The following is a 72,089-nucleotide window of genomic DNA, read 5'->3' as shown; positions in this document are numbered from 1 at the left end:
GTGGAATCAAGCTCAAGGGCTATGCATTTTGCCTCTTTAAGGTTAAAGGTGCCTTCATTGTTATTTCCCCATCTAAGTTGGTCAGGATCAGCTGATATCAGTATCTTTCTTTGATCTAGAATGGCCATTAGAGCGCCAGCCTTTGCTTTCAAGGGGTTATTATCCATGTATTCCATTTTCTTCCAGGTTCTCCATTTTCCTTCGCTATTTGTCTGATCTCAAAAATAGTAATCCTTTGTTATCAGTATCATTTTGAGATCCACAAAGTCCTCTCTTAACAGCTTAGGTTCATATTGTCATTTATCCTCCCAAAACCATGCCAGCTCTCCCAGTCTAATCTCCCATAAGCTATTCTTTTGAACTATGTCTCTATTTTCCCAAGCTTTATTCTAGATGTGGGAGCCTTTTATGCTGCCCGACATTCTTATGTGGTCCTTGTTTTGCCAATTTCTTGCATATTTCTGGTTCCAAATTTGAGCCTAAGGAGCATCTGAATCTTTTATCCAACTCCACCATAATTTTGCCCCCAAAACTTTATTTAGTACTTCAGGATCATCCAGTCCTAAACCTCCGTGGTTTTTAGGTTTACAAATCTTTTCCCAGGCTACCAAAGCCCATTTCTTCTTTTCTTCCCCTTTACCCCAAAGGAAATCTCTTTGGATATTTATGCATTGTTGCATAACTCCTTTTGGAGCTAGAAGGGCTGAAAACATGAATATGGGGATTGTTTTCAGAATAGATTTTGTAAGCACCAATCGGCCCATCAAGTTCAAATCTCTGTTAGTCCATATTCGAGTCTTGTCCTGCAACTTATTAATCACAGACTCCCAAATAGTCTTGTTCAGAGGTTTGTCTGTGAGCAGAACTTCCAAATATTTGGAAGGTAGCATATCTCCTTGAAAGCCCAGAATTCCTGATATATTTCGTTGAATAGCAATGTTAGTATTGAAAAAGAAAATCTTTGATTTGGCGAGGCTCACCTCTGTGCTCGCCGCCATGGCGAAGTCACTCAAGATTTGTTTGTAAGCTAGTGCTTCTTTGACCGTGGGAATGCCCTGTAGCATGGTATCATCTACAAATTGTTGATGGGTCACTGCCTGTCTGTTCCTGGATAGTTTGAGACCCTGGATCTTACCTGCTTCTTTAGCTGACTTTATGGCTCAACCTAGTCCTTCCATCATAAGAATAAAGAGAAAGGGGGATAGAGGATCTCCCAGCCTGAGGCCTCTTGAAGGCTTAAAGGTCTTAGATGGAGAACCACTTACCAGAATTGAAAAACTAGAGGAAGTCACCGGGGCCATTATCCATCTTACCCAGTTGTGGTCAAATCCAAAAACTAGCAGGACCTTCCTGATGTAGGTCCAATTTAACTTATCATATGCCTTTTCTAGGTCCAATTGCATAATCATTCCAGCCTGCCTTTTACTCATCAATGAGTGAACCACCTCATGCACTTGAATGATATTATTGAGAATTTGTCTGCCCTCCACATATCTTGTCTGCTCAACAGAAACCATAGTGGAAAGAAGGGATTTGAATCTGTTGGCAATAATTTTGGATATTATCTTATACACCACATTGCACAAAGCTATAGGTCTAAATCTGTCTGGTGTCATATCATTGTCCTGTTTAGGAATCAAAGAAATGAAGGATGTGTTGAGTGCCTTCAATATAGTTCTATTTTTCGTGGAGTCCTCCACCACATTCAGAATATCTTGCTTGACAATACTCCAGCATGCTTTAAATAAATCCACATTGAAACCATCCGGGCCTAGCGCTTTTCCATTCTGCATTTCTTTGATGACCTCACTAACCTCCTCTTCATTAACCGGCCTATTAAGATTATAATTATCTTCTCTTGTTACTAGCAAAGGGATGTGCTTTGTCAAGTCCTTGATAAATTGTGATCTATCTATGAGAGGTTCCTTTGCTATGCTTTGAAAATGTTGAACCAACACAGCTTCTATCTCTTTATTGGTATTGAGATGTTGACCTCTGGAGTCCTTGATCACGGAGATTCTGTTGTGAGACCTGTGTTCCGTAGTAGATCTGTGGAAAAACCTTGTGTTTCTTTCCCCTTCTTTTAGCCATTATACTCTTGATTTTTGTCTCCAAAATATTTCCTCTTGTTTGCATAAGTCCTCCCAATCCTGTTGATGCTTGTTGGCTTGTTCATTTCTTTCCCCGTCAAAGCCATCTATGGTAAGGGTTTGATTAATTTCCCACATTTTTCTTTCAACAAATTTTTTCGCTTCAAAAATATTTCCAAACTCATTCTTATTCCAATCTTTGAGCCTTAGTTTTATATGTTTCAATATCTTGTGTAATAGAAACATCCTCGTTCCCTGGATCTACATATCTTCTTTCCACCATTTTTCAATGTTGCTAATAAATTTTGGATGGGTGAGCCAAATGTTTTCAAACCTAAAAGGTCTGTTCTTTGGGGTTCCAATGTCGGTAGCCTCAAATTGAACAGGCCAATGGTCAGAGCCACCAAAGGGGAGAATTCTCAATGTCATATCAAGGCCTGTGAGCATGAGGTCCTCTGAGATAATGACTATGTCCAACTTTGAGGCTACTTGAGACTCTCCTCTTCTTTTGTTGTTCCAGGTAAAGAGGCCATTATTTGTAACTGTGTCCACTAGCTTCATGTTGTCTATAAAATTCTAAAAAGCTATAGAGTCTCTGCTTAGTGTTCTGGTCCCGCCTTTTTTTCTTATAGGGATTTGATCATGTTAAAGTCCCCAGCCAGAATCCATGGTATTCCTGAATGTCTATCTCCTAGATTCTCTAGAGAAGTGAGTAGTCTGAGTTTGTCATCGGGTTTCTGAGGAACATAAACGTTTGTGATTAAATAAGTCTCCTTGTCTCCCACAGGCTGAATAACCACTGATAAATAATTCCTAGATGCCTCAGCATCCACTATGCCAATCTTTTGAGGGTTCCAACGTGTGAGAATACCTCCTGTTGTTTTGTCTACCTTGACTTCTAGAAATTCATATCTTTTGAGCCATTTGTTGTGTGTTTCTCTTATTTTTTGAATTGAACATTTAGTTTCTTGGATGAAAATCATATATGGAGTTTCTTGTTTCATTCTATTGTTATGATTCTTTTGCTTCCTTTTACTTCCTAGACCTCTAATATTCCAAGATGTGAGCTTCATTGAGAAAGGAGTAGCTGGTTAGATCTTTAATCTTACCTGAATCTATCATCAGTTTTCCACATTCTATCAATAACTCATTTTGTTTCTTTCTGCCCCTTTTCCTTCCTTGGTTTTTGGGAGTGAGTCCTGATGTGGTTTTCATGGTTTTCACCCCTTCGCTATCCTGTCTTTCGAGGTTTCTTTTCCCTCCCAGCCCTTTAGCCTAAGTTCTCCACAGAAACAGCTGCTGCACTCTATTAAACTCATCTTGAGGTAATGAATCCATACCTTCCATGGTCCCCTGTTTTAGGAATCTTTCTAGATCTAGATGTTCTCTTTCGATAATATCCTGCAGTTCATGATCCTCCGTTTCCACCTCACTCAGGGTCATTTCTTGGTCAATTTCAAGTTCCATGTTGCTCAACATAGTCTCATTTTGCTGGTTATTGTCCTGAATCTTCTCCTTGTTTTCTTCCTTTTCCTTCTCCCCTGGGTTGTCCTCTGCAGCTTGATTTGCCTTTGTTACATCTTCCTCTTCTTCTAGTATCTTGTACCCGTTCTGACTTTGCTTGTTTTTCCTCGGTGTGGTTTTTCTTTTGCAACTTTTTTCCTCCTTTACCTCTATTTCCCACTCTATGAAAGATTTCAGTTTCTTTCCCTATTGTAACTTTACTTCTGCTCTCTATATTTTTGAGAGGGCAGTCTCTGAATAGATGCCCATGTTCATGGAATTTGCGACATCAAAAAGGAACATGTTCATAATCCACTGTTTGCACCCATTCTTCATCAAAAACTTCCAGGATCACCTCATCCAGTAGAGCTTTAGAGAGATCCATCTCCACACATATACGGGCAAAGGAGGTGTACTTTCCCCTTCTCGTTGCCTCAGATATTTTAACAAAACACCCTAATTTATTTCCTATTGCTGATAAAGATTCTAGTTGCCAGTAATCTAGAGGTAAGGAGTAGAGTCATACCCAAACCGGGACCAAAGTGAAGGTCTCGTGCTCTGGGACAAAATTCATCATCCAAGGCCACATATAGAGGCCTGCAGCTGCATAGAAGTAGAGCCCTCCTTCAAACACCTTGTCTTTATCCTTGATGTTAGTAAAGACTACAGTAAAGAAACCCTTTGACCCAAGATGTAGGTCTATATACCCTGTAGGTTTCCAGTGATATTTAATCCATGCCTGTAGAAACTTCTCTGTGGGCCATAACCCCATGAATTTACAAATGATAGCATACATCCTCATGTGATCCCTATGCACCTGCAGTGCTGGATCACTTAACATCACTCTGGGTGTGACAGCAGTGGTAGGCTTACATGGCCCATTTTGTTTTTTGTTTTCTGCTTCTTGTTTCTTGTCCTCTTCCTCCTTATCTTTTTTTCTGTCTCCCTCCCTCCTATTATTTTTCTCCTGTGTATCGTCGTTGCCCTTTTTCCCTCCTCCTGAAAGACCTTTTTCAACCTCCAGCGGTTTCTTGCCTCGGCTGGAGACTGCCTGGCTGTAGGAGGGATTTGAGCTCCCCCCTTTACGCCCCTCCATGGTGTTCAATGCCTGATTAATTTTTTGTAAACCCTAGCTCTTACCAGTCGTCACTCAAGTCTTTCACCTTCCTTTGTATCGTGTATAATCATAAGTAAACATCATTTCATTATGAAGGGGGAGTTTAAAAAAAATGGATTATTATTATTATAATAATCATTAGTGTGAGAGAATTAGTGGCTAAGGAGAGAAACAAACCGAATGTTGAGTCATAAAATTTGAACTTTGAAATGTATGGAGTCCACGTTGAAAGTCATAAAGGAGTCATGAAAGATTCAATCAAGTTTTTTAATGGAGAGATCAGATGTGGAAAAATAAGTGTGGTTTTTATTTCTAGCTTTGGAGTCATTTTAGTTTGTAATATTTTTGGAGTGATGGGTGGAATTTTTTTAAAGTAATGTTTTTAGGGGAGTTTAAAATTTCTAGTTTATATAATTCAAAAATATAAAAGAAAATTTTTTTTGTGTAATAAAGTTATTTTGTTAGTTAAGTCAAGTCTAAATTATGAAAATTGGTGTATTCTTGGTTAAATCCGACATCTAAGCTTTCAATTTTATGATATGGAGTCAAAAGTCAAATTTGTTGAGTCTAAGTCATTTGAACGTGTCACTAAATCATTGTAAAACTCTTTAGGGTGCATTTTCGGTGGTATATGACACCCTCATCTTATTGAAGCAAAAAACAAGTGAGCGTGATAATCAAGCGAGTGAATACAAGTGAGCGTGTTAAAGACCAAAATGGGTAAATGAGGGAAACGTCTTCAAAGTGCATAACTACAAATCAAAGAATTACAAGAGTGTAATCATGAATTACACAACACAAATGAAGTGCTTGAGTGGACTTAATAAATCATATGACCAACACATTAGAAGCAACAAAAGATTTTGAAACTGAGCTAAATATGAAAGAACAACTCATTAATGCACTCCAGATAAATTAAGTGAAAAATAAGATCTACTTGATGCACGATGTACAAAAAAGATAGATGAAGTGTGTGATACAAAATACCTCATCCAAACAACAAATGTAAGTTGTGACATAGATGACCTCATTCAACATGTTGATTAAAGTTGTGACACAAATGATCTCATCCAACAAGTTGTGCTACTAAATGATGCAACTAGTAGTATTAAAGATTTAATTTAAAAGTTTGATGCAACATGTGATACAAATGAATTATTAATAGAGATGATTGATGCTCAGTGTGATACAAATGACTTAATGAATGTCAGCGACAGCAGTAGGTGTGAAGAACAATAACAAGATAATTTTTCCAAGAAAGTGATCAGACCTTGAGAATAAATTTCTTTCAACAAATATCAACATGGGTTGGGATACAACAAAGAAAACACTTTTTATGTTCCGGATTTCTCAAAACTAATTCATTTTGTAAGTGCAGATTTTCTAGAAAATACCCAAAATCGTTAACGACCCTATATAATTCTATAGACAGAACTTGAGACAAGCCAGGAGCATTTGAAAGGCATCTTTGTTTTACATTGTGCTGAGTAAATAAAAGCTTTATCAGTCAATTTCTGGAATAGAATTATACCTTTCCAAGATGGCCAAATTTTTAAGATCTTTCTCTACCATTGATAAAAGATCAATATCTGAAGTAGAAAATAGATCTGTTGAGTCTGAGATAAATGAACATGAACAAGTAGAAGACCCAGAAAGTTGGAACCCCCCTGCATTAGATACTAAAGAGATCTATCTGGTTCCTATGATGTTTAAGCTTTCTAAAAAATATTACTTCAAAGAAGTTGAAGTTAAGATCAGAATTAAGGGTCCACATGTGCAGATAATAGGACTCAATATATTCTCAGAAGATGAAATAAAAAAGTTTAGGAAATATGCTAAGGAAGGAAGATTTTATTACTTACATTTCGGAGCTATAAGGATTGGGTTGGCTCCCCTATTTAGACATGGTTTAAATACTCCCTGCATAGCAGAATTGTTTGATTCAAGGCACAATGAATATGATCATGCCAGAATAGGAACAATACTGGGAAATCTGATGTCTGGTTGTCAGCATGGAACAATCTATCCTGATTATGCTATTAGTCTCACAGACATACATCTTAAAGATTGTTGGAAAGCCTTGATAGGAGTGCAAGGACTGTCTATGGCAGATGAGAGTGAATTCTTGTCTGTAATTGTTCAAACTTCCTTTCAGCTAACAAATACAGTACATCCTAAACTAAAACAGAGGGTGTTGAAAGACTGTGTGACTGTAGGGATCGGGAATGCACAGATTGAAGGTGTGCATTATGATAAAGACACATTACCCGATCACTGGTATATTCAATATAAGTCTTTGGCTTCAGATGATATAAGCAGAAAAATTAAAAAATTGGCTCTTGAAGATGGAGGGGTAAAAATCATTCCAAATCAGTCAATTTACCCTAGGATTCCCAAGCCAATAGTCTTGCCAGAGAAACATGTATTACCAGTAGAAAGTCCAGTCCAAAGTGGAAGAAGGTCTTTTTACAGACAGTTATCTATACCAGAAGAACAACCGTCTACTTCCACAAGTACCCCCCGGTCTGAAAAGCAATTGTATATACCTGAAGAAAAACCTTTTCTAGCTGTAAATAAAATGTTTAGAACTCATGTACAGAATTATCCACCTATGGAAGAATATAGATATGCAAATAAAAGATTTGTAAGAGGAGGAAAATGGCCACCAAAAACAAAGTTTTGTGTCTCTTCTTCAATGTCCAAACAGCCTGCTACCAGAGCAGATTGTGCACCTCTCCTAGAACATGAATCACAAGAGCCCAATGATTTAGAACAAGTATATCAAGTAGGAAATTATTTGACTACTTGGTGTTCTCATGCTGAAAATGTTCTAGACAACTTAGGACAACAAGCAGATCTGATAAATGAAAATTTAAAATTGTTGTATGAAGAACAACAAGAAGAAAAGAAAGAAAGAGAGGAGAGAAGAAAAAGAAAAATGAAGAAGAAAGGTAAGAAAATCCCAAAATTTCATGTAGATATGACAGCCCCAAATTACTGGGATTTAGAAGAAGAAGTACCAGAAACAAGTGATGGAGAAGGGACTTCCAGAGACACTGGAAAATTAACCAGTGGATCTTCTAGAACGTTCAAAGCAGAAAAACCTTTTGAATCTAAGAAGGAAGTCATGTCTTTAGAACAAGCTGCAATAAAATTTCCATCCTTTATTATGCCATCAATAAAGAATCAAAATAAAGCTCACATCCTAAGAGAAGCTAAGTACCCTAGAGTTGAAGAAGATCTGTTTGCTACAAATTCTGGTGGTTACATTCTAGATCTAGATAACTCATCCAATCCTGGTGAGTCTATTAGAATCTGGATAGGAGCCTTATATCAAATGCAGGTCACAACAAGATTAGACAATGTGTCTATCATGATCTTAGCAGAAAAGAGGATGGCAGGGATAGTGTTTGATTGGTGGATGGCAGGATCAGAGGCAGAGAGAATAGCAGTCATGGAAGCAGGATTAGCTACATTTGAAATGCTGTTAAAAACTCAATTTATTCCAGAACCAAAAGATGAAAATAAACAGCTATTGACTGACCTTAGCCGCATGGAACTTAAAGATCTCAAATATTTAGATCAATTTGGCAAAGAATTTATGGCTAAAGTCTTTAAAGCTAATCTGTTTAATGATATTGCTCAAAAAGTTTCTTTCTTGTCAAAGCTGCCAGGAAACTTAGGAGATCTGATTATGAAAGATCTTGAGGTACAAATGAGAAGTTTAGAACAAGTTTATTGGGTTGATCCTCTGTTTAGAGTGTCAGAAAAGGTCAAATATTTGTGCTGGCAGAAGAAGGCGCATGACATCACCCCAAGTTCAGATGTCTGCAGAACTGTATTACCATGGACGCCTTTTAAATCAAAGAAGAAGAAATACAAAAGGTATGGTAGATACAAACCCAAAAGAGTATCAAACCCAAAGAGACCTTTCAAAAAATTCAGATATTTGAAAAAGAGAACAGCTCCAAGAAACAACAATTGTTGTTTCATTTGTAAAAAGGAAGGACATTTCGCCAGAAAGTGTCCTCAGAAATCATCTAGTAAACTTAAAGCTTGTATAGATATTGAAGAATTTCAAGATGATTGGTCTGTAGTAGAATCAGATGAAGAAATTTCTGATGTATATATTCTTACAGAAGTTTCAGACAATGAAGAGGAAGAACCTGTACAGAAAATGAATATTTGTACAAATTATTCAGATGATGATTTGTATAGTGAACAGCACTATAGTGATATAGAAAGTTCTTCAACTGTTGTATCATCAAGTGAGACAGAAGATATTTCAGACTCAGAATCAATTTCTGAAGAAGGATCAGAAGAAACAGAAGTATCAGAGAAGACAAATAGAGGTAAACAAATTGCATCACCTTTACCTCAATTCAATTCTTTATGTCCATTTGAAAAGAAAATTGCACCATCAACTAGTATACCTTTGCCAGAGATTTCAAGAAATGAACAAAATACTTTGTTGAAAAAGATTGTGAAAACAGAAAGCTTGATTTATATTCCAGTAGAAGTTCAAGTCAGAAATGAATGGATTTCAGTAGATGCATTTGTAGACACTGGAGGATCAAACAATCTAGCTCGACCATCTTTGTTCAAATCTCTCTGGAAACCATTAAAAAATATACTAGTTTCAGAAACAATTGGAGGATCTGTCCAGCTCACACATTACGTAGACAATATTTCTTTAAAAGTTGGAGGGAGTATTGTAAAAATCTCAGCAATTCAGCACTATGACCCTTCAGCAAGTCTGATGTTAGGCATGCCATTTATAAATTATGTGCTTCCAGTCACTATCAGCCAAGATACGCTGATAATAAATCTGAAGAAAAAAGCTATATCTGTGCCTAGATTAAGCATTGCAAACTGATGCTTCTCTTAATTTTTGGTCAGCTGTATTGTTAGAACAAAGAAGAAATTGTAAAGGAGAGATTGAAGAAAATCTGTGTGGATATGCTTCCGGAGAGTTCACAGCAAGTCAGAAAAACTACTTTATAGCTGAAAAAGAAACATTGGCTATTTTCAATGGGATTCAGCGGTTTGAGGTATATTTAACCCCGGTAAGGTTTTTAATCAGAACAGATTCCAAAAATTTTAAATATTTTCTGACAGCAAAGATTTCAAGACGACTTGCAAAGGGCAGGATTTTAGCCTGGCAAATCTGGTTTTAGCAGTTTGAGTTTGACGTCGAGTGGATACCAGGTAACTCGAATTTCTTGACAGACGTTCTAACCAGAGACATGAGCAAAATGTTCATAACCTGTAAATATTCAGTTTTTGAGATCCCAGGAAAAGGCCCTGCAGATGATAGTTTTGCAACCTTTGTAGATAGATTTCGAATCTTAGAAAATTATGCAAGTTCGGTCACAGATGAAATCAAGAAATTGGTTGGTTTTAGACTAAGAAGGAATTGGTGGATCAGAAAATGCCAAGCATGGCAGTCAAAAAATCTGGGTATATCTCTAGGCCTTGATGAAAACTTGGTGAAAGTATTTTCTTTACCAAATATGAAGGTTAAGCTTTTCTTCAGAAGCTTATCTGATTTATGGTCTAGTATCTACACAGATGAAATGATCTGGACACTCAGAGTCTTGAATTACTATCAGATCATAGGCAGTGTTGACTTTGCCCTTAGTATTTTTACAGGTGCCAAAATTCTGGATCTAGAAGAAATTCCCATAAAAGAAGAAATGGTAAAATCTCTGCTTTCTCTAAGAATTCCAGATATATTTGAGGAACTAGAGTCCTCTTTCCTCCAAAGGATAGATGACAATTATGCAAATACTGATACCTTTCATCAGTATGAAATTTTTGAGAAGTTTGCAGATTGGAGATTTCAAGAAGGAAAATGTAGAAAAATTCAAGTCACCAGAGTATCTCAATGCATACAAAGATCCCTCCAGTATTTAAAAACATATGCTTATCAGTGGGATTTTCATAGTTTGAGAATGAGAGACAGCATAGAACCAAATCCTTTTTCTCAAATATTCAGTCATGAAACGATTGGTAATTCTGAATCCGGTAACAATCAAGAGTTAATCAAACAGCATGCTGAATGGTTTCATGAGTTTGGAAATTTGAGGTTGGCTGAAAAAATTCAAATCCTTAATAAAATGGATAGCCTGCAAGGACAACCAAAAGCCTTAAAATTTGCAATTAATCAAAGGGCTTTAATCACCATCTCAATTATATCTCCAAATTGGAACAATAATGTCATCCACATCATTAGTCTGATGATATCTAAAAGAATATGCACTTCAATAATTTTTGAGTTAAGATGGCAGCATAAAGACTGTTTGAGCGAAAACTGCAGGTTGTGGGTACAACACTCTATTGAAAGCTCCACTAATATGTTTCAGATATTTAAATGGGAATCATTAGATGGGATAGAATTGGCAGTACAAAGATCACCAGCAGCACGAAATGCATTTAAAGATTCTTTTCTAGATATTGAAAGAAGTGCTCTTCCTTTTTTGAACAAGTGGGAAAAACAGGAGTTGATGCATACACCACTACAACTAGGACTTCACAGAATCAAAACAAATATCATGAAAGGAGAATCGTCATCTGCAGCATCTCACAGTATGACAAGATTGCCAAAAGAAAAAGGAGAAATGACAGATGCACAAGATCCAAACGAAGGAATCGAAGAACAGTACAACTGACTTATGAATAGATACCATCGACAGCTCATCGATGAGTACGAGCCATCTGCCGGATCGTCCGAAGAAGATTTATGGGAGACAAGGAGTCCCACAGGACCTTGGTAAAAGAAGATCGTAGCATAAGAATCTCTTGTCAGCAATGTAATAATGTTGGTTACATGTTGTGACAGGAATCTTTTGTACAAAAGAAAGGTTGAGTAGACACCGTCGGTGGAAAAAGATACCGATAGGACCCTCAATTATTTCTATCTTATGTCATGTCTTAGCTAAGTTTAGATTCGTTTTAGGGCTATTTAAGAAAGGGTCTACATGAGTTCAAGCATCGTTCGATTGAGAGCATGCGTATTGTAATGAACTCTGAGACATTTCTGTTGTAATAAGCTTTGTATTCTGTTCTTATTTTGATTAATATCGAAGCCTACTGGGCCGTCTGTCTGAGGACAGTTCTGCACGTCTGAGGATAGTTTCTGTTTTCCGAAAGAGGTTGAACTGTAAGGCGTTGGAGTGAAGACCCGTGGAGAGAGGTCGTGTAAGACTCGTGCGTGTTCCCTGAGGAGAAGAACTAGAGAGTCAGACTCTTATTTCCAGAAAGCTGCGAGATCTTGAGAAGTAAGTACGGTATACCAAACTTCTCTGTTGTTTATATTGAATTGCTCTGTTGTTGAACGGTCAGCCCCATTTTTGGAGATCTTGAGAAGTAAGTACGGTATACCAAACTTCTATGTTGTTTATATTGAATTGCTCTGTTGTTGAACGGTCAAGTGTAACCATTGTAAGAGAATAGGTCAAATGGAGAGTAAATGTTTTGACCTCCATCTTATCACCACTGTGGTAAGAAAAATAATCTATTTGAGAAATGTTGAATGCAGAAGAAGACTAAAGTGATAATTAACTATGGCCTTTTCCTCTATGGCCCCCATCTCTCATAATTTCATTTTATAGTTTTTATTTGTTCTTAATTTTCTTTACGATAAGACTAAAATCATGATAATTAAATCTAAAAAGATCACCCATTGAAATTTCGTCTATGATAACAATTACTTGGAATAGGTATTTTCTTATAAATATTTGGGTATTGACATTCCTTATCAGCGCAACTGGAATTACAATATTGAGAAAAGGATTATTAGAGGCTGGAAATCTTATTATGAGCTTGAAAATAATTGTAGTGTTATCAATCTTTGTATTTGGAGTAGAAAAATGTTCCTCTTTAAGACCCTTGTCACCCTTGTTGTCCTATACGATTGTGAAGTCTCGGGTTGCAGTATATCCAGAGAGTCATGGAGAAAGATTGAGATGATTCAAAAGCAATTCATAACCTACAATCTCAAGATCAAGGGAAATACCCCCTATCCTATCCTCCTTATCAAAGTTGGCCTCTCCCCTATTGAAAGCAGGGATATGTTTAAGTATCTAATGTATAAGAATAAGCTTTACAACATGGAATCTAAGCGGCTTCCTCAAATTGTTCTAACTTTAATCAAAACCCCCACCTTTGCCTCAAGCGTGGGTGGCATAAGGATGCCTAGTCTTGGCTCAACCATTGGGGGATAAATGAGGAGATCATCTTGGGAAGCAAGGATAGTGTCAAAGATACTATCACCTCCAAATTTAAGGATACACTATGGGATGATAAGGAGCTGGAGGGTAAAAGGAAGCTAAGAAATTATAAGGAGGTGATAAACCCCACCCTTGAGAACCAGAATTATCTGTCTGTTTTCACTAGCTCAAAGAAAAAGATGAACATCATTAAGATTATAACTAATTCTCATGAGCTTTGAAGTGAAACCGGATGCGTCTACTCCCAAGACTCCCTCAGACGATAAAATTTGTCAACTTTGTGATACTAAGAGGGCAGAGGATGAAAAGTACTTTCTTTTAGACAACCTGACCCTTACTCAGATCTGCTCTCATTTCCCTAACATATGTGACACTTCCAATCTTCTTGACTTGCTAACTCAACCCAACTATATTGATCTTGGGGTGCTTCTTTCCCTTCCTTTTTAGCATAAAAATAAGGTTCTGTTGTGGCCACCAACAACCCCCCTCCTTATATAGTATTAGCAATAACACTAGGTAAGTGGGGACCCTTAGTAAAAATTCAAAAAATTCAATTAAGGCTCATGTATTTTACTCCTTAAAAAAACATCGCATCGCGCAAAAAATGAGAGGACATTTCCTTATGAGTAAAAATGCTAAACTACGAGAATGCGACGCGAATTACATCGCATCTCATGCATTAAGAAACGCTCATATTGGAAAACCTTAAAAAATCGTCGATAGTCGATATGCGATATCGCATATCGTAATGTCGCATGAAAAACACACAACCATTTAACGATTATAGCAATCCGCGATCTTGTGATAGCGCGATACTGCGATCTGCGATCCCGCGATACTGCGATCCGCGATCTTGCGATCCCGCGATATGCGATCTAGCAACCCTGCAATAACACATCTTAATGAAATGTGCGGTAATGTGATAATGCGATACTGCGATGATGCGATGCGAATCACAGAAACATTCCATCGCAGATTTTTCCCGGCTCAACATTCAAGAAAAGTTATTCATAAACCAAGGAACTGGATACGCACTTTAATGATAATTAATTAATGATACGCCAGTTGTTAATAAAAGACAGTTTCGTGTTTTTTGAAGAATCAGTGCACGTCATGTGGCATGTTTTGTACATCCGTAGAACTTAAAGCTTTCTTGTCGATTTTTATTATCATTACTCTCTCCTCATGTGTGAACTGCAGGAATGTAAAACAGAAGTAACATGAAGCAATGTGCAGCAAGCCATGGGGGAAAAGGGTAAAGCTCCAATGCTCAGAAACCGAGAAGAGATGCCCTCATGAACGGATATCGCATGCAACAGAGCCGCAAATTCACAGAGCGCTGCTGAGCTATCCATTACAAATCTTTCATTCACGGCCATGGTTGAATGAGTAGTTGAACAATGTTGATATCAACAAGCGGTTTAACGCTCAAGGTCAGAAGCTCACGAAAGCAGTATGTTTACAAAATTTTGAAGCTTATACCCGGTGAAGGAAAAGGCGCTAAATGCGAAAAACGCATCAGAAAGGTCCAGATCAAAGAACGGAGGCAGTTTCCGATGCGCCTAGCGCTAATCGCGCATCGCTGAGAAAATTGCTCAAAAAGAAAAGCCTCTAACTACTCAGTCACTCGTAAGCCCGGAAAACGCAAGAAAGCAAAGGCCAAAGCAATTCAAGGATTAACCAAGTGGAACTTGGATTATTACTGGGCATACACAGTAAATCCACATAGCCAGAGGATGACTCTCGAGTATGTCATCTATTTTGCTGAAAAGATGGTGCCAGCTCTTACCATTTTTGTTTGCTTAGCTCAACCAAAAGCGAAAGACAGTCAGCCGACTCTACCGAGGCAAATATTGAATGCTTGCAACATTAAGGAGCAAATGCAGAAATAGTTAAATATTACATTTAATTTTTAGAAATAGTTTTGCTTAGAAAAAGGCAGTCATTTAAATCGTATCCTGAATCTGTGTAATTAAGTTATTTAGTTAGTAGTATTTAAACTCTTCTCATGCATTTAGAGAAGGGTCTAGAAATTTATCAAAAACGTGTCCTCAGAACATGCACTTTTGCACCCTCAGAGGAGGTTTTGGTGAATTAATGGATCAAGATTTGTTGATGTTTGCATTTGATATCTTCTACTGATGTTGCACTTCTATACTCTTAGTAGATGTTAGAGCAAGGAGAGATAAATCATTGCCGCTTGAAGCTTATGAGTAGGACTAGTCATAAATGATACTTTTATCTCTTGACCATTTTTGCTTATATGTTAAAGTGATATACAGTTTTTAGTTGTTTATATATTATTGCATGAATGCTTGAGTTATCATTTGGCACTTTTGTACGGTGATAGCTATTTATTTATGCCTAATGTATAAATAGTTCATTATGCGATATGCTGTTCACAACTGTTTCGTCTAACTTTTTATTCGAAGTGGTTCATCTTAATTGATTTCCTTTCTTATAATCGCTGAATGATCTTTATTACCAGTTGTTATTTGAAATCTCTTTAGATCGCATAATAGAAGAATTACATCCCGGGTCAGTATAGATTTAGACGTGTTGTTTATTAGATTAAAATAGCATAGAATTATATTAAAGTTTGAATTAGAATAGCTTAAATAGGAACTGTTAGATCAGCAACATCCAATTCTACACACACACACTCATAGATTGGGAAACTGATCCCATTATCCCCAGTCGGACCCGTTATACCAAACGGATAAGGAGCTGCCAACCAAGGTCCGGACCGGGCAGGTATCCCCCTTGTTGTTGACCCGATTTTCGGGGCCTTCAACAGATTCTAAAGAATTACAATTATATTCTTCTTCTTCTTAAGGTGCGATAGACCGCATTGGTCTTAGTGGACATTAATCATCATCATCATCATAATAATTAAGTTTTAATATTATTATATTACAATTATAAAATTAATTGTAATATAAAAATAAGGTAATCTAATTTATAGATGAAACTGTCTTTTTTAAAAGTTTGAGTTTAAGTTTTCTAATATGTTTAATTTGAGTGCGTGGTTGTTGAATCTATTTATGCATTCAAAAGACATTCTTTCTTGAAATTGCTTTGTGAGATTCGAGTAAAAAAATCTATTTTATTTATAAGTTAAACAATGCCTAATAAATATAATAATAATTAATTTCCATATAAACAACTATATTAATAAATATGGCTGATATAAACCAATAAGCATATATCAACCACAATAATAATTACTAAGTATACAATAAAAAATTAATAATATTAATTAATCTATAATAATAATTAAATTCTAGTATTATTATTATATAATATTAATTATAATATATTATAAATATAATAATAATATTATATTAATTAACCTATATTGAGTGAGTAGTGTTGGATTTTAGAATTAAGGTTTTAAAATTGGGAAACAAATATTTTTTTTTTCGAATTTTGACTTAAAATAAATGCTTTTGAAAAACAATTTTCAACCAAAAATATGTGATTATTAAATTTTACTTTGTTTTGCAAAATGCTTTTGCCAGAAATTTTCATGAAATTTGTCAACAAAATCAGCACCCATTTCATGGATTTCTCTATATTTATTATAGAGTTATTCCATTGAGGATATTTTCCTAAGACTGGTTCAAAGTTCTTCCATCGAGGAGATATTCAAGGAATTCTTTCCAATTTCGATTTTGAGCTATTCCAATTGATTGGAAAAGGCACAACAGGGTTTCTCGGAGATTTTAGGGATAATTCGAGTCACTTAATGCCAAAGGAATTTGAGTTTAGTGATATGTAATTATAAATAAATATATAACTTATTTAAAATGTGAATTTTGAATTTGAATTTTTTACTCTTTAACAAACTAAATCTTTTAAAATGTTTAACAAACTAAATCCTTTAAAATGTATAACTTTCTAGTGAAATAGAAATGCTTGTGCATTAAACGATAAGAAACATTTTCAAGTGAAATAGAAATGCTTGTGCACTAAACAATAAGAAACATTTTAAAATGTATAATTTTATAATGAAATAGAAATGCTTGTGCATTAAACCATAAGAAACATTTTATAACAATGAAACATGACTGTGAATCTTAAAAAATACATAAAATTATAATGTAACAAACATTGATGTGAGAGTACATAAAATTACAATCCAATACTGTTTTGAACTATTCTCAATACGTTTTAATATATAAAAAAAATTATTGAATTTTATAAGTTTTAATATATTAAAAAATATTTCAAATTTTTACATATTTTGTAAATTCTAAATCTTGAAAATAAATTCAAATTATATAACATTATTTAATTAATTAATGACTATAGAAAAAATTAATTAAAATATGTTAACTATTAATAAAATATTTAAATAAATTAAACGGATCCTTCACCAATACTTTTTATCACAAAATGAAATTTCAAATATTTTGAAAAACAATAAAAATTACATTTTTCATGGCATAATGGAACCTATGTGTGATCATATAATGGTTCAATCTCCACTCATTAATGACCCTTTTATCCACCTACTTAGTGACGCAACTGACCAAGAACTTTTGGGTGCAAATTTTTCCATGAATTTCTTAAAGAAGACGCCCGACATGGAGTCGCGCGTCGGCAACCATAGCCCTCCCACCAGAACTTTATCCAATTCACTTACACTCGCATCGCAGTCAAAACTCAGCCATAATCTACAGCTATTACTTCCCTGACGTCGAACCCATTTCAAATATTCCATAACCGATCTTGAAAATCGAGCCCACATAACTACATGAAACCTTCTTCCACCGCTCTCACTACCCTTCGATATCCACAAGGGGGAGTCACTCTTGTCAAATGCCGCGCGGACTGAATATCCACCGACATCGTTGGTGATAAAGCACAATATCCCACCGGACGAATGCCTAAAGTCTATCGGACATTCCAGTGTCCAACAGCGTTGGTTGGAATCCTGTGTGCTTGTATTATTACACACAAAATTCACGCTTTCAAAGGGAAAAACACATTCAAAATTCACGCTTTGAAAGCGAAAAGAAGATTCAAGTTGAGACATATTCCGCCGAATTTGTCCTTCGCCCTGCACAAGCATTTCAGTTGACCCATTCAAAATCCAATTTATCTATTCTTCAAAACAATTTAGTTCTTTTAAAAAACTTGAACACCCACCATCTCATCATCCACTTTTCCACTCAACATGAAATTTGGTAAACGGACGTCAGGGACCGAGTTCTGCACAAATTTGACAAGTTCCATTAGAACAACAAAACCTATAAATTGTAATATTGTTTCAAGTTAGAATGAGTTAAGCCACTCATCGATGGACCACCACACATTGATTGAACACCACTAGAATACTCAAGGTTTCTTAATTAGCAGAGAATATTACCGAAATTTAAAATAAATAAATTGTATGTATTAATGTTTTGTGTAATGAGCAGAGATATTCACCAAAAAACTGCAAAAATCTTCCCAGAAAATTTTATTGTCTGTTGAAATCTTCAGACAATTCAAACATTTTAGGCTATTCATTCCTTCTATTCGCTTCAGCTTCCAACACCTCTCTGCTTCAATCTCTTCCACAGATATCAGATCTCGTACACTAAGGGTTTCCAGCGCGATGCAACCATTTACGTTGAGAAATTTAAGGTTCACGAGACTTGAAAGGTTCAGTGTTTCCAACTGCGAGCAGTCTTGCAGGTTCACTCTTACTAATGTTGATGGCAAGCCGATAATCTGCTTTAACCAACACCTCTCTGCTTCAATCTCTTCCACAGATATCAGACCTCGTACACTAAGGGTTTCCAGCGCGATGCAACCATTTATGTTGAGAAATTTAAGGTTCACGAGACTTGAAAGGTTCAGTGTCTCCAACTGCGAGCAGTCTTGCAGGTTCACTCTTACTAATGTTGATGGCAAGCCGATAATCTGCTTTAACTGAATATTTTCTGAAAGATTAATTGTTTGGAGCCAGGGGTAAACACCTTCAGCCATAAATATCTCGGATATGGATGTTCTCTTCAAAGTGAGATCTCTTAGAACGCCCATGGTCCGCTGATCCTTTTGAAAACTAAAGTTTTCTAATGGACAAAAGTCTACAGCCAAAAATTGGATATTCGGCGCTACAATTCCTTCTGGTAAGAGGCACTCTAGACGGCGGCATCCCATCACAATCAACTCTGTTAATCCCCTCAAATTGGCCACAGAACGTGGTAAACTCGTCAACTCTGGGCTCCCTATTCTCAGTTGTTTTAAGTTGCCGAGTTGTTCCACCTCCTCGGGTAACTGTGACAAACAGGTAGACAGTAAATTCAGATATCTCAGATGCCTTTGATATGGGATTCCCTCTGGCAAGGCTACCAAGTGAGCACATCCTTTGAAGTCAACATACTCTAGTGTGGAAATTCGTCCCAAAATATCCGGCGGGATGGACAGATTCCGGCATCCTCGTAATGCCAGATACTGCAGATGCAATAACTTGGAGAATGATTTTGGCAGTTCTGTCAGATTAGTGCAACCAGATAGATCTAAATGTCTTAACCTTGCAACTTCCCCAAAATTAACTGGAAGTGATTGTACAGATGCTAGATTTGTTAACACCATCTTACACAAGTATTCCAATCCAGTCCATTTTAGGAAACTGATTTGTGGCATGCCACCTTCTTGCTGGACGTCAGACGAGCTATAATTTTCTGAAACTTTCATCGAATGTCCGGCATGGAGCGTCGAGCTGGTGCTCGAGGTACTTGGAAGTTCGTACTCCATTCCGTTAATGTTCAACTCATTTAAGCGCGAACATGGCTGATTGCAAACGATAACGATTTTAGAAACTTTTAACATAATGAAATCTTGGATCTGTCAAAGTAGAGAGAAATATGAAATTGGAATATTTTTAACTGTAATTTATGCTTAATAAATCGGTCCGTATTTCAGATTATACGATTTTTAAAATTTATATGAATATGGAATCTTGGATCTGTTAATATGGAGAGAAATTTGAACATGGGATTAATGTATGTGTCTATGCTTAATAGATCCACAAGTGTTTAATATTATGTCACAATACTTGTATCTTGGTTTGTGGCACTGGGGTCAACACTGAGGTCATTAGTTTCATTTTCTCATTGGGTAGTTGCATTAATTGAATCGGTCAAGACGTGCTACCTTACTGAAATTGTGATCCATAGAAGTCAGATCAAAGTTTTGGAAAAACTGTTCGATATTGTCTCTATGACCCTGAAGTTCCAAAACGCTCAACTTTGGGAGACGAATGCAAGGATGAGAACGTATGGACCCAAACCGGAAATTGCGCAAGCGAAGCCATACCAATTCAGCCGAGAGCTTCAATGATACCAGCAGTGACGACAAATCTACAGGGAATTCCAGCACGAATAGATGGACACATTCGCCTCTGAAACCGACGAAATCCGATAAACGCTCATCTTTCGAGGTGCGAATTCCCCGCATTGGTAAATATGATACGCCCTGACCATCAAATCAAGTTAATCAAGTTAATAAAAGTGGAGCAACATACTGGATTAGGCTTGTCACCGAATGAAGGCCAATCTTTACGACAATAAATATATGGATACTGCTAAAAATAATCACGCATACGTGGGATTTACTCAATTCGACTATATCATTGGTGGAGCCAACGCGAAGCGCTTTAAGCGTTGACAACACGGGAAACTCTTGTCGGGCAATCTGTCTCGCCAGTTCCCTAAGGTGATCGTGCATTGCAAGTTTATAACCCCGATACTTTACGGAGGGATCATCGTCGCCAATCATCTGAAGAAACAAATTAAATTAAATAGTTACGGCAAAGGTAAGATGAGAAGGTTTGTAAAGCTAAAAGAGACACATATATAATACTTACTGGATCCTCCGGTTTTCTGCATTCAATTTCATCATCCGACTGAACGTCATAATGGAAGTCCACAAGGCATTTTTGATGGAGCCTTTCAAGGGAGTGCACGATATTGCTGCCGTATAATCCCTCCAACACTCTAATTGCTAATTCTGTCTCTTCTCCCACCAAGAAGCAACCGATGTCCAGAAATGCTTCCTTGTCCTCACCATTGAGAACATCGTAACTAACTTTTAGTGCTTGTAGTATATCCTCATGCACTGCTGTAGAGAACCTTTTCAACTGCCGCTTCCAGTAATCTTTGTCAGACTTGCCAACAAAGTATGCCCCCAAAACTTTTAGTGCCAAAGGAAACCCCTTACAAATTTCCAAGAACTTCTCCACTAAACCTTCGAATTCTTCGGATGCTTTCGATTCACGAAAAGCATGTTGGCAGAAGAGCTCTCTGGCATGCTGTCTATTTAATGGCATTACATTATATAATAATGTGTTTCCGGATGAGCGGCTCAGTAAACCTCTATCACGAGCTGTGATCAATATGAGACTCCCACGCCCCACTGAATGAATGTCTAAAAGATCATTTATTTGATCGATATGATCTACATCATCCAAAACAAGAAGAATGCGACAATGTCGTAAAAGATGCTTCCCAAAACCGTCAACATCCTGCAAACCCTGAGTATAGCAAAGCAGATCAGAAAGGAGCTTCTTTTGCAGCTTAGCCAAATCTTTTGTTCTGACATTAGAAAGAAAACATGACTTTCCATTAAAACTTAGACGTCTCAGGTTGAATAGATATTTAGCAAGAGTTGTTTTTCCTATTCCGTTCATTCCCGCAATCCCCACAATCATTGTGTCGCTGGCATCGCTTTGTTTCAGAATTTTATTGATCAGGGGATCCTCCGCCACATGGTCGAAGCCGACTGGGCATTCGGCGACATATAATGATCCCCATTTAAATACCTCTTCTAACACTTTTCGCACAATATCCTCCAAAATTTCCCCAGAGTCACTGAAAATGGCACACACAACAGATATATTGACTCATTATGGCTAGAATTGAGAAAAGTAGATTGGAATTATATAATCAGTTAGATTATGTATTCACCTTTCGTTCGGTTGGAAGATTATGCCAGAAATACCCGCGGCCTCGCTGAGGGCCTTCTTCCATTTTTCGATCTCTTCTGTGGAGGCTCCCCATTCGCTTTGGTGTTTATGAAAGGCATTTTTATAACATCTGCTCTCAATGTGACGAAGGTCTGCAGGCTGAACACCACAGAAGACCGGAATAACCTTCCTGTTGTGCTTATGATATGATCTTAAAATCCAGTACAGTTCCTCCAAGCACCACCTTGATTCAGCATAGCGCTCAGAAAAAATGGTAATGTGAACATAGGCACTCTGAATGGCGTTGTGTATTGCATCTGAGATAGTCTCTCCCATGCGAATCTCATTCTTATCGAGGAAGACACGCAGCCCGTGACAGTTTGTGAGGCGATTGTAGATAAGGCTGGCCAGGTTTTTCTTCACATCCGGTCCCCTGTGATTTATGAAAACGTGGTATGCACCTGGCTGTTGCTCCATTAGAAGAATGACGTTCTACAGGAGATATGGTGTCCCCGATCGAAGTTGGGGAACGCTATGCCTGCAAGAGATATCGATGACAGCAATAAGGAAACATTGACAAAAACGAGCATTGTCATTAATGAATAGAATGAAGCGTTTGCCACGATTAATTGTAAAAGAGAGCGAACTTCAACTTTAATTGTAAAAGAGAGCGATTAATGGTTGAATTTAGCGTGATATCCCACATCCCGCTCCTCAAGGGGCATGATTAATAGAACCTACTATTGAACAATTCCACATGTATATCCGTTATGTAATCTTTTTTCTTTTGAAACTTACCGCGATAGGCTGAGCAGGTGGATTGAGGAGAGACAGAACCAAACAAACCTCTCTTCACTACTCCACGAGGTTTACAGTTTTAACCTGGAAACACAGCTACTAAATACTAACCTAACCACATTTAGGTTCAGTTTAATATATAAATCTAATATTAAATATTAATAAGTCAACTATTAGAATTTAAATTTTTATTTGGTTTATATACTTTTCTAATATAATTCTAAAATATAAAATTCATTAACAACATAGTATATTAGATCAAAAATACTCTTTTAATATCAAATCTTGTACATTCTATTAAAAAATCAAAATTCCTCGAACTTAATTTCAATATAAACCACCCTACATGATTCGGCCATGTTTTACAATTTTAAAAGAACTTTATCAAAAACTTATTTTACATTTATTTAAAATTAATTAGAGAATAAGAATATAATCATTATTATTTTCTTTTCGTTTTGATTCAAAATTATCTTAATTTAGTTTCATATTTTAATTTCAGTTATCTTCATCTAAATTTACTTTAAAATTTATGGTCTAACTATCTCAATAATTTAGAAACCTAAATTTAAAAATATAAGAAATATTTCCATACAATATTTAAACTTTACTTAAAGTATCAAAATTTAAAATTAATAACTAAAATAATTAAATTTTTACTAAATTTAATAATTAATATATATATATATATATATATATACAAAATGTAAATTAAACATCAAACTTAATAAACTTATGCTTGAATGTAATAATCTATATAATAAAATTAAATGAAAAACTACTCCATATTCACAATAATTTTAAATATGATTTTAAACAACTTAATTTAATCAAAAATACTCCAGAAATAAAACCATTAACAATATTTTTTAATTATAATTTTTTTAAAATTATATAAAAAAATTATTACCTTTAGTATATATATATATAATTTTAAAACATATATATAATATAACATAACTAACAAATCAACAAACCAATACCAACACTCAAAATTGGAAATCTATCTATTTAACTTTGTTTATGAAAAGCTATACAGGTAAAAATTCAACCAATAAAAGAGATATTTGAAAAGCTATACAAAAAGAAATATTTGAAACGCTATGCATCTATGAAAAACTATACATGTAAACATTCAAACACATAAAAGAGATATTGTTCTTTCGACAATTTTAAGAGATACCACAGTCAAAATCAAAAAACATATTTATTAAAATATAATATCTCTGGCGTATCAAATAGTTTGGTAGTTAGGTGCTATTTAGAAATATTTTTAAAATGGTTAGTTTTAAATAATTCTAAAAATGCTTATTAGTTCTCCATATTTTTAAGAGTTATTAGTTCTAAACAATTTAACAAGTGCATGGTTTATTGTAAAAAGAAATTAATAACGAGAAGCGCAAGCAATACCCCATGAATTTGCAATTGAATTTACTCAATGTCTCTGCGTATAGTTTTGACATTATATTTATTATTAATTTGAAAGCTTAATTTACTCAATGTGTCTGCGAGAAATAGCTAAAAAAAGGTGGCCATAACTGCCGGCTATGGATAATAGCAATTGTAGCCATTGTTGCCTTGATCTACCCATAACCAAAGATGCCGTCGTTTAGAAATTTAGAATTAAAATTCGGATATTTAAATTTTAATTAAAGTTTGGCCGTAAATTAAATGAAAGGTTTTATGTTTGGAGTTTAGGATTTAAGTATTATAATTTTTTTATTAATATTTATTCCATTCCTGGACGTGTGCATAATATTTTTCTCCATAGTATTTTCATATTTAAAATGTGATTGATTTTTTCATAATAATTTCTTAAAAGCTCTGGTATTTACATGTGAAAGTAAAACCTAATCATTGATTATTAAAAAAATGTGTGATTAAAAAGTAAATCATTGATTATTTTAAAAATGTGTGATTAAAAAGTAAACCATTGATTATTAAAAAAATGTGTGATTATGAGAATATTAGAGAGAAATTTTGATATCATAAATTATTTAATAGTTATAAGTTAAGAAGATCAATCATTTTTAGTCTCTACAAATGAATATTTTATTGTAGGCACAAGAATGTTAGGAAGTAATGTACAATGACTTTGTAGAGATAGATTAAGAAGTAATGAACAATGACTTTGTAGAGATAGATCAAAGAATTTTCTAGACCATGATTAATGCTTAAATAATCAACTTGCAGAAATGGGACGCCAAATTTTGGATCTTGAGTTTAATAGATGGCTCAATTTTTCTAGAGTTAACATATCAAGATAATGACAAAGCAAGGGCTATTAAGTTTCAAAAGCTTGGGAGAGAGTTTGAAACACTTAAGATGAAGAAAGTAAAAATCATTGACTAGTTCAGGAATCGAGTGATTAGAGTTGTAAATCAGCTCAAAACTCATAAATAGACAATTGAAGATTAGCAAAATAGTGGAAAAAGTTCTTAAAATCCTACATATGAAGTTTGAGATGGATATCACTACCGTAAAGAGTCCAAAGATACGTCCAAACAAACAGTGGAAGAATTGATGGAGTCTCTTTTATTGCATGAGTCAAGAATCAACATGGAAAATGAGTCTTTAGAACATGCATTTAAGACATAGGCACTCGTTGGTAGAGGCATAGACAGAGAGAGATAGAGGTCAAAGAGGCAAAGATAACTATCAAGCAAAAAAATAATTAAACCAAAACAATAAGACGATTAGTTAGCCAAGACTCTCATAATCAAAGGGGGGGCCATAAAAGATGAAAAGATGAGTCCAGGGTACCATGTCAATACCACAAAGTATGGGCATTATGAAAGTGAATGAAAAAAGAAATACTTAGATCTAAACAAGGATAGGGCTAATGTCTCCAGCATTGGAAAAAAACATCTGGGTCAATGTTCGTCTGATGTCAAATCATTGAAGAAGATCAAAACAAAGTTCTTTGATTGTGTGGAGAGTGGCTATAGTAATCACACAATAAGTAACAAGATGATTCCAGCGTTGAAATTACTTTAGAAGATGATTCTAGCGTTGAGGCCATAGGCAAAGGTGTTGTGTTTATTCTCACTGAGAAAAATGAAAAGAAAGATATCCTTGATGTCTTTTATGTACCAAATCTTATAAATAGTATGTTAAATATTGGACAGTTAATCAACATGGTTATGATATCATATTAAAGGATTCCACATGCACAATCTTAGATAATTTGCCTAATAAAAGCCCTATTGCAAAGGTTCAAATGTGCAAAAAAAAATACTCCCACTAAATATGAGAAGTGTAAATCTATCATAGTCATATGTACAAAATGTCTCAATTATAGACGAGACTTTATTGCAACATTTTAGGTATGGTCACATACATCTTATGACTTCTAGTCTCTTGAGAAAACAACCAATGGCCAAGGGACCGTCCATATTAAATGAGCAAACTAACACTTGTGAAAGTTGAATTGTTGGAAAACATTAAAGAGACGGTTTTCCATAAGCCTCCTATTGAGCCAAAGAGCATCTAGACTCATCCACAAAAATATATGTGGACCATTCAAATTCATTCCATTAGTGGAAGTCTTTATTTTCTAACATTTATTGATGATTTCAATGGAAAATTTTCGGTGTATTTTTTCAAAATCAAACTAGAGACATTCAGAAAGTTCAAATAATTTAACATCGTAGGCGAAAAGAAAAAAGGATAATATGTCAAAATGCTGACATCAAATGGAGGAGAGAATGACTCAAAGGAGCTCATAAAGTTTTGAAGAGATCAGGGAATTAAAAGGTAATTCACTACCCTATTTACCCCACAATAGAATGAGTGTACAAATGGAAGAATATGACCATTGTGAATATAGCAAGTAATATGTTCAAAGCTAGAAATCTACTAAATGATTTTTGGGTTGAGGGTTTTTCTTGTTCAATCTACATATTGAACATATCTCCAAAACATAGTGTGAAAGGTAAAGTGTCTCCAAAAGCATGGAGTGGCACAAAGTGAAGTGTTTGTCATTAATTTTTTTGGCTAAATTTCCTATTAACATGTCCCAAAATAGCTATGGATGAGCTTCACAACAATATTTAAAAAAATGCATTTTCATCAAGGGTACAATGAACATTCCAGATCCTACAATTTATATAATTTAATCAGTACAAAATTTTTGGTGAGAAGAGATGTGAAATTCTTGGAGCGATCAGATGAATAAAGCAATGGACAGTATACATCCATCTCTCCCACTAGATGAATAAATGTAAAGTTCAAGATAGTTATTCCGTCCACCAAGATGGCCAAGGTTACAAGGGCAAACATAAGAAGATAGTTTTTATTTGAGAAAAGAGTAAGCCAATTGAATGAAAAATTAGAGTATTAGTCCTCCTTCCAACAATGAGCCAAAAACTTAAACAAGGAATCAAACAAATAAGCGCTGAAGGGAAACATATGAGCAATGTGATGACATATATCAACAAACTTATTTTTCCTTATTATCCTATCAACCTACTTATTTTCAATATGAGGTGAATGAAGAGCATTACGTATAGGCTATGAATGAAGAAACTAAACCCATTGAAAGGAATGAGACATGGGATCCTGTTTATCTCCTAACAAATAAAATGAGCATTGGTGTTAATTAGGTGTACATGACAAAACTAGATAAGAAAGGCAAGCTAGAGAAATATAAGTCAAGGCTAGTTTGCTAAAGACTTTCTCAGCAACCGGGTATTGACTATGGTGAAACCTTTGCTCCAATAGCAGGGTTGGATACTACTAGATTTGTGTTAACCATTATAGCTGAAAACAAATGGCCAGTTAACCAAATGGACATGAAGTCAATTTTCTTGAATGGAAAACTAGAGGACGAGATGTATGTAGATCGACGACAAGGATTTAAAGTAAAAGGACAAGAGTACAAACCATACAAGTGGATTAAAGCCTTGTATGGATTAAAGAAAGATTCAAGAGATTAGTACGATGAAATTAACTCATATTTACTCAACTATGGGTTTAGTGATAACAATAATGATCCCACTCTCTATACCAAATCAGATAAGAAAAAAGGATTATAGTTTGTATTTATGACACGATATATACTATGAATATGATGTTAGATGATTTCAAAGTTGGTATGAAAAGAGAATTTGATATGACAAACTTCCACCTCAAGAAGTACTTTTTAGAAATTTAAAGTTAATTAATCTACTTAAGGGATTTTAACATGTTAACAAAATTATGTTATAGATATTTTAAAGAGATTCAAGATGAACAACTACAAACTAGAGGAATCTAAGCAAGTAGGAAGATGGACCAACAATTCATTCCACATTCTATAAGAGGTTTGTATGTAATCTTTTGTACGTTTCTGTGAATGGATCTGATGCTATGTGTGAAATTAGCTCCATTTCTTGATTTATGCAGTCTCCCAAGGAATCTTAATGAAATATTGGAAAAATAATTTTGTGGTATATTGCGGGTACAACTAATTATGGATTATTTTGCACAAGTTCTAAAGACAACACACTTATGGAATACACAGGGAATGATTTTTCTAGCAATATTGATGATAGAAAAAGAACTTCCGTATATGATTTTCATTTGGGTACAAATTTGATCTCATGAACTTTTAAGAAATAGCCCATTGTCTCCATATCTTTTATAGAAGCAAAATATGTAGAAGTTACTACAATAGCATGTCATACATAATGACTAGCAAGACTTTTGAAGAATTTTGCACATGTGAGAAAGCAATTGACCTTTATTTCTTGTGACAACAACAAAACAATTGCATTATCAAAGACCCATGTGTTCTCCAAGAAAACCAAGCACATTGACACTCTCTATCATTTTATTCGCGAGCTTGTCAACAATGGTGACATATCTCTTTAAGTTTGTGGGTGTGGCGATTAGCTAGCAAATATATTCATTAAACCATTACGAAGAATATTTTTTAGATTCACAGACAAAACGTAGATAGTGTCCATGCCAATGAATGTAACAGTTGAGATTGAGGAATGTTAAAACATAATCTCTCTTGTTGACTGAATTAGTTGAACAATTAGTTGTTAGTCTAATGTTTTTATTTTAAGAATGATATCTCTCTACGTTGTTAATCTTCAATAGTTCTAGAATATTCTTATTAGTCATAGATATCTCTAAAGTCATTAGTCCTATATAATTCTAGAAAGTTCGTAGTTTATTGTAAAAACTATTTAATAGTGAAAAGGGTGAGCAATGCTTTGAGTTTTTAAATGGTTTTCATTCCTATCTCTATTTGTAGGCTTTAACAATAGTAACAATTAAAAATATTTTGATTCCATATGAAAAACTTCATTTACCATTAACTTACATAAAATACGCCACAATCTCTTTTCTACACATTATTCATGACATAAAAGACCTATAAATACAAGACCTAATAAATACTACCATAAAAATATTTTCAACACACATAAACCTCCAAAATCCATATGCCATGAGAAACATGCATACTCCCACTCTAAATCATAAAAATATTTTCAAGACACATAAATCTCCAAAATCTACATACCATAAGAAACATCATACTCCCACTCTAAAATATAATATAAAAAGCTAAAGCAAAAAATAACCATAAACCTCTTTGGATAGATATTTAGATTATTATCTTTAAATTTAAAACTACTTATTAATTATATTAAGGTTGGATGATTATGAAATAATTATCCCGATAGGTTTATATTGACTTGAAATCAAACTCATTAAATTTAATCATGTTATCCAATATTAATAAAATTCAAAAATATAACTATAAAATATTAATAAAATTCAAAAATATAACTATAAATATGTTAATTTGGAGTATTTTTAATTAGGATATTTTTTTAATAAATAAAATTTAAAGATATATACATTCGAGGTTCTTTGGGCTATTAGTAACAACTTTTAAATCCAACGATAAGCTACAATTTTTTAGGTAAATTAACGATAAAGAATGCATCAAGTAAAGGATCCATAAACTTGTGGAAATTGTGACTAAGATGTAAACTAAACTTACGAAGTGTATGGGAAACCTTGACTAAGATGTAAACTAAACTAACGAAGTGTATGGGAAACTGTGACTAAGATGTAAGCTAGAGTGGGGAATAAGAAAATAAACTTACAAAGGGCATGGAAAATTCTGATTGGATGTACATTAGAGTGGGCAATAAGAAAATAGTAATAGTGGGGTGTTTTGTGACACGTAAGAAAGATAAATTTTAAAGAAGAAATCCGATGTGGAATGAGAGTTTTTTATCAATAGTGTGAAAAAAAACTGATATCAAATAATAGTTTGAAAAAAATCATATCAAAATAAAACTAGATAATTTAAAATGAATTTTACAATTATAATATTTATACGAAAATTATGAAATATTAGAATTTACAATTATAATATTTAATTATTAATTTTTTTTATTGATTATTAAAGGTTTTTATTAATAAAATCACTAAAATATTTATCAAAAAGTAAAAAGTGAATAAAATATTGGATGATTTTCTTATTTTTCTATTTTATAAGAGAAAAGACAATCAAGATTGAAGCTTTTAGCATATTTCAATGCCCAAGTGTTAGTTCAACATTGTCAGTTAATCCAACATCTTTGGGAAAATCAAACCTGGGTAGGACTCGGTAGGCTAGTTACCCTAACACCCGCCAACTTATTCTGCATTGCCCATTTGTAAGGATATCATCATTGCCATTAAAAATAAGCATTTGTCTAGGGTTTCACCAGGCCAGTGGGGACCCAAGCCACTAAGAGGATTAGCACGTGAAACCTTGTCTAAGTGGCGGCCATGACAGATGGTGCCATGCCATTTCCCATAGAAAAATACAATGTATAAAGTCTATCGCCTAGATAATTTAACACACGAATGCATGCATATCAACCTGAGGCCTTCCATAAACATTAATCAACCAAATGTATATGTAAGTGGTGCATAAATCCATAAGGATAAGGTTTGAATCATGCTAATTCACCACGAAAGCCAAAGGGTGATGAATATGTGGAGATGAATATGTGATTATATATGTGTGGAAGGAATTGAGGGTAAGTGAATCAACATGAAAGAAAAGAACTAAAGAAGTTAAAGGACAAATTGCGGGATCATGATAATGCTCAAGAACTTCACCATGGTCTAGTCTAAACTACAATGCTCAGACCTTGGAGTTTATATATGTGTGTGTGTGTGTGTTTTCTTTGTTACAAAAAAAGCACAATTGTACAAGCAAACTAGTAGGAATTCAAGTATCTTATATAGTGAACATAGGTACACAAGTAAGCCAAGCAGTTGTTAGGAAAAGGTTAAATTGGAAATTATAAGAAGACTGACTTTGTTGTTGTGGGTTTTTTTTAAGGCCAAAAAGTAAAAATAAAAATATCATGTGCCAATCTAGGTAAATTACAACTATTTTCGCGTTAAAAAGAGGACGATGTTACAATTATGTTTACAACTTTGAAGTTGATAATGAATTCTCAATTCTGAATTATATATATATTATTTTTGACCCCCTAAAAAACTCTGTGTGCGTTGTAGCCATCCCAAGAATGCATCCCCCTGTCCCAAAAACCAATGCAACATAGATAAAAAAATATCTTGATAGTTTGAAGGGATCACAATGTCAAAATAAAATGACATATATGTTGAAACATAATATCTCCTAGAGTCGATTGTTAGTCCAAGATATGTTTTGAAAGATATATCTAGAAGTTGTTAGTCCTAGATAATTCTAGAAAATTCTTGGTATATTATAAAACCTATTTAATAGTGAGAAAGGAAAGCACCACCACATAAGCTTCCAATTGTTTTTCATTCTAGTCTATTCTTGTGAGTGTTAACATAATATTAAAGTAGGCTTAAGTCTCTTCATTGAGTGGAGAGAAGATCATAAAGGATGAAATCCAAGGGTGTGAGCATGAGGTCTACGTGAAAGAGCCAAAGAAAAGTAGCTATAGCACTATCCAACAAAGTTGTGTCATTGAATAAAGACAAGCGAGAACCCCAATGTTGAGGTTCGAATTGGTCTTCATTCTTGTCTTTGCTTGTGAGTTTTAACATGGTATCAAAGTAGGCTTAAGTCTCTTCTTAGAGTGGAGAATAGTTCATGGAGGAGATCCAAGGGTGTAAGCATGGGGTTTGTGTGAAAGATCCAAGGAAAGGTCGCCATGGGACTGCCCACAAAGTTGTAGTTCCATTGAATAATGAAAAGGTGATCCAATCTGAAATTCGAGTTGCCACTATTCCCTACCTTGAGCCACCATCAACTCATCTGCATTCACATTGCGTTTGAGTAGCATTCGATTTTGGAATAGAACTTGACTAAGGAAAATACTAATGGTAGTCATCATTTCCTTGAGTCACCCACAACCCTGCCACACTCAGCTCCATTGACCCAAAGGGGGAGCCATGGATAAATTCAACATTAAAGTTTGACTATTTTATTTTCATTAAAGTTTGGTTGTAAATTAAATTAAAGGTTATAGCATATATGAAGTTAGGGTTTAGTGATTATACTTTATTTAATTCCTTGATGTGTGGATAATATTTTGATATGTAAAAGTGAGTTTGATATCTTGTTGGGAAAAGAAATAGTATATATATATAATTGAGTATTAAAAAGGGTGTGATTGCAAGATATTAGAGAGAACAATTTTGGCATGACAAGTTTTTAATGGCTTCTACAAGTAATACAAGGAAATAGGTACCAATTCTTGTTCACAATAACTATGAATTCTAGTTTGTGAAAATTAAAAACTTCTTGCAATTACATGAATATTGGGAAGTAACAGAGAATAGATTTGCAAAGCTAGATCAAGAAACACTACATGTCATGGCTCAATTTAGTAAAATAAAAATACCAAACTATGGATCTAGATTTTAGTAAATGACTCCTTTTTTCTTAACATAATGGAAGCATTTAGCGCAAAGAAATTCTAGGATATGCTATAGTTAGCATATCAAGGTAATGAAAAAGTGAGAACTAACTTCAGGAGAGAGTTTGAAACATTGAAGATTGAGGAGACAAGAAAACATTGACCAATTCATGGTGAGAGTGATCAAAGTTTTAAATCAACCCAAGGCTAATAGATAGATGATTAAATTTTCTTTAAATCCTACTCAAGAAGATTGAGATGGTTGTCATTAAGGAGTCAAAAGATCTATCCAAACTAACAATAGAATAATTATTAGATCCCTTTTATCACATGAATAAAAAAAATCAACATGGAAGAGGATTCCTTAGAACATGTCTTAAAAGCTCAGGAATCCACTAGTAGAGGTAGAGGAAGCAAATACGAGGTCAAATAGGTAGAGATAACCATAAAGCAAAAGAAAGAACTATAGTGGAATAACCATAACGATAAAATCTGAAGCCTAGCCACTCTCAAAATCAAAGGGGGAGAGGGAAAAGATGAAAAAACAAGTCTAATATACAATGTTACTACTGCAAAACGTATGGACACCATGAAAGTGAATGCAACAATAAATAGTTAAATATAAATAAGGACAAAGAAAATGTCTCCAACATTGAAGAACAAACATCTATGTCAATGTTCATGTCATGGAGAATCATTGAAGAAGATCACAACAAGGATATTTGGTTGCTTAGAAAATAGTTGCATCAATCACATGTAGGTAACAAGACGTAGTTTTCTAACATTGATAACTCTACTCGACTTGAAAGTACTTTAAGAGATGATTCTCATGTCAAGGCCTTAGGAAAAGGTGTCGTGTCTACCCTAACTAAGAAAAATGAAAAGAAAGATATTCATCATTCATTTTATGTACCAAATCGTAGACATAATTTGCTAAGTATCGGGCGATTGACTTAACATTGTTATCGTGTCATATTTAAAGACTCCACATGCAAAAAATTAGATAAGACACCTAGTAGAAGACTTATTGAAAATGTTCAAATGACCAAGAATAGATTGTTCCCATTGAATTTGAGAACTGTAAATATGCTAGAGTCATATGCACAAAATGTCTCAAGCATAGATGAGACTTGGTTGTGGAATTTTAGGTATGGTCGCATAAATTTTAGGATTCTTAGTCTCTTGCAAAAGTAATCATTGGTTAATAGACGACCCATATTTAATGAGGAAACCAACACTTACAATAGTTGCAATATTGGAAAGCATCAGAGAGATAGTTTACCGAAAGCCTCGTACAAAGCCAAGGAGTATCTAGAACCTATCCACATAAATGTATGTGGACCTATGCAAACTTAGTCCATTGGTGGAAAAATTTATTTTCTAACATTTATTGCTAATGTCAGCAAAAAAAAATTGTGCATCTCCTCAAACACAAACAAGAGACACTCACAAAGTTCAAATAATTTAACACTAAAAGAGAAAAGTAAAGTGACAAATATATCAAAGTGCTCAAATCAAATGGAGGAGTGTATAACTCAAAGGAGTTCACAATTTTTTGTAGATAGGAAGGAATTCAATGATAATTCACCACCAAATATGCACCATAATAGAATGGAGTGGCTTAAAAAAAGAATTATGTCATTATGTACATGGAAAGGAGTATGCTTAAAGCTAGAAATCTATCTAATGATTTTTGGGTTTAGGTTATTTCTTATTCAATCTACATATCAAACAGGTCTCCAGCAAATGGTATGAAAGGTAAAGTACCTCGAGAAGCATGGAGTGGCACAAAATCAAGTGCTTCTCATTTCAGATTTTTTTTTTTGTATTTCCTATGCACATGTCACATAAGAGCTAAGGAAACTTGATAAAAGAACTGGAAAATCCATTTTCATCAAGTACAATGAATAATCAAAAGCCTACAAACTATATATTCCAATCACTAAGAATTTTGTGGTGGAAAGAGATTTAAAATTCTTGTAGTGATCAAGAGAATGAAGGAATGTATAGTAGAAATCCATCTCTCTTAATAAATGAATAGGTCGAAATTTAAATATATCAAGTCACTCCACCAAGAGTTTAGAGGTTACAGAAGCAAATACAAGAAGATAATTCTTCCAACAAAGAGCCAACAAATACATTGAGAAATCAAAGAATTAGTCCTTCCAATTGTGAATCAAAAACTTAAATTAGTAAGAAATCAACAAAATATGAGCTTAAGGGAAATATATGACCAATGTGATGACATGGATAGACAAGTTCATTTCTCCTTATTATCCTGTCATCGTACTTACTTTGAAGAGGTAGTGAATGACATAGAAACTCTGATGTAGGTTAACTCGATAATGCAATATAAATCAAAGCAGAATACTATAACCTACTTCTACTATCAATTTTTGGAAGCTTAAATATCGAGCTGAACAATATAACTAGAAGAAGAAGAATCAATCACAAAATACACATGAAAATACTTTGGGGAAAGCCTTAGCTAAAAACCCCACACTATTGTATTATCATGCATGGCGGAAATACATAGGAATTATATAAAGCCTTACCTCTCACAACTAGCTAGCTCTCAGTACAATCCTCACAGATGCTCACAGGTAATCTTGGCTTCTCTCCAACATTCCTCTCTGCCCTCCAAGATCCTATTTCCTTGCGATGTTCCTTGTGGATGATCTCCTATTACCAAGTGAATGATCTCCTTCAAAACTGCGCAATCCTCAAGGATCAATCCCTTGATTGCATGCATGAGTTTTATCCATGAGAAAACACATGCAACTCATAGTACATTGTCCTTGACATTAATCTCAACTGGGTCTTTCTCAAAATAGACATGAATGAGTTTCTGATGAGGGAATCTTAAGTTAACTGGAGTAGCACTAGTTGAGTGCATGCATGCATCAACTAACTGTTAACTCACTATTAGTTCCTCAAACAGTTTGGAACTAATTTAACTGGACTTAACTCAGTAAATTGAGTTAACTAATTACAACTCAAATATAACTCAATCTTATCTCCTTAATTTAAGGGATAACTCTTGCATGACTTCAGAAAGACCGCTAACTTGAATTTCTCCAACTAATTAGTTTAAAATAAGTTAATTAATTATTTCCAAGTAGCTGCTAAGATTAAATTCTATTTTAATTCACAATTTAATTCAAGGAAAAACTAAATTGGAATATTCTTGTTGCCATATTTCAACACTCCCTCTCAACAAGAAAGGGATTATCTGCCACCCCGATGCTGTCTCTATGGAACTCGAATTTACACTTTGACAATGCCTTTGTCAAAATGTCAACAAGATAGTCAACATCTTGCTCCTCTGTCGAAATATATTGCAGCGACATGATCCTCCTTACTACACAGTCTCTGAGATGATGATACCAGATGTCGATGTGCTTGGACCTATCACAAAATATTGGATTCTCAGAGACTTTGATACAACTTTGATTATCACAATAGATCACAGTTGGATCCATCCTCTGATTAAACAAACCAACTAGGATTTTCCACATCCAGATGGCCTCACATGCTTCCTAACTTGTAGCCATGTATTCTGCCTCTGCCGAGCTGAGTGCAACCGACCTCTGTTTCCTGCTATACCAAGAAACTGCTGCTGACCCAAGGTTGAAAATCCCTACTGATGTGCTCTTCCGATCTAATGGACTCCCTGCCCAATCTACATCAGTGAAGCCTTGTAGCTTCACTCCGTTTGTCCATCTGTACCATAATCCATACTGAGATGTGCCTCTGAGGTATCTAAATACATGTTTTACCGCCTTCCAAAACATCTTGGTAGGCTAAACCATCGCTTGACTCAGCTGGTTCACTGCATAGCACAAATCTGGTCGTGTGTTCACTAAGTACCAGTGAACCCACAAGCTTCCTGTGCACAGTAGCCTCTACCACTTCTCTTGAAGAAGCATCCTCCTTCCTCTAGTTACCTGCTAGAGGAGTCTGCATGGGCTTTCATTTCTCCATGTGGAATTTCTCGAGTATCTCGTTAGCATACTTGCCCTGAGACACAAACAACTCTCCATCCTTATGCCACACTTCCATCCCAAGGAGGTAATGCATGAGACCCATGTCTTTCATCTCGAATTCTCTTGCAAGGTCCTCCTTGCAAGACACGATCAACTGATCATCACCAGTCAATATGAGATCATCAACATAAAGTACGATGATCAACAGCTTACCTTTCACCATGATGTGGTACAGGTTCGCATCCGCTTCACTCTTTGTGAAGCCCAACCCAGTGAAGTAGTTGTCTATCCTGGTGTACCAAGCACGAGGTGCTTGCTTCAGCCCGTACAACACTCTCTTGAGTTGGCACACATGCGACTCACGATCGAAGGTCTCAAAACCTTCCGGCTACTCTATGTACACCTCTTCCTCAATCTGACCATTGAGGAATGCAGTCTTCACATCCATCTGATGGATCTTCCAACCCATATGTGCTGATAGTGCCAACATAGATCTAATAGATGAGTACCTTGCCACAGGAGCAAAAGTCTCATCATAGTCAATCCCCTCGACCTGTGAAAAGCCTCTGGCAACAAATCTTGCCTTATGCTTCTCCACACTACCATCAGCAGCTTGTTTTACCTTGTAAATCCAATGGGAACTCACAACTGACTTGTTCTTCAGTCTCAGAACCACGTCCCAAACACTGTTACTAACTATGGAGTCATACTCCTCCACCATAGCATCAACCTAAATCGGCTGCTGCACTGCGTCCTCAAAGGAAGATGGCTCAATCTCAACACATTCCCCAGCAAGAGCCATGTATCTAGTGTGCCTCTCAAATGACCTCCTCTATCTGCGCTCAGAAGATGATTCTCTCACATTCTCTCTCGCATTCTCCAACAATTTGCCAGCTTCTCTTGCGTGCTTCCGTCCATCTCTGGAAGACCCTCCTTGAGTGGATGTCTCCACTCCTGGAACCTCTGCATGCAACTGCTCCGCATCAGTCTAAGGCTCCTCCTCCTTAGGAACCAACAATTCATCCACAACCTGTAGTTGGAGCTCCCTCTCAAGGGAAACTCGCATGGCCTTCTGCTCATCAAACTTGAGATCTCTGTGAACCACTATCCTCCGACTAGTAGACAAGTACACCCGATAGTTGTGAGGTGTATCAGTGTACCCCACAAATATCCCCAACTCTGTTGTCGGCTCAAGCTTCTTCCGTGCATCCTTTGTCACATGGAAATATGCCGATGAGCCAAAGATCCTGAAGTGACCCACATCTAGTCTCTTACCGGAGAAGGCTTCCTCTAGTGTCTTCATCCCAAGTACGCGATGTGGGCTTCTATTTTGCAAATAGAACGTTGTGTTGCATGCCTCAGCCCACAAGTGAAGTGCTAGGCCTTGGTCATGCAACATTGCCCGTGTTTCCCCTACAATAGTTCTATTCTTCCTCTCGGCCACCCCATTCTGTTGTGGGTTATGAGGTTCCGTCAACACTCATTTAATTCCTTCCCCTACACAAAAGTTCCGTCAACACTCGTTTAATTCCTTCCCCTACACAAAAGTCCTTAAAATCTTGAGAGACATATTCTCCACCGTTGTTGCTTCTCAAGGCCTTGATCTTCTTCCCTAACTTTTTCTCGACCAAAGATTTGAACTCACAAAACTTTGTGAAAGTTTGGTCCTTCTTCTGCATGAAATAAATCCAGCATTTACGAGAATAGTCATCAATGAAAATCACATAATACCTTTGCTTCATTGTGGATGTCGTTGAGAATGGTCCACACACACCTGTATGAACTCGCTCTAAGATAGCCTCTGCTCGACTGTCTCGATAATGAAAAAAAGACTTGGTGTACCTTCCCAAGTTACAACTTTTGCATGTGTCAACTTGCTCAAGTTTACCTTTGGGAAGTCCTGTAGATATCTGATGCATTATCTTCAAAGCCCCATGATGCAAATGACCCAACCGCCTATGCCACAACTCACCAATCTCTTGGCTTTGCACCAATTATACTTTCGTACTCAATGCTACATAATCATCTACCTCTATTTTATAGGGATTATTCACCTGAATCCCTATCCTCTTGGTCTGACTCGTGGCTATGTGTCTTAGGAACGCCTTTCCTTTACTGAAGGCAACATTGTAGCCTTTGTCCTCCAACATCATGAACAATACCAAGTTCTTCTTCAGTCTAGGCACATACATCACATTTGTCAATGTGAGAGGAGCTCCATGCTCCCTCTGAAAAGCAACCATGCCCACTCCTGAAACACTATACCTTCCATCTTCACCCATCTCTATGTGCATATTGCATTCTTTCTCCTCCAAGGCACTGAATACTTTTATCACCGATCATGTGGAATGAGGCTCCACTGTCAAGATACCAGACACAACCCATCATCGATGACACCATGCATGCAATGAGGATAAAGCCCATTTCGAACTGAGAGGCTAATGCCTCACCTTCCAATCCTTCCAAGGATCCCTTCTTGGACTTCTTCGATGGGCAATTAGTCGCACAATGTCCCATCTTGTGACAATTAAAGCATCTTGCTTTAGACATGTCACCCTTCTTCCCTTTATGAGAAGAATTCGATTTGAAATGGGAAGCCTTCCCCTTCCCTTTCCTTGCCTTACTTTCTAAGGCCAGATTTTCTTTATCAACATTCTTGGATGAAGAACCATCTCGTGTGCTCCTCCTGATCTCCTCCTACATAAGATCTGACCACAGTCGTTCCCAATCTGGCAGTTTCTCCCTTCCATTCACAAAGTCCTGGTAGCTATTCCAACTCTTTGGAAGGCCAAGGAGAGCGAGGTTCACCATATCATCATTGATAGTAGTTATTCCCACACTACCAAGCTCATCTCTACAGGTGGTGAGCTTGCTCAGATATGTGGAAATAGTATTGCCCTTCTCCATCTTGATTCTTCGAAGCTTATCCTTGAGCACCAATTTCCTCTGGTCGCTACTGCTCTGATAGAGTTCCTTCAATGTCTTCCACATTGAAAATGGAGTATCCTTCCCATGGAGACTCGAGACAATATGGTCTCGAACTCCCTCAAAGATGATCTGTCTCGGCTTCGCCACACACTTCTTCCACTTAGCCAACTCTTGTGCATTAGTGGACGCTGGCTTTGGGATTTCTTGATCAATGAATTCCTTCAAGCCATTGTCTTCTAATATAGCCTCTATTCTATCTTTCCAACCTTCTAAGGCATACTCAAGTCTCAAGCCATAGAACACCATTGGCCAACCTTAATATGATATGAATTCGATTTGCACCTACAACCCTCAACTTCAAACTTCGAATTCTCTTCTCAATATACTATTCACAACTCTGATACCATGTAGAAACCCTGATGTAGGTTAACCTGATAATTCAATATAAATCAAAGAAAAATACTATAACCTAATTCTACTATCAATTTGCGGAAGCTTAAAGATCGAACTGAACAATATAACCAGAAGAAGAAAAACCAATTGCACAATACACGTGAAAATACTTTGGGGAAAGCCTCAGCTAAAAACCCCACACTATTGTATTACCATACATGGTGGAAATACATAAGAATTATACAAAGCCTTAGCTCTCACAGCTAGCCAGCTCCTAGTACAATCCCCACAGATGCTCACAGGGAATCTTGGCTTCTCTCCAACATTTCTCTCTACCCTCCAAGCTCCTATTTCCTTGCGTTGTTCCTTGTGGATGATCTCCTGTTACCAAGTGGATGATCTTCAAAATTGCACAATCCTCATGGATCAATCCCTTGATTGCATGCATGAGTTTTATCCATGAGAAAACACATGCAACTGATAGTACATTGTCCTTGACATTAATCTCAACTAGATCTTTCTCAAAATAGACATGCTGAGTTTCTGATGAGGGAATCTTCAGTTAACTGGAGTAGCACTAGTTGAGTGGATGCATGCATCAACTGACTGTTAACTCACTATTAGTTCCTCAAATAGTTTGGAACTAATTTAACTGGACTTAACTTAGTAAACTGAGTTAACTAATTACAACTCAAATATAACTCAATCTTATCTCCTTAATTTAAGGGATAACTTTTGCATGACTTCAGAAAGATTACTAATTTGAATTTCTCCAACTAGTTAATTTAAAATAAATTAATTAATTATTTCCAAGTAGCTTTTAAGACTAAATTTGATTTTAATTCACAATTTAATTCGAGGACAAATTAAATTGGAATATTTTTTTTGCCATATTTCAACAAATGAAGAACTTTGGGTTCAAGCCATGAATGAAGATATTAAAGCTATTGAAAGGAATGAGACATGGAATCTTATTGATCTCCCAATAGATAAAACCAACATTGGTGTTAAATGGGTTTACAAGAAAAAACTAGATGATAAAGGCAAGGTGGAGAAATATAAGGCAATGCTAGTTTCTAAAGGAATTGCTTAGAAACTAGGTATTGACTATGGTTAAATATTTTCTCTAGTAACTAGGTTTGATATTATTAGAGTTGTGTTAGCCATTGTATCCTAGATCAAACAACCTGTTTGCAATATGGACATGAAGTCAACTTTCTTAAATGGTTAACTAGAAGAGGAGGTTTACATAGATCAACCAAGAGGGTTTGAAGTAAGAGGCCAATAGTACAAAGCTTACATGTTGAATAAATCCTTCTATGGTTTGATGCAAGCTCCAAGAGCTTGGTATAATTAGATTGGTTCATATTTACTCAAAGACGTATTCAACAAAAGCAATAATGAGCCCACTCTATATACCAAATTAGATCAAGGTAAAATGGTTATAATGTATTTATATTGATGGCATTGATATATGCCAAGAATATAATGATGGATGATTTCAAAGTTGTTATGAAAACAAAATTTGAGATTGAGGATGATTTCAAAGTTGTTATGAAAACAAAATTTGAGATTGAAAACCTTGATCTCATGGAGTACTTTTTGGGAATTCAAGTCAAGTAATATGCTTAAGGGATTTTCATATGTCAATGAAATTATGCTACACAGATCTTAAAGAGATTCACAATGGACAAATGCAAACTAGTAGAGACACCTATTGCAACAAGAACAAAATTGAACAAGTTAGATGATGGACCAATAGTTGATTTAACATTATATATGAGGCTTGTAATCAATCTCATGTACCTTACTACAACTAAACTTGATGTTATGTATGGAATTGGTTAGATATCTATATTTATGGAGTCTCCTAAGGAATCTCCCACGAAAGTTGAAAAAATTATTTTGATATATATTGCAAGTACGATTGATTATGGATTTTGGTACACAAGTTCTAGAGATAACACACTTAAAATATTCTCAAACAATGATTTTGCTAGTAGTATTGATGATAAGAAAAGAACCTCAAAATATGCTTTTCATATGGGCACAAATTTGATCCTATCGACTTCAGAGAAACAACCCATTGTCTCCATGTATTATGCGAAAGAAAAATATGTACCAACTACTATAGTAGCATGCCATGCAGTATGGCTAAGAATAATTTTAAATGATATTACACATGTAGAAAGGAGCCAAATTTCTTTTTTGTGACCACAAATCAACAATTGCATCATCAAATAATCATATGTTTCACAAGAAAAGCAAGTGCATTGACATTTGTTGTCACTTTATTCACGAGCTTGTCAACAATGGTCACATATTTCCTCAAATTCAAAGATACATAAATCAACTAGAAGGTATTTTCACCAAACCTGTGGAAAGAATTGTTTTGGAGTTACAGACACAAAACTAAGGAATTACAAATGCTAATAAAAGTAATAGTCGAGATTAAGCGAGGGTGTTAAAATGTAATCTCTCCTATTAATTAAGTTAGTCAATTTGATAGTTGCTAATTTAAGATATTTTTAAAAAAATATCTTTATTTGTTTCTAATCTTAGATAATTCTAAAAAATTCTTGTTAGTCCTACATATATTTAGAAATTGTGAATCCTAGATAATTCTAAAAAGTTCTTAGTTTATTGTAAAATAAAAAGACAAATAATGCCTCATGCGTTTTCAATTAGTTTTCATTCTTGTATCGAATTATAAATTTTAACAATATCAATAATTGAAAATATTCTAACTCTACGTGACAAACTTTGCTTACCATTAACCATATGAAATAGGACACAATCCCCTTTCTAAACATTATTCATAAGGCGCAGAACCCAATGAATATCACCATAGAAAGGTTTTCAAGATTTTCAAGCTTCCGAAATCTATATACCATGAGCACAAGAATAGCTTGAAACATATGTACTTCATGGGAATATACATAAACCTTAAAATATAAGATAAAATGGCAAAGCAAAAAATAATCATAAGACTTCTCCCAGGATATTTGAATTATTATTTTAAAATCAAAACTACTTACCATCTTTTTAGAGACTTAATGATGATGGAATAATTAAATAACTAGGATTATATTGATTGTAAATTAAACCCTCATAGAGTAATATGATAGACATATGAATGTGAAAATTCAAAAATATGGTCAAGAATATGTTACTTTGAATCTTATTATAAGAACAAATTTTTTATGATGAAATTCAAGGATAGACCCTTTTTCAGATCTATGATATGCTATCCTAACTTTTTAGGTAAGTTAATAGCTAAGAATAAATCATGTAAATGATGAACCAAAAATGTAAATTAGAGTAGGGAAAATTAAAATCATAATAATATGGTATTTTTTACTGGGAAAAAATGTATTTTTAAAGGAAAAGTTAAGATTTACTTTTATTAAGAAGAAACAATTAATGTTGTCAATTAATTTTATATATACATATATATAAAACCAAATTTATTTCAAAATTATCAATTAGTAATCTGAAAAGAAATTTATAATTACAATTTTTTTTATTAAATTTAAATAATATTAAATAATGTACATTGATAGTTTGAAAAAAAATTATAATTTTATTATTTTTTCTAGAAAATAATATTGGGAAAAACATAAATAATATGTAACAGCTTTGGTGAAAATTTCATGCAATAAAAGTTAATAAATGAAAAATAATAACCATGGTTGATGGGACACTTATTCCAAGTTAAATGTTGGGGAAGGCGTGTGGGTGTTCATTGGTTTATTATGGCTAAAGAAATTGGCAAAAGAAATGGCTAAACCTTTGGAAGGGCAAAATGACATTTTTGGTACAATTATTTATGAAAATAATGGAAATTAGGAGAAAAATAAGGTGAAAGGTCATAGGTTGCACGCCAGGAGGAAAATGAAGGAAAATAATGGAAAATGAAGAAAACAGAGGCCTCATTAATAAAGAGGCTTCTAAAGATCAATGGGTACCCTTTTGTCAATGTGTATTTAGAGCTCACTCATTATTCTCTCTCTCTCTCTCACTTTTGGATAGCTAGAGTTTTCTTAGAGCATTTTGGCATGGGAATAAGAAAGACAAAGAAGACAAGAGGAAGCAACGATCAAGCAGGGAAAGGCATGATCAAGCAGCGACAACAGGATTCTTTGTAGGTATCAATTTTCATATCTATTATCCTTTCTATATTTGGCATGCATGGTTTGAATGTGGTTCTTTTGTTGTTATGACATGGGTTTTGCCAGGTGTGACAATGTTTTCACCCTAGCCTTTCCATTTCTGGATAGCCATGGTGTGATGGGGTTCTCATGTTTAGGTTGAGCTCGATTGTTGGATGGATTCAAAGCTGAGTGAGGTGGATCTTTGAGATGATAGAACATATGGCCTAGTAACCCTTGAACCAGATTATGGGTTGCGTTAAAGCCGGATTTTGTGTTGACTCAAATGACCTAGGAATCCTTGTCGGTGAATGGCAAGATATACGATAAAGCCTAAAGGTGGTTTTCTCTCCATTGGGCCTAGTAATCTTGGGTTTGGGATATGCGGTAAAGTTTGGAGAGTGGGTCTCGGTTTAGGGCCTCGTGATCTAGAATTGGATTGTGGTAAAGCCCGAGAGACTAGGAGACAGGAAAATTCCTCGTGGTGTATGTGGAGAAATATGGTGGCATCCATGCTTGTTTGGGCAAGTGATCGAGGATCGATTACGGTAAAGCCCGGTTTCTATTAACCAAGGCGAGGTGGTTTAGCCTTAGTATGCCCTAGTTGGTTCTTTTAGTTTGAGTCTCATTCATGCTTGGAATATGTCATGGGGGTGAATCGCTGAAGAGAGATTTGGCTAAGCCATTCTATGGTCAGGTGGAACATAGAGGTCCCATCCTTGGTTTGGATTTTACGTCCTTAATGAAAGGTTATTTCTACATTTATTTTATAAGTATTGTATTGGTTTATATGTGAATCATATGGATGTGATTTCATTGGTATTTCTACTGCTATTGTGCTGGTTATATATGTGTTTTATGACAAAGACTGTACGGTTCGCATCATGTTTTTACTTGTAATTGGAAGAACAATGTATCTATATCCTAATGGATGATAATTCATCAAATTATATGAGGGAACAATGGTCCTTAGCGATTCTCGGATAAGTATGAGATCCCTATGCTTAATTCTATTGTTTACACCTGTAAATTAAATATTTGTGATATGTTTAACAAAATTCTTGTCATCGCTAATAGGGGTCTGGTTAAGGGCTTGTTCAAGTATTTACATTTGCATCATTGTTTCCTTGTTATATTGTTGAACTAAAGGTGACACTGAATTTTGGACAATGACCTGGGCTCTAGGCCTTAAAAAGTGGCTCAAATCTTGAAGGCGTTGGCACATAACTGGACAAATTGGTCCCTTGATGTTCGCTGACAGGCCTGTGAGAGCGCCCAGAGGTCCTTGGATGTTGGGATCCCTATAACATGAGAGCGACTAGGAGACAAGTGATCAAAAACTTCAATGGGACCCAAAGGCAAGCCCCCTAATGTGTTGGCATGGTTCATAGGGTCTTGTAGCTAATGTGGAATGTTTGTGTGATAGGTTTTTGTCGATTCTATTTCCTTAAGGTCACATAGGAGGTTAAATCCAATCATAGTAGCCTCTTGTTGCATGTTTACCCTAGTTGGTCGGTTGCTTGGGTAGTGGGAGGAGAGTGTTACAGAGTGGTATCAGAGCATGGTTCGCCCCTCAGACTAGATGGGCTATGTGTTGGTAATGCATGCATGTCAGTGACATGTGTCTCTTAAACTTGTATTCCATGTGCTTGTTGAATTTCCATAGTGTTGATCATGGTTGTAGTGATGTTGTCATGTAGAACTTGATGTTGTTATTGTGGAATTCATCGTCGTGAATGTATGATTTATTACATGTTGTTATATGTCGCTTACATGTATCATGTTGCATGTTTGGTTACATTCTCCTATGTTTGGTTACATTCTTGCATGCTTGGTTACAGGTATTATTCTTGTAGGTTTACATGTATTGTTTGCTTATGCTCGATTACATGCATCCATACATGTGTGTGGTTTCTTATGCATTGCTTATGCATGTTGATTTTTTCATTTGGTCATGTGTATAGTGGCATAATGGTTGTAGTTTTCATGCATGAGGTTAGGGTATGTGTAATTGATATGGTCATACATTGATGGATGGACTCTAGCTAAAATAATGGTTGCATGGTTATATGATTATATGTTATGTTTCTATATGTTTTATAATTATTTTATACATATATCACGTTGATTTGATGATCTTGCAGACAAGGTTTCATCCCTGAATTATGCTAAAGTACATTGGTTTATTGTGATTTGGTTTAGATGACATAGTATGTCTTGCAAGAAAGATATCAAATGACTAGCAAGATTGGATGGACTCTAGCTAAAATAATGGTTGCATGGTTATATGATTATATGTTATGTTTCTATATGTTTTATAATTATTTTATACATATATCACGTTGATTTGATGATCTTGCAGACAAGGTTTCATCCCTGAATTATGCTAAAGTACATTGGTTTATTGTGATTTGGTTTAGATGACATAGTATGTCTTGCAAGAAAGATATCAAATGACTAGCAAGATGGTACACTACAAAGAGACTGTACACTACAAAGACTTTCTCTATGAGTCAAATAAGCAACGTGGTGTTGGGCACTCTTCTGACTTGGCAGAAACATTGAGAACCCTAAAAGAAGAAATAAGGGGTTGTAAGGTAGATAATAACAAAATCATACATGCACAAGAGAAACAAGCAGAGATAAATGTAATACTTATTTAGAGTTCGTCATAATTGCAATGACAAGGGCCACTTCGGATCAACCATGGACAAGATGACGAAACTAATGGGACGTATGGAAGTAGGTCTCATGGTGGTCACAGGTCAGGTAGAGATGACACAAAGATGCTAGATTGTTGTTTACTGCGGATAGGAGAGGTGATGGATACAAATATTATTATAGTTCTGGTTATGATAGGCATCATGATCGTCATCGTTATCATCCTTACAAGAGGAGTGATAGGGGATATTTTCTAGATGATTTTAAAGAAAGTGAAGTCGCCTACTTTTTATGGAGATATGAAGAAGACGAAAGATGCAAAAGCTTGGATCCTTGGAATGAAGAAATTATTTGAGTTGCACAATTACACAGATAATATGAAGGCCAGAGTAGATATCTTCGACCTGGGAAGTAAAAAAGATATCTGGTGGGAAAATGTGAAGCGGGTCAGAGACACCAGGACAGATGATTTAAGTTGGCATGAATTCAAGAGGCTTTCCAGGAAGAAATCCTTGTCAGAAAGGTACTACGACAATAAGGCTAAACAATTCTATGAGCTAAAGATGGGATCAATGACAAATGAAGAGTACATGACCAAATTTTTGGAGCTAATGAGGTATGTACCATATCTTAAAGATGAGAAAGCTAAAGTTTACCGATTTTTCAGTGGTTTTCCATTAGAATTTAGAGATCGGATTAAGTATGAGAAGCCTCGATCACTTGATGAAGTTATTGGGAAAGTGAATCATTTCTATGAATAGTCAAAGCGTAAGAACGAATCTCAGCAAAGATGGAAGAGAAAAAACAAAGGTAAAAGTAAATGGTAGCCTAAAAGAACAAGGCCTCTGAATGAAAATGAGAAAGAAAATGTGGCACCACAAAAGAGGTTCAATGCAACTAGATAGGGACATGGGTCACAACAACAACACAAAGGCAATGGTACTAGTCGGTTAGAGTGTTGGACATGCGACAAAAAGCATATTAAGATAGATAGTCCATAGAATCAAAATTGTAGACCTCAAATATATAGTGCACAGGAGGCACATACTGTTAGGTATGTTGGTCAGAGCATTCCTCGTATTTATACAACATTGGATAGGAAACAGGCAGACCATCATGCATCTATCATTGAGATGGACAGTCAACTTTGTGATAAAGTTATTCTATTTTGATTGACCCTGGATCTAATTATAGCTATGTTAGTCCTGACTTGATGGATAAGTGTGGTTTGAATGAGGAATTGCATGCAAAATCTTGGTTAGTGCAGTTGACTACAGGTACAAAGAAACGAGTTCATCATTGGGTAAGAGCTTGTGCATTTCATTTGAATGGTATGCCTATTGCATCATATTTGAATGTATTACTGTTGGGATTGTACAGTAAGTTGTTGGGTATGGATTGGTTATATCTTCATAGAACCAAGGTGGATTGTTATGATAAATCTATTGAGTGTGTTGATGACAATGGGGAACCAAGAGTCTTGCAGGGTAAGAAGAAAGCCACATCAATTTGGATGGTGAAATCTATGCAAGCAAAATATAGTTGTAGGAAAGGGTGTAAGTTATTTATAATGCACATTTCTAGTGATAAGGGTAAGAAAGTTGAGCATGCAGATGTTTTGAGAAGGTACCTAGTTCTACCACAGTTCAAGGATGTATTTCCGGAGGACATTTCAGAGTTGCCACCTCACATGGAGGTAAACTTTTCTATTGAGTAAGTGTCAAGGGAAGCTCCAGCATCAAAAGAACCTTACAAGATTAACACACCTGAGTTGGTAGATTTGAAGGTACAATTGAAGGAAATGTTGGACAAGGGATACATTAGGCCAAGTATATCACAATGGGGTGCACCATTATTGTTTGTGAAGAAGAAAGATGGTACTCTTAGATTATGAATTGACTACAGGGAGTTGAAAAAAGTTACTAAGGATTGATGACTTGTTCAATCAGTTTAAGGGAGAAACAATGTTCTCAAAAATTGACTTGAGATCTAAATGTCATCAGGTACGCATCAAAGAGGATAATGTTTATAAGAAATCTTTCCAGATCAGGTATGAGCATTATGAGTTTCGGTTTGACTAGTGCTCCAACTACATTTATGTGCTTGATGAATAGTGTGTTGCGTCCATTTTTAGATAAGTTTGTTATTTTGTTCATTGATGAAATATCGGTATATTCTAAAAATTAAGAAGAGCATGCCAAGCATTTAGCAACAGTACTGAGTTTGTTGAGAGAGCATCAGTTGTATGCTAAGCTCAACAAGTGTAGTTTCCTTTAGACTAAGGTACATTACTTGTTGGCATTATGATGCATGTGTTGTGCTTGATAGCAACCCACTTGTAGCAAAACAACTCACTAATATATAACTAGATGAATCTACAAAAGAGATATCAGATGTGACAGAATGCATGGGATGCAGGGCAGCTCAAAGGAATCAGTGCAAATGTAATGAACAATGACAACTCATTAAGATGACAGTTCTAAGTATGGCAAGATAACTTTGCCATCAAGTCCAAAGGGGGAAATTATTGGCATTATGATACAGGTGTTGTCCTTGATGGCAACTTTACTAAGATGACAGATCACAGCTCAAGCTCACAGAATGAAGAAAAAGAGATATACGCAGGTTACCCTTGATAAAGTCACATATACATGCGGGATTGCCGATCAAAGGTCGTGTATGCGTATGCACGCACTTTCATGCAAGGAAAAGCACGTACATGTGGGAAAACTTATTTGTAGTCCATGGTATTTGGTCCTTGGTATTTGAACCGATGGTTTTGGACCATGGTATCTCGTCCAATGTATTGAACCCTGATATTGAGCTCCAAGTATTAGTTCTAAGTGGTTTTGGACCATGGTATTAAGTAAAGGCTTAAGACTATAAAAGGAGGAGAAGAGCATTAGGCAAATGCACCAAGCAACTCTCGAATATCTGATGAAGTATGAGATCCAGTATGCAGGTTATGGGTTCATGATGCCTTGCTTGATCTCAGTTAAGGAGGAATCTCAGCGGTTGATAGAGAACAAGATCTAAGGATAGATCAGAATTTAATGGCTTGGAATGAATCATCTCGATACAGTTTGATCTGCTTATTCTAAATCTCTACACTGATGCATGTAATGTTCTGTAAATATTATGATCTGGGTATAACTCAAGTTTGGAATAGCTGCAAATCATGAATGAGTATTTACAGATATATACGTTGGTTGACTATGATAAAAGCGCGTACATACGCAGGTTAGATACATCTAAATAGCATATAGCATATAACCTATGATATTTGAAGTTATAGGTGGTTCTGGGTGTTGATGAAAAGTTATGAGTTCTGGTGACTGTTTACTGGTGTCAGTGTTCTGCATATTCAAATTGATTGATTGTGTTTAGCTTCAGTGTTGATGGATGAGATCTAATAATGGATCAATATCATAATGACTTATCTTTATGTGATCTGATGGACTAGATCTGGTTGGTAACACACATATTATCCTTGTATATGTAATGATCTGGGTATGTTTGAAGTCAGGACGTGCAGCGAAGCTATAAATATCTGATGACATATACGTTGGTCCGCCTTGGTGAAGTTGCATATACACGCTGCTTAGGCTCTTCCAAGTAGCGTATGCACTCTAATGCATGATTTTTTATGATACAGTTAGATCTGAACATTGTTGCAGAGTTCTGTGTTCTGCTCTCTGTTCTGGTGACTGCAGTGTGTTGACAAGGTTTCAGTGTTTCAGTATTGGGTGATTCAGAGATTGATGATGCTAGTGTTGATTGATTGTGTGTTTCAATGATATAGATGGGTCCATTATGAAAATTGGATGAAACATGACCTTCAGATTATGGTGTTGTGCTTCAGGAGTATCTAGTCTGAAAATTTATGAAACGTGGTACCTGAAGGAAGAAAGAGAAGGTTGTAGCCTTCTGTAGATCGACACCTACGTACTAGTACATCAGCTAGTACAAGAGCAAAGGGGGTTGTAGCACCTTTCCAGTAGTAGCTGGAAAACGAATGAAGGTTGGAGCATTTTGTAGAAGGATCGGCTAGTACAAGAGCTAAGGGGGTTGTAGCTCCCTTCCACGAGAAGCTGGAGATCGAGAAGAAGTTGTAACCTTCTGCAGGTAAAAGCCTGCGTACTAGTATAAGGCTGCACCAGTACATAAATAGTATAAAAAAAAGTTTCTTATTAAAAGAAGATAGAGACGAATTGCAGCAGGTGGTTTTCACCCACATTGAGTTTCCACCTTACATCATGGTGTTCATGTGTGCTTCTCGTGTGTGATGATCTGTTTTGTTTTACTGCACCTGTTTACTGTTCATATGGTTAATAAAGTTCTGATGCACTAACTAAAGATCAACATTTAATGGATTAACTAAATCATAAGTTTATTGGATATAAGCTAGTTTCATTAGACTCAATTGCATGTACATGCAGGTTCCCTTAACTGAAATAGCGTATATGAATCTGAGTATGTAAATGAAAAAGTGTTTGATTTGATAATACTGATTAACCCCCCGCTCAATATTATTTCAAACAATTGGTATCAGAGCAGATCCTTTGGTAGAAGCTTGATCGCTTAAAGGAGATCCGTAGAACAATGGGAAGGAAACTAAAGAAGAAAGCGCCTCAGAAGAAGAAGACATCTCAAATGGAACTATGACAGTGGGAGAATTGATTGGGGAATATGTGGAAAAAACACTTCAAGTTCAAAATCACTTCAAAATGAGGATGAACAAGCAAAAGAACTATCAGGTATGAATTTGTTATCCTTTGGTAATACATTTCTCCATCCATTTGAAGATGATGAAAGTGATAGCAAAACAACTGAATTTGCTCTTATGGGTGAGAAAGAAAGATATCAAATAGAGGCAGAATTTAAAAGGCTCACAGACAAAATTAGAGATCAACAAGATCTATTGAACAAAAGGGAATGTATCTCCAAAGAAGAAGTTACCAATCTAAAAGCTCAACTAGAAGAAGGAAACAAGGTAAGGAAGCTATTCAATGAAAAGGAAGATCAATGTCAAAAGTTACAAGATGAAGTAACATTATTAAGAAATGAAGTAAATGAAAGGAGCACAACAATCAAGAAACTCGGAGAAAGATCCAATTACTATGCAAGTCTTGAAGCTATGGTCCTCTCGCTAAAAGAAGATCTTGAAGAATCAAATAAGCAGAATAAGGAACTACTCCAAGCTCTTGAAAAACAAGAAAACAAAGTTCTTGAATTAAAACATCAGTTGGAAGAAGGAAGAAAAGCTGAAGAAAACATGATAAAACAGTATCTTGAAAAGGAAGAGCAACATCAGGTTGAGGTAAATATTCTAAATGATAAATTAGAAGAAAAGGATAAGCTCTTGTGATTTCAAGATAGTACTAAGATCTTGGATGACATTCTTAGTAGTCAAAGGTCTCCTGCTATCAAAACTAGTCTTGGTTTTCATGAATCTGTTGAAGGTAAATCTAATTCACAAAATGAGGCAAGGAACTCTAATGAGAAATCTGAAATGCTCAAAGAAATGGAAGGACAACCCCATCAACAGCGAAGGAAAGAAATTGCTCAAAGACAAATTTTTGCTCCTAACTGTGGAAGTGATAGACATTTATTTCCACCGATGAATAATGTTGAATGTTATGTATGTCATAATCTTGGACATATTGCAGCGAAATGCAGAAGAAGAATGGTTCAAGACCATCACACAGAAAGATCATCACGTTCCAGGTACTTTAAGGGATATTGTTTTTCTTGCAATATGTTTGGTCACAAAGCTGTTGATTGCTACAGAAGGAATATGAAACATGTAAGATGTTATGCATGTAACAAGCTTGGACATATAACAAAGGAATGCAGGAACAAAGTACGAGCACCATATCAAAAGGAGAAAACATCATCACACCTGGAGATATGGAAGAAAGGAAGTACAGTCAGAAAAATGTGGCACAGCTCAATGTATAGACATAACAGACTCAGAGAAAGCTGAAAGTGTGAAACTTCAGTGTTCTAAATCTCATACGCAAGTTTCATGAATAGAAGTTGCATATATATGCGAGTTAGTCACTGCACAGTAGCATATATGTTAGTTTGAGGAAAAGCAGTAGGATAGGCTCAGGAAAAGGCTCTGATATGATTCAGTTCATTATTTGCTTTGTTTGATAATGGTTACAATCTGTTGATGATGTGTGGAAATGTCTTGATACCTGTAAGATGTTTAGAAGTGTTTTGATTCTAACTTGATGATGATGCCTTGATACTTCTCGCTGATATATGCATGATGAGATTTGACAATAAACAAGATGGCACAAGTTCACGAGGAGCATATGCTTTTAATAATGCATTGTTGGCATTATGGTTAGTAGTCCTTGTTGATGATGCTTATATGGCTAAATGATACATCTTGCTATGATATGGTTATGAGTTGTCCATGACAAAATCTCATATGATTCTTGGGGTTACATAGTTGGTGTTCAGATCAGATTTGTGGTTGATTCTCTGATGATGCATATATGGTGCTTACATGGTGATCTTCATAAGGATAAGGAGAAGTACAAAGCTTGAATACACAATTTCATTACTTGATGATGAGTCACTCATATGCTGCTGTCGACATATAATACAGTTATGATGCAGGATTCCTATAGTTCTTGGCACTCACATGGATGAGGATTATTGTTGTTGATGATATCAAGAAGTCTTGACAAAAGATCTTGAGCTCAAGATACATAGTGCTATATACAGTATGCTGGATACATGGATGATTACTCAAAGTTGCATTGTTGGAGACATGATGATGATGAGTTCTTACCTATATGATGATAGGTTGATACTTACATATGTTGATTGATGCAGATGTTCCCAAGTGATGATACTTGGATGATATATAATATCATTCAGAGCTTGATGCTGATAAGATGACTATGGTGTTTTTCACATATGATATAATTTGAATGATTTTGTATGTCATATGCAGAATTGTGTTCAAAATGATGAGTTGATATCTATATGCAGACATACCTTGTTATAGGTTGATGACTTATACACTAATGAACATATACAAGTTGCTGTTCTAGATGCTATTGACAGATGCTTATGGAACAGATCATACATTGTGTATGATAGTTGCTGATGACTATCATGGTCTTATTTAGATGTTTGGTCTCTGTTATAAATGTCATGTAAAAGTCATATCAAGACTCATGATGTAATAGTTTGTCTCTATCTATTGTAGTCATTTGATGAATCCCTTTTGGACATATGATGTAATTTGTACCCCTCTATGCATGGGAAGGATGATGTAATATTTCAGTCATGTATAAACAATTGGTATCTCTTGTATCCCCACTTGGTTGGGTGGATGAGTCAATGTTGGTATATCCCCACTTGATTGGGAGATGGATGTATGTATGAGTCTTTGGTGATAGGAAGGTCATTTATGATAGAGTCATGTTCTTCTTGTAAAACATCTTTTTGCAGACCTTTCTTACAGTCAGGGGGAGCATGAACAGCACACTTCAGTAGAGCAGAGATTTCAACATGTACTCCCCAGACCTTGCTTACAGTCAAGGGGAGCATGAACAACACACTTCAACAGAGCAGAGATTTCAGCATGTACTCAGAGGGAGCATGGATAGATTGATACACCTTGGCATATACAAAGGGGGAGCTCAATCAGAGATTTCAGCAGGTACTCAGGGGGAGTATGGACAACGGAATGTATATCAAGGAAGAGAATATCTTGGTCCGCCCTTTGCAATTGATGTCAAAGAGGGACAGTGACTTGGTATGGTTATTGCCATCAAGTCCAAAGGGGGAGATTGTTGGCATTATGATACATGGGGTGTACTTGATGGCAACCCAATTGTAGCAGAACAACTCACTAATATATAACTAGATGAATCTACAGAAGAGATATCAGATGTGACAGAATACATGGGATGCAGGGCAGCTCAAAGGAGTCAGTTCAGATGTAATAAACAATGACAACTCATTAAGATGACAATCTCAGTATGGCAAGATAACTTTGCCATCAAGTCCAAAGGGGGAGATTGTTAGCATTATGATACAGGTGTTGTCCTTGATGACAACTTACTAAGATGACAGATCACAGCTCAGGCTCACAGAATGAAGAAAAAGAGATATACGTAGGTTACCCTTGATAAAGTCGTGTATACACGCGGGATTGCCGATCAAAAGTCGCGTATGCGTATTCACACATTTTCATGCAAGGAAAAGCAGTTACATGTGGGAACACTTATTTTTAGTCCATGGTATTTGGTCCTTGGTATTTGAACCTATGCTTTTGGACCATGGTATCTTGTCCAATGTATTGAACCTAGGTATTGCGCCCCAAGTATTAGTTTTAAGTGGTTTTGGACCATGGTATTGATTAAAGGCCTAAGACTATAAAAGGAGGAGAATATCATTAGGCAAAGGCACCAAGTAAGTCTCGAATATCTGATGAAGTATGAGATCCAGTATGCAGGTTATGGGTTCATGATGCCTTGCTTGATCTGAGCTAAGGAGGAACCTCAGCAGTTGATGGAGAACAAGATCTAAGGATAGAACGAGATTTAATGGCTGGGAATGAATCATCTCTATACGATTTGATCTGCTTATTCTAGATCTATATACTGACGCATGTAATGTTTTGTAAATATTATGATCTGGGTATAACTCAAGTTTGGAATAGCTGCAAATCATGAATGAATATTTACAGATGTATACGCTGGTTGACTATGATAAAAGCGCGTACATACGCAGGTTAGATACATCTAAATAGCGTATAGCATATAACCTATGATATTTGAAGTTATAGGTGGTTCTGGTTGTTGATGAAAAGTTTTGAGTTTTGGTGACTGTTTACTGGTGCCAGTATTCTGCACATTCAAATTGATTGACTGTGTTTAGCTTCAGTGTTGATGGATGAGATCTAATAATGGATCATGATCATAATGACTTATCTTTATGTGATCTGATGGATTAGATCTAGTTGGTAACATACGTATTATCCTTGTATATGTAATGATCTGGGTATGTCTAAAGTGAGGAAGTGCAACGAAGTTATAAATATTTGATAACATATACACTGGTTCGCCTTGGTGAAGTTGCGTATTCACGCTGCTTAGGCTCTTCCAAGTAACGTATGCACTCTGATGCATGATTTTTGATGATACAGTTAGATCTGAACATTATTGCAGAGTTCTGTGTTTTGCTCTCTGTTCTGGTGACTGCAGTTTGTTGACAAGGTTTCAGTGTTTCAATATTAGGTGATTCAGAGATAGATGATGCTAATGTTGATTTATTATGTGCTTCAATGGTATTGATGGGTCCATTATGATAATTGGATGAAACATGGCCTTCAGATTATGGTGTTGTGCTTCAGGAGTATCCAGTTTGAAAATTTATGAAACGTGGTACCTGAAGGAAGAAAGAGAAGGTTGTAGCCTTCTGTAAGTCGGCACCTACGTACTAGTACATCAACTAGTACAAGAGCAAAGGGGGTTGTAGTTCCCTTCCAGTAGTAGCTGAAAAACGAGTGAAGGTTGGACCATTTTGAAGAAGGATCGGCTAGTACAAGAGCTAAGGGGGTTGTAGCTCCATTCCAGGAGAAGCTGGAAAACGAGAGGAGGTTGTAACCTTCTGCAGGTAAAAGCTTGCATACTGGTATAAAGCTACACCAGTACAGAAATAGTGTAAAAAGAAGTTTCTTATTAAAAGAAGATAGAAACGAATTGCAGCAGGTGGTTTTCACCCACATTGGGTTTCCACCTTACATCATGGTGTTCATGTGTGCTTATTGTGTGTGATGATCTGTTCTATTTTACTGCACCTGTTTACTGTTCATATGGTTAATAAAGTTCTAATGCACTAACTAAAGATCAACATTTAATGGATTAACTGAAACATAAGTTCACTGGATATATGCTAGTTGCATTAGACATAGTTGCGTGTACACGCAGGTTCCCTTAACTGAAGTAGCGTATATGAAACTGAGTATGGAAATGAAAAAGTGTTTGATTTGATAATATTGATTCACTGACCCCCCCCCCCCCCCCCCTCCCCCTCTCAGTATTATTTCCAACATTACTTGGTGCATGTTGTTTCCAAGGAGGAAATTGTAGTAGATCCAAAGAAGATAAGGGCCATCATGGAGTGAGAAGCTCCTAAAAATGTGGATGAGGTGATATCTTTCATGGGTTTAGCATGTTATTACAAGAGGTTCATCAAGAACTTCTCACATATTTCTTATCTTATCACATCATTGCAAAGGAAAGGTAAGAATTTTGAATGGACAGAGGAGTGTGAGACTAGTTTTGAGTAGCTTAAATGGTTGTTAACAAATGCATTGTGTTATAGATTGCAGATATGGATAAACAATTTGTAGTGTGAACAAGTGCTTGCAAAAGAGGACTTGGTGGAGTCCTTATGCAGGATGGACAAGTGGTATGTTATGAGTCATGAAACTAAACAAGCACTAGAAGAACTACCCTACACATGATCTTGAGTTAGCAATGATCATACATGCATTGAATATGTGGAGGAAATATCTTCTTGGCAAGAAGTTTGTACTGATGAGTGATCATATATGGTTGAGTTATTTGTTTGACCAGCCGAATCTAAACGCCCAGCAAGCTAGATGGTTGGCCACGATCAGTGAGTTTGATTTCGAGATCAGGTACATCAAAGGAAATGAGAACAAGGTGGTAGATGATCTTAGAAGATGGATATTGGTTAATCACTTAGCAACTATGAGCTCCTATGGGACAGACTTATAGGTTAAGATCTTGTAGGCAAGTCAGCATGATGTCAGATATATGGATATTGTGCACAGGTTACGTAGAATACAGGCACATGTATAGGTAGTAGCACAGGTACAAGTACAGGTACAGGTGGTGGTATAGGCATAGGTGCACAGGATGTGGACTACTTCCTTACAGATGGATTGGTTCGATTTAGATACAAGGTATATGTGCGGGATAACCAAGATCTCAAGAAGGTGGTCCTGAGAGAGTTTCATGTGAAACTTTATTCAGATCACTGAAGTTATTAAAATACACTAAAAGCAATGAAGAGATTTTATTATTGACCGAACTTGAAGAGGGATGTAGCAGAGTTTGTGGCTAGGTGTTTTTATTTCCAACATGTGAAGACAAAGTGTAAGCACCTAGGTGGACTTCTATAGCCAATTGTGATTCCAAAGTGGAAATGGGAAGTCATTTCCATGGACTTCATCACATGTTTGTTTAGCACAGCGAGACAACATGATTCCATCATGATTATTATGAATAGGTTGACAAAGGTTGGACATTTTATTCGAGTGAAGTCTACATTCTCACTAGCAATGTAGCACGAGTATTCATCAGAGATGTCGTCAGGTTGCTTGGTGTTCCGAAAAATATGATGTCAGATAGGGAAGCAAAGTTCACTTCTAAGTTTTGGAAGGAGTTATTTGCAGGTTTGGACATAGAGTTGTCCTTCAGTACAGCTTATCATCCACATATAGATGGAAAGACAGAGAGGGTCAATAAAATATTTAAGGACATGTTGAGGATGTATGTGATGCATCAACAACGAAAGTTGATTTTGCATACAACAATGGTTATCAAGAGTCATTGAGGATGAGTCCTTTCAAGGTATTGTATGAATAGAGTTGTAACACTCCCATCAGCTAGATTGATCCAGTTAACAAGGTACTTATTGGACCAAATATGTTGGTAGACATGGAAAAGGAAATGCAAGTGATCAAGAAGAATATAAAGGTAGCACAGAATAGGCAAAATAGATATGCAAATCAGAACATCTTGTTCAAGGAGTTCTAAGTTGGCGAACAGATGTACTTGCACATCAAACTGAAAAAGAGCTCCTTATAGATTCGATCATGTGCCAAGATGACACCACGATTTTGTGGACCCTTCAGTATTGTTGAGAGGATTGGGCCAATTTCCATTGACTTCCATTGCCTCCTATAGTGAAAGTCCATGATTTTTTCCATGTGTCATTACTTAAGAAGTATGTTAAAGATGTTGATCATGTGATTGGCTGGTCTGTATGGCAGGTGGAACCAAATGGAAAATTCCAGCAAAAGCCTTAGTGTATATTGCAAAAATAGGTGTTCATGCTTCGTAACCAAGCAATCGAGAAATTTAAAGTGCAGTGGAAGAACGTTGGGCTCAATGAAGCTACATGGCACATGGATGATTAGATGCGGGCTATGTATCATTACTTGTTTGTCAGTCGAGGCAAAGTACTTTTGGCATGGTGTTTTAGTATTGTATGTTTGGTGATTTTAGTATATGTATGTATGTGTATGGATATAAATATCGTTGTGAGCTATGTTATAAAGCTCCAATAAGAAGTATGAGTTTCATGTCATTATGTTGTCATGTTGGTTTGCTTTTCAGCAGGGTGGTCATTGTAAATACTGCATCGAGCTATGTTATAAAGCTCCATGGGCAATATGTTTTCTTTTCAGCGGTTTTGGTGAGGTATAGGTGTGGTTTAACACTAAAGACGATGTCCCCCAAAGGGGAGGGTTCTGTAAAAACCTTGGTAAAAATTCCATGTAATAAAATTTAATAAAGGCAAAATAACCACAGTTAATGGGACACTTATTCCAAGTTGAATGTTGGGCAAGACATCCTAGTGTGGGTGTTCATTAGTTTATTACGGCTACGGAAATTGGAAAATGAAATGGCTAAGACTTTGGAAGACAAAATGGTATTTTTGGTACAATTATTTATGAAAATAATGGAAATTAAGAGAAAAGTAAGGCGAAAGGTCACAAGTTGCATGTCACGACAAAAATAAAGGAAAATAATGGAAAATAAAGAAAATAGAGGCCTCATTACTAAAAAAGCTTTTGAAGATCCATTGGTAACCCTTTGTTAGTTTAGTTTTGCATTTTTCTCTCTCTCTCTTGGACACTTAAAGTTTTCTTGGAGCATTTTGGCATTGGATCAAGAAACGCAAAGGCGGCAAGAGGAAGTAAGGATCGAGCAGGGAAAGGCAGATTCAAAAATCTAAAACAAGATTATTTTAAGTAAGATTATTTTAAGTATCGATTTTCATGTGTATTTTCCTTACTATATTTTTCATGCATGGTATTGCACGTGGTGCTTTTGTTATTATGGCGTAGGTTTTTCCAAGTGTGAGAGTATTTTCATCCTAGCCTTGCCATTTCCAAATAGCCATGTTGTGATGGGGTTCTAATGTTTTGGTTGAGCTAGAGTGCCGAATGGATTCGAAGCTGAGTGAGGTGGATCTCCAAAATGATAGAACACATGGCCTAGTAACTTCTGAACAAAAATGTGGGTTGCAGTAAAGACATATTTTGTGTTTCCTTAGATGGCCTAGGAATCCTTGTCGGTGAATGGCGAGATATATTGTAAATCCTAGAGGTGGGTTTCTCTCCGTTGGGCCTAATAATTATGGGTTTGGGATATGCAGTAAATCCTAGAGTGGATCTCATTTTAAGGCTTAGTGATCCAGGTTTGGATTGCAGTAAAGCCTAAGAGACTAAGAGATAGGAAAATTCCTCAAGGTGTAGGTGGAGAAATCTTGTGGCATCCATGATTTTTTGGCCTAGTGATCGGGTGGAGATCATGGTAAAGCTATTATGACATGTTTATTATGTTGGCCTAGTGATCCGGAATGGATTACAGTAAAGCATGATTTCTATTGATGAGGGTGAGGTGGTTTAGCCTCGATATGCCCTCGTTGGTTATTTTTGTTTGAATCCCACATTCATGCTTGGAATATGGCATGGGGGTGAATGACCATTCTATGGTCGAGTGGAATGTGGAAGTCCCATCTCGGGTTTGGATTTTGCATCATTAACGGAAGGTTATTTCTACTTGTATTTCTATGAGTATTATACTGGTTTATATGTGGATCATATGATTTCCATTTCGTTGGTATTTCTATTGCTATTGTGTTGGTTATATATTTGATGACATAGTCTATGTATGTCTCTCATCATGTTTTTACTTGTAATTGGAAGAACAATGTATCTATGTCCTAATGGATGATAGTGCAACAAATGATACGAGGGAACAATGGTCCTTAACGATTCTCAGATAAGTATGAGATCCCTATGCTTAATTATGTTGTTCACACCTGTAGATTACATATTTTTGATGTGTTTGATGAAATTTTTGGCAATGCTAGTAGCGGTCTAGTTAAGGGATTGTTCAAGTATTTACATTTGCATCATAGTTTCCTTGTTATATTATTGATCTAAACTTAACACTAAATTCTAGGCAAGCACTCAACTAGACAAATTGGTCTCTAGATGTTGGCTAGCAAGCCTGTAAGAGCATGGAGAGGTCCTTGGACATTGGCATGCCTATAGCATGAGAGCGACTAGGAGACAACTGATCAAAAATTTCACTGGGACCCAAGGGCAAGGTGCCTTAAGTGTTGGCATGGTTCTTAAGGGTCCCGTAATGGATGTTGAAGGTCTATGTTTTAGGTTTCCGTCAATTCCTTTTCCTTGAGGTCACATAGAAGGTCAAATCCAACCGTAGGAGCCTCTCGTCGCATGTTTACCCCGGTTAGTCGGTTACTTGAGTAGATGTGGGTGGAGTGCATTACATAATATATCTTAATAGTTTGAAAAGAACATTACAATTGTAATATTTGTATAACTTTTATAAATACGAAAAAAAATTATGACACAATAATAAAACAAAAACCATATATTAAAACTATGTAATTGTTTTATGATCCAATTTTTTTTACAAATTTTATTAATAAAAATATTTTCAATTTTATATATATGAATTTACTCTCATCTATTTATTTATAACCAAAACTCAACAAAAACCATATATTAAAACTATGTAATTGTTTTATGATCCAATTTTTTTTACAAATTTTATTAATAAAAACATTTTCAATTATATATATGAATTTACTCTCATCTATTTGTTTATAACCAAAACTCTTTTACAAACTCTATCCATCAAATAGTAATTAATAAAAGATTTATCTAAAAATAAATAAAATACATAGATGAATTCACCCTTATGAATAATAAAATATTTATGAAAAAATAAATAAAATATATTTCATTCTATTCTGTAGGATAAAATAAAATATAGTTATTCCTAAGACACTTGATGTACAAATTATTCTATTCTGTAGGATAAAGGCAATCAGGATCGAAACTTTTAGCATATTTCAGAGTCAAAGTATTTGAAAAAAAACCATTAAATTTTCAATTTGCAACTTCACATGTAATTTTTAATTAAATTCCAAATGTTATAACGACCGTGATCAATATTGCTACACAACTTTTATTTGTCTCAGTAACTTGATTCGTTGAGAACTTGCTCGCCCTCAACGAATCAGCGCCTAATTTACCTCTACGCATTACAATATGTCATTCCTCCAGAGGAATATGGCTTTGAAGGACCCTATCTCACGACACAAGTGGACGTATCCTTTTTACATGTACAACGTGTCATTAGTACAGAGGCATATATAAAATGGTTTTAAAGGATTCTATTTGAGAAGACCAGTGTCATTAATATTCATTGGATAACAGGATTTGCTTCATATTAATATATGTCCAATAAAAATGGGCAGGATGCGGCACGAGAAGGCAGACTCTGTAAATTAATTTATCCTACGCGCCCACATTCATATATCTGTTGAGACGATATGTTTCAATGATCAAATATGTTATTGGTTCAACCTATACTTTATAAAATAGTTTGTTTGGCATGCGCAGATTCAGATATATGTCAGAGGATATGCTCCAATAATCAGATCTGTTATGGGTTCAACTTATGTTTTGAATTACAGTTTAATATTTCTATTATTTTTGCAGCTTAATTTTAATTTGCTTCTAAGCTTGGTACCATCATCCATGACCGAACTGTACAAATGGATATTTGCGTTGTTATATTAAAAAAATGACCACTCTTTTGAATGAAAAACAGCTAACCGATCCATTGTGAATTGGTAACTACTTCAATGTCTACAAACCCTACAAATGTCTGACTGTTTGTTAATCAAACCTACAAAACTCTATTGTTAGCTTAATAGAGTATGTGGTTATTGGTTGGAGAACGACCACAACAACAAAAACAAAATGGGAAAAACATAAAAGACAGTACCTGATATTGTAAGTAGAACTGAGAAAACCCAATATAAATAAATACTCCATGGCATCATTAAAAATGTCTGAAATTAATTGGAATGAAGCAAAAGAATTAAGATAATTGTGTGCCAAATGACACAGATCCCATATGCAAGGCTCTTTGGTATGACCCACCAATTAATACAAAGGATATGCGAGAAAACGAGATGTTCTATCACACACAAATTGTGAACTTACAGATCGCCGCTGTTTCAGGTCCTGCCGACGGCTCTGTTGCCGGGGAATCGCAGGAAATTGCACGGATTCCAACCAACGTATTTCGAATATGCAATCGACTGAAAACTTGCAGAACCGTTCGTCCAGGAGTTTGCAGGTGCGCTGGAGGCCACGCTACTGAAATCAAAAGAGAGGGTTGCCAAATGGAAACAAAGGTCAAAAATCGAATCACCGAAAACAGGGGAATCTGACTGGTAAAAACGAAGGTTACAATCTGATCTCTATGGGCAGAAATAAAACTTACAATCAGCAAAACAAGAAATCCATGGAGATCCAGAGATGGCAAACAATAACATGATCCAAAAAAGGAAATATGAGTTTCTGATTTCGAAAAGGGCATACCTTGTTTACAGAACGAAAGCTCTAGACGCACAAAAGAGGGTCTACACAGCGCTAAGAAGGTAAACCACAACAGAAGATGTGTATGGGTTCACAGTTTTCAGCAAACCCACAAAATGCACAAATAAGTATATATATATATTAAATCAATATGCTTAGAAGGCCCTAGAATTATAAACCACAGTAAATGAGAGCAGGTGGAGGACGAAAGAGCGGACGAAGAATACAAACTCAGCTCGTGGGGTTTGTAAAGCTCTTGCTGCACCTATTTGATAGAAGCTACAATGAATATAAAGCAAAGCACAGCTGACCAAACGAATTAAATGAGAGCAGGTGGGGGACGGAGAAGACAAGCTCAGCTCCTGGGGTTTGTAAAGATCTTGCTGCACCTATTTGATAGAAGCTACAATGAATATAAAGCAAAGCACAGCTGCGCAGACGAAGGAGGAAAGTGGCTGGCAGTAGGGTTGGAAACATTCAGGAAAGTGGTGGCTGGAGGGTTGGAAACATTCAGGAAAGCGGTGGCTGGTAGTACGGCTGGAAACTGAAGACCAAATATTACATCAAATTTGACGGTTCTTTTGACAATTTTATTAATTATTTTGTACAGATTATAATGAATATAAAGGCAATCACAGATGAGGAAGGTGGATGGTTATAGCGCTGGAAATTTGAAAACTAAATAATATATCAAATTTGACGATGATGAAAATTTTATCGATTATGTTAAAGAAAGAAAGCAAGAGAATGATGATTGTTGGAATGAAATTTTGATTATATTTAATAAAGAATTATTTAATTTAAATTTAAATTTGGATGGTTAAATGGAATTTGGATTATATTTAATAAAAATTATATGATTTAAATTTAAAATTTGATTTGCTATATGTTTGAAAAGAGAATAAAATAATTACAATTATGAAAAATTTAAAACCACATAAACATGATAACCAAATATTTAAGTTATTGGTCGTAGATTTTAATAGCTTCAAGTGAGGTTTATAAACATTCATTAGTATTAACTTTTATTTAAATAAATAGTTTAATAGTGAACTTGTTGTCACTATCCCAGATTTAAGGTTGTGTAGTGTCTATGTCAGATTTTGTCTTATAATTTTGTGTTTCTTTATTTAATTAAGAATTAAAACATTTTAATTTTTTTTTTAGATTTGAGAAAAATGCACTGGGTGGTAACATGGACAAGATAATGGAAAACATTATATGCTTGGTAAAATTGAATGCTATAAAAGTTTTAGCATAGGAATCAAGGGAACCAGGTTAAAACTATGTTTGTGGTTATTAATGTTATAAAAGTTTTATACTAAGAAGCCAGGGAACCATGTTAGAACTATGTTTGCGGTTATTGATGAGAAAGAATGATGAAAGAACCTTAGCAATTAAGTGATGAATAAATTTGTATAGATGAAAAAAGAAAGCAGATTAAAAAGAGGAGAATTAGATATTTTATTTTTGCTAATAGAAAAGACTTCAGATTTATATGAAAACTAAATAATTATTACATTAATACAAAAAAAGATTACTGCCTAAAAAATGATATATAAAAATCTAATGATAAAAAACTACCCATCAAATTCCCCGTACCGCAAGTGTGCAAGGAACACGTTTGCCATCAAATTCCACTACGCTAAAAGCCCTGGGAAGGAGTACGACGCAAGGTCTGCAACGTCTTGCGTGGTCTTTACGCCATTGAATATATAAAGAAAAAAATACAAAACATTGTACGTTTCATTTCGCCATCATTGAATGGCCAAATAGTCTTTTGTACGTAGTCATTAAAGGGCCAGATACTCTAAGATTTGCTCAATCTTCTGTACATAGTCTTTCTTTATATTTTAGAATTGTAGTTTCCTTCCATCCATCATGGTTGAGAATACAACAAAATTCATTTGTACCTTTCCTTCCCTGTTCATCAATGGCCGGGTGGCGGGCCCAATCATTTTACATATTATTTTTGATTGAAGAGCTAAAAGGATAAGAATAATTTGATTTTTAAATTATAAATAAATAAAAATTAAAGATTTAATATTATAATTTAATAAATAATAATAAGATATTTTAAAGGAAAGAAAATATATATATATATTTTTTATTTAATTTGATAGGAAGGTCTATTTTTTTATCATGTCATTACATGAATCATATTTAATGGTTCCAAAAAGGTTTACTAAAAATTTTATGTGAATTTTACCTAAAAACTTCCAATATTCATAATATAGATCGCATAAGCCGACTTAGATAAGATAATTATTTTTTATTATTAATTAATTAAAAAATTGAAACCATTATTTCTATAATGTTGTAAAAAGAATTCTAAATAAATGAAATATGATGTGCATTTTATGTGTTTATTTTGGAATAGGGTTTTTACAATTTTAATTTAATTATCAATGATAATTAATTGGATGGTAGAGATTTAAACTCCATATGATATTTTAGAATATTTTTAGTAATATATACAAATGAAAAGTTAAAATTTATCCCCAAAATAATTAGGTCATTTTTGTAGTTTGATTAGATTGATTAATTTTAAAAATGACATATGAAGTGAGTTATAGAATATTCTTAATAGTACACACAAATCAAAGTTTGAGATTTATTCCAAAATAGTTATGTACAAATTTTCCCCATTTAATTAAAATAATTAATTAAAACAAAAATTTCATTGTGAGTTATAATTTTATGGGCATGTGGTATTGGCACGAAGTCTATTTAGAGATACATATTAAGAGTCTTCATAATAAAATGGAGATGAAGTTTCAAAATATCTAGTTTTTATGAATAGCCATAATAAAATGAGAGTGAATTTCCACATAAAATGTATCATAAAATAAATATTTTCATAAATATTTTGAATTTGTGCTTATCAATATTTACCAATAATTATACTAATTTTAATAGATTTTTAACTAACCAAAACTATACCTAAAAATAGTCATCAAATTCAATAATGATGATGATGATGATAATGATGGTTAACGTCCACTGAGACCAAACTTTAGTCTATCGAACCTAAAGAAACGAATTATTTTGTTTGATTTAAGATTTTATTCCTATGCTCAAAAAGCTTGGAGAGAAGCCTCTCGAGCTCACTGTAATTTTGACAACGTAAAAGGCTAGAAAGGTCAGTATTGCAACAAAGATTTTGAAACTGAGATCTAATGTGGTTGTACGCGGGGCATTCTAAGAGAAAGTGATTTTCATCTTCGATGTTCGTATTCTCACAGAGATGGCAAAACCTTTCCATCCATGGTGTTTTAGGAACTTCCCAATGACCTGTTTCACTATGGAGCTCATGAGAGTTCATTCTAATCTTGGCTATATTAATTTTCTTCTTTGAGCTAGTTAAAACAGAGAGATACTTTTGATCTTCTAGGGTGGGGTTGATGACCTCCTTATAATATCTTAATTTTCTTTTAGCTCCTAAATATTTCTCACACCACATTTTTTCTTTGAACTTAGAAGTAACAATATTTCGATAGGGGAAAGACCCACTTCTATAAGGAGAATAGGATAGCATGTGTTGCTTTTAATTTTGAGGTTATACGTTATAAAATGCTTCTGGATTTTCTCAATCTTTCTCTAAGATTCTCTAGAGATGCTACAACCCCAAACCTCACATCCATATAAGATAATCGGAGTGACTAAAGTTTCAAAGAGGAACTTCTTTCTATCCCAAATTACGAGGTTTGTCGTTTTACAATTATTTTCAAGACCAAAATAAGCTTTCCATCCCCCATTAATCATTTTCTCAATATTATAGTTCCAGTTGAGCTTGTGATGAATATCAATTCCTAGGTACTTGTAGGAAGACACTTCCTCCAAGTTACTATTGTCATACACAAAATTGGCGTAAGTGTCCTTCTTGGATTTGATAATCATAACTTTTGCTTTGTCAGTGTTAACAATCATACCCATGGTAGAGTGGAAATCCTTAAGAAGTATAAGTTGCTTATCAAGATTTGATGGGCACCTTGCAAGAAGAACAATATCGTTAGTGTAGAGAAGAAGGATGATGACTATCCCAGCTAAGATCGTGCCAGCACATCTTGCTTCCTCTAAACAACTTTCTAGCTTGTCGATGTAAATGCCAAATAGGGTAGGGGAGAGGGGGCAACCTTGTATAACTCCAATATTACACTTAATATCTTTCGACCACCCCTCATTGCTCTTTAACTTGGCAATTACATTCTCGTATAACCTTATAGCGGTAGCTCTCAACTCAAAAAGAACCTTTAGCTCTTCTAATATGTTCCAAAGGTTGTTTCTAGGAACCGTATCGAAAGCCTTTCTAAAGTCCACAAAGCAACAAAAGAGATTGGATTTATCATTGCGGCATTCCTCCACAATGATCCTAAGCATAATGAGATGGTCTGTTGTCAAATTCAGTATATTTTGATTAATCGATTGACAAAACTGTGCATGGGGTGTCTAAGACAACTAAGTATGTCTGAGGGGATGGATAATTTGAATGTGAATGGTCAAATTATGTTTAGAATTTCACATCCCATTCACCAAATCCCATTTGCCGACAAATGAAATTTTGATAGGATTTTGAGGATATTGTGCCTTTCACTCTTTGTTATTATTCCCTGCCGTCTGATGGCATGGGACTATAGTAATCGATATGGTGTCGTAGCATTAGTTTAGGTCACAATTAACTAGTTCAGGTCACAATTAACCAAAGTTTCAATTTCATATTTTATAAAATATTGTGGTTCAACCTATCAGAAAGTTGTACTGATTTTCCAATAAGATTTTTAGTCATCTTATTTGGCCTTTTTCCAAGGCGGTGCTCTATATTCTTCATAGAATTTCTTTATATCAAAGGATTTATGTCCTTCGTATTTTTCTATTGGAAAGTAATGTTGACATTAGTCTCTTAACAGTAAATATTTGGTTTGGGTTTGAGAATGTTTGGTTTGGAAATGTATATATTGACTTGCCACTTGAGCCACACGGCTATTTGTGGCTATATGCATGCATGAACTGACATTGCTTGGCCACCCGTCAAGACAAACTGCTATCTGTTGCTATCTGCATGAACTAAGTTGTTGCTATCTGCATGAACTGATCTTTGCAACTCGCAATTTCTGTGGCGTGAAAGAATCAAGAGGTTGTTATATACGTGAAAATACATCTGGACCAGATGGAGGGTTGGCTCCCTTGATCTCTAAGTCAACAAGCTAGACCCAACTTCCATCCCTTGATTGAATAGGATTGAATAGGAGTAGAGGTGCTTTGGCTTCTGGCTTTGCCACTAATGCTGCTGGTGGTTCCAGATAAACTTCAATGAGCGCAGATGCTACCTTTGCTTCCCCAGTGTTGGCTCCTGCCCTTGCCTTTGCTTCTTATAATGATAGGCGGTATGCAACGGTCTACGGATCTAGAAGCTATTTTACAGGTATTGGAGAGAATACAACTGCTGCTCGATCTAAATTTGTCACCAGGGGTAAACAATGCATTATGTGCACTTGGTGGGAGCGTATGAGCCAAACCGATCAGAAAAAGCAAAATGATACGTATTCGGCCTGCTCATTCATTTCTTCTTAACGTGTCATTCATTTCTTCTCAGCATGTCGGTACCTTCAAGCCCTTGTAACAAGTATTACTCTTCTCAGCATGTCGGTACCTTCAAGCCCTTGTAACAAGTATGGTAATGCTATCATGCTCAAGTTGTTCTCGGCATGTCGGTACCTTCAAGCCCTTGTAACAGGTATGGTGATGCTATCCTGCTCAATCTGTTCAAATGTTTTGTCAGGAATGGATGGCAATAATGAATTCCAAGAGAGATGTTGGCTCAAACACTTGTAAGTCACCACCTCATTCCTGGGCAAGTGGTATCATCAGGAAACTAGTTGGCAATAATGAATTCCAAGAGAGACGTTGCCTCGGACACTTGTAAGTCACCACCTCATTCCTGGGCACATGGTATAATCAAGAAACTGGTGGGCAAATAGATGTAACTATGCTATGACTTATGTCACGAAGTGTACACCAAGGTCTTCAAAACGAAAACGGTAATTCTCACATTCGTAAATGCTTTGAACATGATGACTATGTAAATATATTTCATGAAACTATTAATGGTGTATTACATGAAAACTCTGACACTAGTTTTAATTTGAAACAGATTTGATGTTGCAGTTGTTTAAATTTTCATTTGAACCTGGGCTCTAAACAATAAATAAATCATGCGATAAACTCTCTTAATGCACTGGATGAATAACTATTTTTGCATTGTTATGAGTATGCGTGCAAATTTATGTTCTCAAGCCTTTACAAATTCCATGATTTCAACCCTTTGTCTGAACCTTTCGAACATCTGTTTAGATCCTAAACCTTGCCGAGCTTTGCGAATTTAATGGTGAGTTTTATCGTCTTCTTTTGCACTGGCTAATTTATTCAGAATTTAATTTTGCTAATATCCAACATAAACACAAATCAGGGGACTTGGAATTTACTAAGTATAGGAGGCAACCCGAAATCGATTAGAATTATATATAAAATAATTGTATTTAGGACAAAGGCTTTAAGATCTTATCTTTGTCCCCATAGAATTCCCTGACCAGCAATTTGGAATCCTGAACGAGGGCTTCACTCTTTCTCCTTATGACATCAAATAGTTTATGCCTCGCAGCCGGCTTCAGCTTCTATACATATTTAAGTTCGTCAGTAGCACAAAGTCTTTTGGCAGGTTGTACTTGTTGAAACCAAAAGTCGCTCAATGCGGGCATTATAAGCTCCCAATAGTGTGCATCCCTCTGCACCCTGAATAAGCTACTACCCTTAGGGGTCCAGACGTAGAAATCAATCCAACTTCTAAGTCTGCTGATACAAACTGCTGCTTGCCAAAAAAGGTAGTTCACACTCCGGTGCTCCTATCTTCGCTACGTATCACCCACCCGTATTTGAGTGTACTAGTGCTCAACCGGGTGCTTAAGACCATGCACAAATTCTCTCTTATACCTGAAATAAATGACACTGGTGGGCATCCTCCGGAGGAGAAGCATTCCTGGAACTAAAGCAGGTGGTCTCTATGGGCTGTAATTAAAGCGGAAAGTCTCGCTGTAACTAAAGCAGGAAGTCTTGATCGGGTTCTAGTGTTATTCCTTGGGTCAAATTGGGCCAAAAAGAATACTGGTGTTATTACTTGGCTCAAATTGGATCAAAAAGAATAAAAGTAAGAGCCAATAAGTATACTTTAAAAACCAGGTTACACTTCTGTTAAATGTCAATGTCAAACATAAAATGGCAAAAGCAACATTCCCTTTGATCATTCCCTTATGCCATCGGTGGCCTGGCAAACTTACAGGTAGCACGCTGCACAAAAATACGTACCTTATCTCGTCATGCAAACTTAACCTCTTCGCCACTGAGTTCTGTAAATACATGGGTCTTTGTGGGCCCCTATAGATCTTTCTCATCAGTTTGATGACACGCGGTAGCGTTGTCATGTTCATGAGGAGTTCGATCACATACGGTAGCGTTGTCATGCTCATGAGGAGATTGGTGACTATTGAATAGCACACCAGCTGGTCATATCGAGGTCTATGTGAGCTGGTATGAGACTGAACGACTTTTACTCATCTTTCCGGACTATGAATATGTTGGTTGTGCAGTGTACCGCTGGCTGTAAGTATCTAGTGCGCACAAGGTCAATTAGCAGGGATTTGCTACTTCGCAACCCTTCTTGTTTAAATTTATAAAATGTTGCTCGTCCTTTATTGAAGATTTGATCCACTATTTAACATATCTTGCGCACAAGTTCAAATTTGGCCACCCTTTCTTGCTTTTTTTTGAGCTAATAAACCAAGGTTATGAGGTTACCTGCTAATGTTCTTTAACTTTGCTAAGATATCGATCATATTGATTGAAAGAGATCCTATGAGTTCATGGTTAAGAAGAGATATCTGTTGACTCATAATTGCTGGAATGAAAAAATAGAACTTTCGTACAGGTTTATATAAAAATCCAAATAAAATAGGCTCCAATTTTAGTGAAATCGATTGTCACATGCAAACATGAACAATAGTGGGAGAGAATAGTGGAAGAGATTGTACAGGAGTAACTAACTGTTTTCATGTTTTTATATTATTTTGGGAGAAAAGATTTCATTTCATATTTTTACATAGTCTTAATTACTAATCATTATAAATTTATTTTAATTAATTTTAATTACTGATTTGTTATGGGTAATTATTAGTTTATATGGATGTTTACTTGTTATAAAATAATTCAAAATTTAAATTGATTCTTTTAATAAATAAATGGATTCAAATATATATATATTCATTTTTATTCTGTACACTACCCACCATAAACTTAATTTTACTAGAGAATATACTTAGAAATGAGTCAAAATATAGAAATTATTATTATTCTTATTATTTAAACAATAAAATTTTTTATTATAGGGAACATTAAAGGATTGACATTGAAATATATTACTTAACATGGATATTAAGATAGTTTATTTAAGTACTATATTAAAATATTCTTATTTATATATATTAGAAAGTCAAAAGATAATTTTTTAATCACTCGATATAAAATGATATTATTTAACATAACATCAACCTATTTTAATTATGGTTGGGATTGAGCTAGGGATTTCATCATAACTTCTAGTTGTAATATCTAAGTCAACATAGTGAGAATCATGTTTTATAAT

The 72,089-nt window shown here is 35.4% G+C and overlaps 1 protein-coding gene across 3 annotated transcripts; it reads right to left on the bottom strand.

Annotated features, from left to right (window-relative positions):
* Positions 1 to 17,329: 17,329 nt before the first annotated feature.
* Positions 17,330 to 63,985, bottom strand: LOC149244035 (uncharacterized). 3 transcript variants are annotated; one of them, XM_089374724.1, is made up of 10 exons: positions 63,629 to 63,985; positions 63,401 to 63,451; positions 63,020 to 63,175; positions 21,902 to 22,438; positions 20,803 to 21,805; positions 20,541 to 20,714; positions 20,091 to 20,411; positions 18,378 to 19,727; positions 18,096 to 18,158; positions 17,330 to 18,006 (listed from the first exon to the last, which is right to left on the bottom strand). In XM_089374724.1, exons 4-10 carry the CDS (start codon positions 22,375 to 22,377, stop codon positions 17,422 to 17,424), a joined length of 3,972 nt encoding a protein of 1,323 aa, XP_089230850.1. In that variant the 5' UTR covers positions 22,378 to 22,438; positions 63,020 to 63,175; positions 63,401 to 63,451; positions 63,629 to 63,985; the 3' UTR covers positions 17,330 to 17,421. The 3 variants fall into 3 exon arrangements, with proteins under 3 accessions (XP_089230850.1, XP_089230849.1, XP_089230851.1); XM_089374723.1 differs by having other exon boundaries at positions 63,401 to 63,985; XM_089374725.1 differs by lacking the exons at positions 63,401 to 63,451; positions 63,629 to 63,985 and having other exon boundaries at positions 63,020 to 63,393.
* Positions 63,986 to 72,089: the final 8,104 nt, after the last annotated feature.

Source organism: Pinus tabuliformis, chromosome 8 (assembly GCF_031772625.1).
Source record: "Pinus tabuliformis cultivar Carrire ecotype Pingquan chromosome 8, CPIR1, whole genome shotgun sequence".
Taxonomy (NCBI): domain Eukaryota; kingdom Viridiplantae; phylum Streptophyta; class Pinopsida; order Pinales; family Pinaceae; genus Pinus; species Pinus tabuliformis.
This window is presented reverse-complemented; position numbering and strand designations above follow the sequence as displayed.

Bases quoted from the DNA above. Each gene is read 5' to 3' on its own strand.
- LOC149244035 (XM_089374723.1), bottom strand. From the start codon at position 22,377: ATGGAGCAACAGCCAGGTGCATACCACGTTTTCATAAATCACAGGGGA. The intron at 20,715-20,802 runs GTAAGTATTATA...TTGTTTCTTCAG, and splicing joins GCAGAAAACCGGAGGATCCA to ATGATTGGCGACGATGATCC. The intron at 19,728-20,090 runs GTAGCACGTCTT...GTTTGCAATCAG, and splicing joins TGGATCACAATTTCAGTAAG to CCATGTTCGCGCTTAAATGA.